The following is a 69,637-nucleotide window of genomic DNA, read 5'->3' as shown; positions in this document are numbered from 1 at the left end:
TCCCACCCTGCTCCTGGTAACAAGACTATCGTTAAAAATGTCTTATTACAGAAGTTCCTACTTATTTAAAAATACCTTATTACAAAACATCTTATTACAAAAGTTACTACTTTTTTAAAAAATATCTTGTTACAAACTATCTTATTACCGAAGTTACTACTGGTTAAGAAAGATCTTATTACAGAAGCTGTAAGGAAAGGTTTCGCCTCAGTTCATCTTACTGCCTGGTGCTCCCTTAGCACATCCTGGCCACAGCTGGGAGCTACACAAGCCGAGGTGGTCCTGACAGCTTCTCTGCTCCCTTCTCGTGCGTTTTGCTCAGGGCTGGCTGGTATGAACACGCATGAAGCCATTACATTGATGGTTTAGGTGCTCTTCCACGTGGATCTCCTTAACACCACAAATAGAGGATGTGCCCCCTTTATCCTCCTAAACAGTATTTTAACATAAACACAAATGTATAGCTATTAAAAACTTAAGATCTGCTATCACATCAATCTTCCTCTAAACGTTTAAAAAATATTTTCAAGACATAATAAAACAGAGTGCTAGAACAATAAATAACAAAGATATTAATAAATAACTTATGATTACAGATACCATTAGCATCAAAAGAAAATTATTAAACCAGAAGAATTCCCCAGGAACGTAAAAGATCAGCAGCTGTGACATACTTACACTTGCTGGTGGAACAGAGAGGTGGTTCAGGAAGGAAGAAGTTTTCCTGGTTAATCGCTTAGAAAATTAGCTCATCTTTCCTTTAGCTGTTCTCCTGAAATCTCTGACCCATTCAGACCCAGAATCTTGTGACTTTCCAATGCTCTTGTTTCATACACGATCCCCAGGAAAGGGCCACGGTATGACTTCAAGCAAAAGCAAAGACAGTGAGAGCACCAAACACCATCTATGCTGAGCATACTGTAGCTCGCAACAATGATAAATAAATAAATAAATAGTTCAATAGATTCCTAATAGAGCACTAATACCCATTTGCTTCCCAGTAAGGATATCTCAAGAAATTTTTTAAGGTTTCCTGTTTACAAAAAGTTCAGACTTTCCATATCTAAAGAATACAAACAGTTAAGTAATTACTTCATATTAATTACTCTGACCACTAGGTGCTTTATAACTTGACAGGTAGAAAATGTAATGAAAGAGGCCTACTAAACAATACCCTACCAAGTTAAAAAGAAAGCAAAAGATAGAGTTGTGTGGGGCTGGGTTTTTGTTTATTTTATTTGTTGTTTTTTTGTTGTTTTGTTTTGGGCTTTTTTGTGTGTGGTCTTTGGTGTTTTGTTGGTTTGTTTTGTTTTGTTTTTTTTTCTTTTAAACACAGCTGAAATGATCCAAAGTGGCTGTTGTGGGCAAAGCTCCACTGCTGCTGGAGTCTGACAGGGGAATCCAGCTGGCAGCTGCTGCACATTTGTCACCCACTTCTCACTCTCTTGTTTCGTCCTCCAGAAAGCACGCCCGCTTCCGAGGTACATCCACCAGCAGACGGAGATCTAGGAAGAAAAGGGAATACTGAGTACACAGCAGTGCTCGGGTATGTTTCCCTTGGCAGCATACAGAGCAACCGCATTTCTATCAGGCACTATAAAATACACTTTCAAAGGCACACTATAACCTGATCACCTGAGGCCTACTGTTTAAAGAAATAGGAATTCTTCCAATTTTTCAAAAATTTAAATATAATATTAAATATTAAATATTAAATATTAAACTAGCTAGAAGAAATATGCTAGAAGAAATACAGGTGCGCTCATTGTTACCAGCACATGTAATAATGACGACAGATCTAGCTCAAACAACTTGGCACAGCTGTGTGATGCAGAAACATACGTGAACCACACATTTCTGGTTGGGAATCTCACCCCACCCCATCCAGTCATTAAGACATTAAGTTATAATCTGTTGCTTGCTTTTCAGAGCCGTCTGCTGCTGCTCTGCATGTATTTTGCAGGCAACCATTGGGCAAACTGGTACATTTCCATGATCATGTGGCAAAAATCTGTAGCTTAAAAAAAAAAACAACCCAAAAAAACCCCAAAAACAAACGCCAACAAACAAACAAGTTCTGTTTCTATTTCACTGAGGCAGTACAGGCCCAAAGGTTAGTACCTGGAATTTACCTTTAGACAGAAAAATTTTCTCAATATCACCTGTTCTAGAATATTCATCTCCTCTGCAAATATCTTATCCATCAATAACCTAAAGATGAATTACTGCTCAGAGTCTGCAATGTTTCCTTCTGTTAAGGGGAAAAAAGCTTTTGAAAACCATTATGTGTGAGTTTACAGAAGACAAGAGGTCACACTTGGTAATAAGATAGTCTTTCCAAAAATCACGCTCGCCACCTTGAGTCTGTCATTACTCAATGTTGAGTATATAACCTGCTATGTGTATACATATCAATAGAAACACACATACATTCCTTGACAAAGTTGTATAATATCATTCAAAAAGGCCTGTGCAAATACAGTAATGGAGTACTCCAGGGAGAACTAGTTCCCTCCAACACACCTCCTGCACTTGCTGGATACCCACTTGACTCTTTTTTTTTCCTCTTTGAAATGTGCTGTCTGGATGTATTGCTTCAGTACTATTAACAAGGCCATGTGAAAAACGTGTGGCTAGCAGTGCCTTTTGTCTGATGTCTGAACCACAACTCCTTCCCAGGCACAAAAACAAAGGCGGCAGGCTGGCTGTAGGTCACTGCCTTCACTAGCTAGAATCCAAGTCTCACGAGTGATGATGGCCTGTCTATTCCTGGTGACATTTACATAATAATAAATTTCCAGGAAAATTAGTGAGCAGCCTTAATCAAGCAGTGAGAGAAGGGAAGATTTCTCAAGTGAGCATTCTAAACTGGATATTCCACCGAACAACTGCTCTAGAAACAATTTTAAATAATGAAATTTGCAGAAAGAAGAGAATAATGAAGAGCAATACCAGGCGGGGGATGTAGAAACCAAATTGCAGTGTTTGATAAAGAAAAAACAAATAACATGCATATTGGGATAACCATTATTAAGAAACTGTTACTAGCCTACGTGGTGAAAGAAGTCTAGACACTCTAACTAGCAGTTCTGCAAAGGACCTGGGGATGCTGCAGTGCCCAGTAAGGCTAACGACACCTTGGGCTACACCGGGATGAGCGTGGCCAGCAAACTGAGGAAATTTCATTCCCCCTCACTGGTGAACCTGTACTTCCAATGCTGTGTCCAATTTTAACCCTTACAGCTGCGTGTGTGGAAACTGAAGAGCAGTCATACTGCACAGTACCCCTTTCAGATTCCTTTTTTATCACTGTGTTCATAGAATCTTACACACCAACTCTTCAGTAATGTAATATAATAGGTAATAATATTTTCATCCAAACAGCATCAGCCTAGCCCACACAAGTCTGGTTCCCAAGCTATCCATTTTTTTTATTGTTTGGTCTTTTAAGCGAACATGTTTCTGACCATGGATTCACCGCACCTGTGGACAGACCCTCCACTCAGGTCTAATACTTCTGCAGCTTCAGAGTCCGAAACATTGTTTGGAAGAGAATCAAAGCTACCAAAGCTGACAGACATGAAAGTTTTGCCTTTTCACTTCAGTTACTGAAAAACGCCAAAACTGCTGCATCTCGCTACTTACACGACTTACGAGACACTGACTGGACTATACCTATACCCAGCTGGAACCATGATGGGAAGCTGAGGTACTAAAACTAGCAACTCGCATGAATGGGGTTTGCTGGATTAACCTTCCCCAAAGAAAGCAAGCGTTTCAGCCTTCACATAGGTATGCTGCCAAGGAGACTGAACAAAATAGGGGAAAATTCCTCTTGATCAATCATTACAGACATGTTCTATTTCCACTTTAAGAAGCAAATAAAACATTTCTTAGGTGTAGGAGTGGAATAAAATATGCCCATTAAAGGCCAAAGCCTGTAAAAGTCTAGGACAGAAATTCACTGAGGCTGAGAGGGCAACACTGGATCTGAACTGTTGAATGTACTAACTCTTTTCATGTAAAGAACTGCTCTTTAATTTGATGTCTTTTAGGAAATCGGGAAAGCAGAATAAAGCAGGTTTCTACTAAACTGTTAGTTCTATGAGGAAGACTGTTCAAGGCTCAGTGCTGGTCACAAGAGTAATTAAATTCTGGGAAATACCTGAACAAAACAGAAAACAAAACAGCAAACATCTTTGTGTCACTGTAAAAATGTTCTCTTCATTTCAGAAGAGGATGTACTAGAACAAGTTGAGAACAATTCCAATGCTAACCAGAGGTGCAGAGCAGCTGCCACGCAGAGGAAGCTACAGCAGGGCTGTACAGTCAGGAAAGGCGACTACTGAGGCGGCTGTGATAAGCGATGCGGAAAGTCACAAGTGACATGCAGTAAGCAGCCAGGGATGACAGCAGAATGTCCATTCTGAGACGGAAATGGGGAAGCATCACATGAAACTACTAACAGCCACGCACAAAAGGAAGCTCTTCGTGCAGGAATAGCCCGTGAGCAAAGTACCAGCTTGGTCAAAAGGTCCTGTGTGCTAAATCCGACAGTTTCAAGGGCTCCTTCAGTCCACAGAGCAGAAACCTAAGATGAAGTACACAGTATCATCGCAAGTCCTCGGGCTGAAAGTAGCTGGAAAGTATAAGCAGGAATGCCCTGTTCTGTTTGCAGGCCTTGTTCTTGCTCTTCCCTACACATCAGATTACAGCTGTTGTTTTGAGACTTGACACTGGGCAAGACAAACCTTTGATCTGACCCAGCAGAGCTGTTCTGATGCTCATGTAGTTTGCTCCCCCTCTGCTCGTATAGAGAGGAACAGAGCGGTCTTCTGTGCACGCCCACTATTCTGTCATAAGCTTGCTCTGAAGCACATGGTACCAACAGCCGCTGAAAGCCTGAGTGCTTCCGGACTCAGGGATGAGGAAGAAAACTGTGCTGGAGCCTGATGTGAGGAGTACAGGCACAGAAGCCTCCTCTGGAGAGTTCTGCACCTGCCATGACCCCAGGCTCTGGACAAGCAGGGTGTTAAGTTAACCTTCCCTCTCCCGAGTTTGGAAGGAGGAGACTAGTTAAAGAGTAGTTCTAACAGAAAGAGGGAATCTGTCAAACAAAATGCTGAACAGTCCCTGAATTGATTTTCAATTGCTCAAAAAATGAGGCCAGTTATTTAACCAGTTAAGGTCCAGGACCAACATCAGGATTCTCAAAAATATACAGAACCTCCCTCCCAAACAACTACGTGGTTCATGCGCTTAATTCCCCCAGTTCTTGACAAGGAATTTCGGGTCACGGACTCCAAAGGCCTTCAACAAGGGACAACCTATCATTCTAAAAATGCAGTTCAAAAATTCTCGAAACTGACAACATTTAAAGTGCGGTCAACGCTTAATATAATGAGTGGGCACCAATTAAGGAGTACTGCCAACTTTATGCACTAGCACAGGGATGTGCTCTTCCGTACACAGTACTGAGCAGAACAGTCTAGTCTAGGCTTGAGCTATGCAGAGGCTTGATCAGGATACACATCCCTTTCTAGAAAGATACCCAAGAGGAAGATGACTAATCTTTATAACGCTGAAAGCAACAATGGGAAGTTTGCACCAGCTGATGATTTCCGATCTAGAAACTTCAGTGAAGGTGTCAAGCTACCCATAGAACAATAAAACAGTAGCTTCAATGCATACACAAAAATGAGATTTTGAGTGCCTACATGCAAGGTAGGTCTCATGCAGCAGAAAGAGATGCAGTCACTCTCCTGAGCTTACTTGGTTTTCAAAACAAACAAACAAAAAAGCAGACCATGCATTTGCTGCCTTAACAGAGTAACATCTAGAATGCCCCTCACCCCTCATGAGACTTACAATTTTACATACAGGGAAGACCAGGTACAGGTAGACCGAAGTACAATTACAACTTATTGTACACCACAAAGTATAAACCAATGAAGATGCTTTATACCATTCAAATGTCAACAAACTATACTTTCCACTGAAAACAGAACTTAATAACTATTTATCAGAAACAATCTAACCGTTTATCTAAATTTAAGCAAAAATCTGCCTCCAGTGGCAATTCTCAAAACACTCTTCTTTGTTGGAGATTAAAGATGGTATGTTACAACCTAAAAAAGCATCCACTTCATCACCACGAATACACCTGCACTATGCATGTTTCCCATGCAAATGAGCACCCTAACTTGGCCAACAGGCTGACACATGTCATGCTCATTAACATTGGATACTTTTTCATTCCGTCTTCTTTTTTATATCTTGCTTTACCAAGCAAACACTTCACTGTCCATTAACAGCTTAATTAAAGAAGCCTTCAGTTCTTAAGCAGGCAAGAATATTTAAAAGCTATCGGTCCAGACCCTAGTATTACTATCAAATATAGTTAGCTCAAGAAAGATGTTGGTTTACCTCCCTTTACCCCTTACCTGCTTTGGACTGAACAATTCTTCCTGAAAAAACATGAGGGAGAACTCAGCTGGGCAGTGATATGGTTCTTTGCTCCGTTTTTCATCTGCTTCCTGTGTGCTCAGAAGTTCTTTTAGTATTTTAGCAGCAGCAGCAGTTTCTATAGACAGAGTGGTATCGGCAGCACAAAGAATGTCAGAAGGCTGTAATGGAGACAAATTCAGGGTTCGATCTGCTTCCACCAGAAATGACGTGTCTGAAGTTACAGGAGTGAGACGTTCCAGCTGGCTTTCCTCAGTTGAAGAAGGTGTGTAACTATTAACAGGCAGTGCCTGATTTCCATTAAGCTCCAGGATTGAATACTGGCTCTCTACAGGTGCCACTTCCACCTTTTCAGCTTTGCATGATGAATGCACCTCATCGGCGACCTGAAACGTGGCTTCAAGACTGACTTCTGCCTTCTTGTTTTCTTCAGACCGCAGTCAGACGGCATCAGTTCAGCTTCATAAGATGACTGTGTTGGAGGATTCTGGAAAAAACAAAATACAGTGAACTTTTGTATAAAAAATTACCATGACAGGATGTGTATTGATTCTGTTTGTCCATTTATCCAAAAGCTTGAAAGATTGTCTGTTATTCTCAGTTAAAATTGCAAGTTTAACCAGAAGAAAGAAAAAAAAAAAAAAGCTACTACTTTGTCTTGCTTTTCATTAATCACCTTACTCTTGGCACGCTTCCTTTCTTCTATTCATGGTCTATCCTGGAGAGGAGCTGGTGTATGCCTGCAGATGCATTGTCTGCACACCCTTTGCACCGCAGGTGTTAAATATACCCAAGCATTCAAATCAGAGACTTCTGGTCTTAGTAGGACCTGTGGGGGTACATCAGAACCACCCTCTTCACGTGCCACATATGTAATAGAAAATGAGAGAGAAAATCCACCCACCTTCAGTTCCTTCTAAAACTCAAGCATTCCTGTTGTGTATGTTTATAAACCAGTATAAACCACAACATTTTTAAGCAAAAGAAAAAGGTCCATATGCTGTAAATGTGCATATGGACAACACAACTTGAGGAACTCACCGCTTCTTAACCAATAATACCATTTTCCTCCTCAAGTGATTGTCCATAGGCACATCTACACAAGGGGTGCCCCCCAGGGATGCCCCAGTCCCAGGAGGAGTGGGAGTTCAAATACCGATGACAGCAAATACTGTAAAACTGCCCTGCCTGTCACAGCCTCACATCTGGACTCTCCTGTCATGACAGTGTCCCACAAAGGCACAACTCAAAGTCTGCATCAATCTGCATAAAAACCCAACAGAATTTCAGGTCAGAAACACTTCTTGTAGAACCTACAGAGACTACCTTTGCCATCACAGATCAGGTCTGAACACTACTAAAATTTTCCCTGTAATGACATCACAGGATGACAGGACACAATCAGCAATCCAGTGATGATTTTTTTAGTAGAATTCATATATATCGAATAACCTTTAAAACAGAACGAAGACAATGACAGAGTTTTTCAAAAGCATCAAGTCCTACCCAAGTGAAATGATAGATGACATTTTAACAGCCAGTGTCTGTACTGCTACTTCTTCTGGAGGTGACTCAGTCAAAGGACACTAGAAGGGTCATTTCTTCCTACAAATCAAGTCATACAATGATGTTGAACAGAAACTCAGGTCTATTTAAAATACAGCCTTCTTTTGGAAGAGATCCAGCATGAAGGATTAGTCCTTAGTGCCTGACTATCCTTAGACCTTCTAGCTGAGGTCATGGTTAATGAAAAGCTACTTCCAGAGACAAGTAAGTTAGAAACAGGAAGCTACAGGATCACCTACTAGGAAAGCCGTATCAGATCAAATGCCAGTGAAGGACTTGGTCTCTCCCTGATGGAGATACCACAAAGAGATAAGATCCCGTCTTCTGGGTGTGTGAAGTCAAGTTCTAGTGTGGATTTGTGTAGATGTGCCAGTTTGCAGATAGCCACAAACTGTGAAGGGTGGGGGGAAACGGAGGGGAAAATAAAACCTGGAATTTGAGAAATTTAGGTTAAGTTAAGCAACATCTTTTCATTAAAGGCTAAGCCACCTTTATGTTTTTATGAGATAGGTTCAAACATTATTCCTCTCATTTGATATTTTTTTCAGTTCTATTTTTTAAAAATGTTAACAAGGTGTTTCATTTCTGTTGCATTGCTTGTTTACTGTCGTAAGTAGTCAGGATTTTAAGTAAGATCTGGGTTACCAAACCGTCCAGGAATAAGATCATCCCTGCCAAAAACCGACCAACCAACCCACCCATACTGAATCTTTTTCTGCCTCTTCTTAGGGGACCTCAGCTTTAAGCTGTTATAGCACATATTGTCTTCCTGGATGCACTACAGGATTTCGTATGTATTTCCAACAGGAGAAAGTGGCCACGCAAAGGTACAACTTAAATCCTTTTAGTTCACCTGGAGAAGATATGACAGACAAGGATGGGGGGGAGGCAGCAATGAAACAAGGAAAACCAATAAAAGATTGAGAAGTCAGGGCTTGAAAGACTAATAGCTTGCTGGTCATGCAAGCTCAAGAGGAAAAATGGTCTAACTTAGCAAAAGTGGTGAAAGAGAAGATGGGCATTTCACTTATAAGATTAGCATAGCGTGAGCAGGAATTAAAGCACAACCACACCTTTTCAGGGACTTCTAGCACTACACAAATCTGGCTTGAGTGCTTGGGCAACCGGAATTAGTTCAGACTTGATTTCTTTTTGAAATAACATGGCTGATTATCATTCCTTATTACAAATAAAAGCAAACTACTTAGGACTGCTTTTAAGGTCATAAAGTTTTTCTTCTTTTTTCTTGGAAGTTTATTTCCTCCATTTCCTGTTACCTCTTGCTTCAGTTCCACAAGGAAATACTGACAGCTTAATAACCATGGTAATACCAATAATCAAACAGCAGGGCTGCTATTAAAAAAAAACCAAATGAGGTGAGGGCAGGAAAAAAAAAAATCGCTGAAATCCAACATGTAGCCTCAGTTCACATCTATGATAAAGCAGTGGGGAAGTATTGAGCTAATGGTTGTGAGCTGCCAGCACTGCTGTTGCAGAAGATAGCAGGAGGTCTCTCAAAAGACTCATTCCTACCCAAGGATACTGATTCATCACACTAATCCAAACCCCACTTAAGAGAACCCAAATGAAAAATGGGTAAGAAGTTGTACCTGAGCTCCCTGTTTTGTAACCAACTGTGATAAGAGTGTAATACAAATCTCTGAAACCCCGATTTCAGAAACCTGGTGAGATACACCATCATCAGCCACCATGTCTGGGTATAACCACCTCTGCCCCCTTGCCATTCCACACAGTAATTCTCTGTAGCTTTTCCTGGAGAGCAAACTGCAGCCAACCAACCAGTTAGTTACTGGCCTGGTCTGCCCATGTTCCAGGCAGGGTCACCTAACACTTTCAGCAGCTCAGGTGCGTACTGTACAAGCCCAGCAGCTGGCCTCCAAGACCCAGAAACTCCACCTGTCTTAATCTCTCCTAAACTTAAAAGTGATGCTCTCTGCAAGACCCAGTAAGAACAGCACAAGGTTTAAGCTTCCTTGTCCAAGAGTGCCCGCTTTTCCTTCTGAGACCACAAAGCACCGTCTGGATCCAACAGAAACGGGGCTGGTAACCAGCTTGCTGACTACTAGTGTGCCGATACGGTTCGCTGTCTTCGGGACTGGTCCAGCCGTTTTGTATAGGCTTTGCCACTCCTATCTAGCAGCACACAGCATGACCAAACAGCCTAAAATGCCCCGCAAACCACGCTTCAACAGCATTGCACTGAATTCCTGCAACTGGTGGAAGGTATTGAGTGGAACGATAGGAAATATACCATGCAATAGTTCTATTTTTTGTGAAGAACAATAAAAATGCTTAGTCAGCCAGGGCTGATGAATTTTACCGCTTTTGAGGATTTGTGCAAGTGGTTACTGATGGATGATCAATACACCAGCCGGGCAGGATGCTCAATACTGCAGCTTGCCACATCCCCCAGCAGAAGTTTGGGGAAGTATATGCCCCAGAACACACAAAAGGCAAACTGATTATTCCCCACAGCTCAGCAAGAACCGCAGGCAAACTGCTGTCTTCTGTACCATCTGCACAGCCTGTCACCACGTTCCAGGAGAAATGACCTAGGCTATGCTAAGACTCGGAAATCTCTAGAAGTCCCGTTGATCCACGCGGTACGATAGCTGTGTTACCCTGCTCAGAGACAGCCGGTTACTGACCTGGTGGAACTGATACAGGGCACTGCTCGCCTTTGGCCTTCTCACGCAGAGGATCGCCTTCCCACACTCTCTGCCCAGATGCTCGGCAGCTTTTTGCTGAGGGTTTCCAGGAAACAAAGCAACCACTAGCAAGTGGCCTAAAGCTCTTCTGACTCCACACAGTGCCCATGGACTTGCTTCTCCAAACAACTGAGTTTTACTAGACCCTTTGGACACTGTATATTATCCTTCAATCTAGCCACAACACCACCTTTGACAACTCCTTTGGAATGATTTACTATCCCATTGATCTCGGCCTTCCGAGATAAGCTATTTAATTGTGACTTCCCATCGCTCAGACGGATCCTCACGTCCTGGATGAAAAAAGCAGCTCACAATGAAAGTGAGAGGACAAAGATGCACTGTGCGAAAAATAAATACTACAATATCGACAGCATGACTGGCTATTGGCTATTTATAGCCTTACACTAACGTGTTATCCAGGCCATAACCTGCCCATCTTGGATAAGCTTATTTTTTAAAAAAACTCATGAATAAAAGACAAAGGTTGATATTTGCAAGACAGGAAACTGGATGATCAAGCTTGGGTAGGTCAACCCTTTTTCAACACACATAAGCATAACTTGCTTTGCTTGTCCTCTGTGAGGGGGGAAAAAAGTATATGCGTTATGCTGTAATAGAAAAGAAGCCCTTGCATTCTTACTTCAGATCTTCTGATATCTGATAAGCCAGGCCCTCCAAATAAGGTGCAGTTTCCACTAGAATTACATAATGCATTTACAGGAAGTACTGGAGTTATCTTTAATAAGAGATCTCTGAGGTGGGGCCCATTCCAAAAAGTCACCTTAGTTTTTCTCGTTCAACAAATGAAACTCAGGACTGCAGGAAGCTGTCCGGGACAAAGAAGTGGAGCTGCTTCTCAGTATTTTCATAATATTAAAGAATCTCTTTTTGTCCAGGCAAGAACATTCTTCCAATACAAATGCAGGCTCATTAACTAAAAGTGATTCTGGTGAAGTCAAGCAAAAAAACACTCCACTGATGAGGACACCCACTATGCTGCTACCCTGAAACCTAACCTGAATTACAAAACTACCCGTTTAACATTCAGTGGTTCTTTGAAATAGGTATTTGTAAACCACATCACTTTCACTTTATCAAGCAGATCAATTTTCAAATTTATATCCTTAATTTCACAAGTGTATAAACCTGCAGTTCATTCATACAGTCTCCTTCGCTTTCACCTCCTTTCAGTAGTCTACGCTCACCTGGACAAAGCTGTCGTGGGTGCACACTGAAGCAGTAGGACCAGCACAGCCAGCCAGAGGATCTGTGTGGGCTGCTGCTGAACAGCTCTGTGGTGTGGCTGCAAGAATTCAATCATCACAGCTATCAGACTGCCAGAACTTGTGTCTGGTGTGCAGAGTTCTATTGCTTACTTTGATTAAACATTTAAATAATCACAGAGTAAGCGAAATTCCAGAAATTTATTGTTACCTTCCAAGTGATTTTAAGACCAATTTCTTAATCTTACAAATATTTATTTTAAGATATGTGTAGATATATTAAAAATATATATTGTAAAATTGATAAAACACACACATACATGCAGAAACTTCATAATCAGTCTCTTGTGTCTTAATATCACCTGTTTGATTTGGCTGCTTGAGTTTCTTGTCACAATACACCACAAAAAGCGTATTCACATAGCTGAGCCTAGGTGTTCATACACACATACACACTTGTGTCCATGTGAATTTTAAGACTTACAAAGAAAATGAATTATCTTAACCGAGAGTGTATCATTCCGAAGAATATCATGACTACTCTTGAACCACCACTCACCAGAAAGGTTTTCATATGTAAATGAACCCTACAGGCACAGATGTATTCAAAAGGCGCGATTGGACTTGCACTGTCAGGTGGCACCAATAACTAATAGGTCTCACATGTTCTCCATGACTGTTTTTTCATTATTAGACACTCTCAGATAATGAAGCTTCAACGCATTTCTTTGACCCGATTCTACTACTGTCAAAGGTTTTGCAGATAGCTGAAAGTAAACAGAACTAAATCCTTAAAATAATTATGGTCTAAGGCTAGTGGGGAAAAAAAGACTTAGATGAGCATATTTTATTTTACTGACTTTTCAATAAGAATCATAATGAAAAACCAGGGAAATCTTTTTGTCATGGAAGTTAACAAACAAGTTTGAATACACATAAAAAAGAAATCTTTTCAGAAAGTTCTACTTTGATTTCATTTAATGGGACTTCAAAAGTGAAACGAAAAGAGTCAAGAATAAGATTGAACATACATTCTTTAGTTCTCTCACTTATTAAATACGTATCTTAACGTTAACTATCACTTTCCAAACAAACTAATCTTGCTGCTGTGCTCTCATGATGAAGGAAACCAGACTTTTTCATGTGGACATATGAAGAAACACGCTTTCAGCATGCTGTATTTTATAATATACAGAAGAAAGGATAGCAGAGAGATTGAGAGATACACAGGAACAGAAGTAAAACCACTGAGACAGTTGTAAGTGACAGTGAAAATTAAAAGATTTATCATACTCCAGTGAAATGTCACTTACACTCTCAGAAACGCTAATTAATTCACTGGAGTTTTCAAACACCTCAGATTCCCTAAGTTTCTGTATTTTAGTTTTGATTACACCTTGCAAAACTTGGTATGTTTTCACTGCGTTCTCACACCCACCTCCCACCCCAGAAGATTCTACCTGAGCAACATAGCCAAGTTATCCTTTAAACTTAAAGCAACGAGCGTCATCCAGTGAGAGAGATCTCCATATTCATGTCTAAATCTACGCTGGTCTCCCTCAGCTCCCCTACAGGCAGTACTTCAAAACAGGCACTTCCAGGACACCAGTAATCTTACCCCAAGATAAACTCTAAACTGAGCAACGTGAATCACACCCGAGACGCCCCTTTCCTTCCCTTGACTACGGAAGAGGGCTGGGGCCTTAGCTGAGATAGAGACAACTACAATTCATCATGATGAGTTTCAGCCTATGCTCTGTAACCAATAGAAACGCAAAGCGGGGACCACCTCCCACCTCCCACCTTAATGAAGCAAGTATTCTGGATGAGGCTTGGAGCAACCTGGTCTAATAGAAGGTGTCCCTGCCCACGGCAGGGGGGTGGGAACTTGCTGATCTTTAAGGTCCCTTCCAACCCAAACCATTCTGTGATTCTCAGGACACCTGCTCCTGGGAGAAGACTTAATAGTTAGCAGCTGGTAAAGGCAGGGTCCACACTTTGGCCACCACAGTAATCTCTGCATAAGGGGCACAAGGCAAGGAGCACGTGGCAGAAATTGCCTGTCTCTTAAACATTTAAGTGTGTCTACAAGAAATGCTCAGCTCCTCAGAACCCTTCCTTGACAAAAATGACGTTATGGAAACTAGTGATTATTGTCTGAAATGTTCTCAGCAGAGGTCTCAGAAGAGATGCACAAAAGATGTAATGATTTCACTGTGTAGGATTTCTAAACAGGGATAGATAGCTGTCTTTGTGAAGGTGCGGCTGCCAAAGGAGGAGCAGGCAGAAGGGAAGAATAATAACTGAGCTTTAGTTTGTTCAAGGAAAGAGTCACTATTCTGAATTTCAGAAGTTTTAGGGAAATTAAACAAAACCACCACAAAACAACAACAAATAGACTACCACTCCCCAGAAAATAACCTATCACGTGATTTTTCCAATTCAAGGTAAGGGCAAGGAAAAGAACAGTAATTTGCTTCAACTCCTCTTCTGAAGAATAAAAACACTTCAGTGAGACTGATTTATTTTGTAATCGAGTGATTAAGTGAGACTGACAATTGTGGCAGAAATAATTTAGAAAAAAGAAAGGAGCCAAGACTTTTGTACTTTCCAGTCTTCAGTGCATAAAAAAATACAACATAAAGAAGCTAAGCAAGAAAAAAATTCAGATACAAAAATAGTACGAGGAGAATGAAATATTCTACACCAGGAGTCCTCAAACTACGACCCGTGGGCCAGATACGGCCCCCCAGGGTCCTCAATCCGCCCCCCCCCCCCCGTATTTACAGAACCCCCACATCACCACTACCCTGCCAGGGGTTGGAGGGGGAAACCAAGCAGCCGCAGATGAATTCCTGCCACCTAATCCGTGCACTGGCCCCCTGTTTAGAAGGTTTGAGGACCCCTGTTCTACACAATACTTTTGACTGATCTTTAAAGTTTAAAAACTTAACCTGGAAAAACATGAGACCAAGGCCTAGGATACTGCGGCAAATGAAGAGACGAGATGCAGCTTGATGCAAGCAAATGTCAATTTATTGTACAGAAGCAAGCGTTTTTATACACTTTCAGAAGCTGCGCATTTTAAACAGATTGGTTCTTGAAGCTAAGCCTTGCATACTAGGCAATCCCTGACTGGTGGTTAACTACCAGCAATTAACAGCAAGGTGTTACCTTTCCTTGGCGCCATCCTTGGCGCCATCCGTCTCCCACTCCCCTGTGCTCTGTAAACATGTCTCATCATGTTAATTGTTGTCTAGACAAGCTCGAGCACATTCCCCTCAGCTAACTGATTGCCATGCATGGTCCTAGTTTCCAGCCCGCTCCTGCATCTCCCCCTTCCTGTTGCACAAAAGAACCTTTGAAACCGAGCAAAAACAAGGCACAAGTAATAGAACAAATAAAAAAACAACTAAGACATATTATCAATGTCAAAATAACCCACTGTCTCTGTTCCGTACAATTATACAATTTCCCCTTTTTGTTTTTGAACAGCTAGTACCAGGTTTGCCATGTTCTGCAGGGCCCTTGAAAACATGACAGCAACCAAGGCAACAGCAAACAAACAATACTGCCAATTGAGTGAATGGATGCCAAAAAGGCTGACATTTTCTCAGATTTTGATAACATGTTGCTGCAATGGGGCGCCTAAAATCCACGCAGCACATACCATCCAAATCCTCAGAGCCATGTCCTTGAACCAACAACAAAAAGCAGTGGCAATTTTGACTCACATTCTTAACTGCCTACCAAACAAGGTGATTTAACTCTTCAATGCTTTCCCTGCTGTTACTCTGGATAAGAGAAGAACCGCTGCGACACGTTCCCATCATAGTCTCCTACTACATTAGCATCTACAGAAAGACAATTATCGACAAAGTGTAAACAATATCAGCTTCTTTTGGATTAACATTATACATAGATGGAAGGGCACACCAAACAAGAACTGGTTCAGTCAAAAAGTTCGAAACATCGCATGCCTTCTCTGAACATACCTCTGGGGTCATTCCCTTCATTCCCTCTCTTTTTTATGCAAAGAGAAACACTTTTACCATAACAGAGAAGCCCCTATTTACATCTCTTAGCCCGGACACAAACCACAGCTGTATGCTCCACCAGGCTCAGGGCAGAAATCATTCATGCAGTTACATAGCTATATATCACTACAAGCATGCAGACACCTATTAAACACTAGATAACCATGTTTATCTTTCCTAGTCTCCTTCACAATACCCAGCTGTTCTCTCATCTTTTGTTAGGTCAAATATTCTCCAGCTTCCTCTCCTATCTCTCTCTTCAGAAATTCTCTATCCTCCTCTTTTTTGCTTGTTAATTGCGACGAGGCAAAGGGTGTGTGTAGCTGGGTGACCATGACCTGATTTATGTTACAATCAACTAAACACTGAATACAGGAAAAAAAAAAAGGTATGGGAGACATAAGGCAAACATCAATAAGGTGGTTAAAGATAATTATAATAAATCCTGTAATACTTTTGAGTCATGGCCCAAAGTTTCCGAGCCGTGAGAGACCAAAGGCATCCCGCCCCTGGCTCTGTTGCAGATCTTTGTTTTAAGGCTTTTGAGTTTTGTATACTTTTGTAAATTAATTCACAGTGGTCACTCAGATTCACGTAACACATCCTGTCAAAGTCTTCACACTTGTGTCCCTGTGCTAATAATAAAAATCAATAGCAACTCGGTTCTGTAGCAACATATGATGGACAGAATCAACATTTGTTAATAAGCCAGAAAAAAAAAATAGTATTTGTAGTATTACTTTGTTTAGCAAGCTAGCAGCCTAATTTACTAAGCAAGTTAAAAGCGTGTACTATTCTTACAGAAGAGATTAGAGACGCAAAAATCTGTTATGCTGCATTCCAGAACTCAGCCTGAGAATTACAGTCTGCTGTGAGTTCTGCGTTACAACCATTTGACACACGTTGGGGTTGCGATTGTGAAAGTTGCCCATTTACAATTTTCATTGACATTGTTACCGAAATCTCGGAATGAAAAACTTATCGACACCAATGTGATGTAGATAAGCAAACACTTCTTTATTGACGGCCGGGTGCGTGAGCGAGTCCTCTCACGATCAACGCACACCAGGTCCCAAAATCAGATTCCATATATAGAACTTCTTCATACATATTCATTAATTATTCATACATAATCATAACATTTCCCGTAAATCATTTACATACTCTCCTCCTATATCCGATTATGCGCAGTAAAGCTTAGAAAGGTCTAGAAATGGGTCTAGGGTACAATTTGGGTAGGTGGTATATGAGTCGGTGGTCGCGATCTCCCCCTGCAGGAATTACCTTTTACTAAAGTTCACAGTTTCTTGGCAGGTACCTACAAGCTGTTCCAGTCAACTCTCCCCAGTTCCCATTAATCTCATATTCTGACATTTCAATACACCTCTGCGTACAGAAGACTGGTTAAATACAATGGAACCTTCCAACCCTAGAGTTATTACAATAGTTCCAGGCCCTTCTTCTAGCCTTGGTACAAGACGTACAAAAGATTCCATAACGACTCTTATTGTGTAGATGCAAGTTTCCTATAATTTTTATTTTTCCTTAGCCTTCTATATTTTAATTCTATTAAATGATTTTATAAAATCAATTAATTAATCAAATAGAATCAATCAATTTTAACTTATTAACTAATCGGTAACATTTCCCCCCTTTGAAAGTGTTGAAAATCACTATTTCAATACTTTCACATTATTCATATATCTTTTGTTTCAACATATTTGGGTAATGGATCATGTCTTGGTGAAATAGTTGGTACTTCTCTCATAATCATACGACTCACTGCAATTCTATTGGTAAACTGTTTCTTCAGACATGCATATATCAGCATGCTCATCAAAAAGACAACTAGTAACAGAAACAAAGTCTTAATTATAGATTGTATCCAAGAGCTCAAATTCCATCCCAGTTTGTTCAAAATTTTCCCAAGCCAGTCTTCTGACATATCCTTCTGAATTGTTTCAGTTTCTTTTTCAATTTTTCCCAATAGATCTAGATCATGTTCCACATCCTGAGTGACCTTTGGAATGTGGATACAACAGTGGTCCAGTTTATCCTTAAGATATCCACACACTCCATGTTCTTTAAGTAGGAGCATATCTAGTGCCATTCTATTTTGTAAAGTCATTCTGGAAGTTGCCTGTAATTGTATATTCAATTCCTTAAACCCCTTCTTGGTAACGTTTGCTAGTTTTTCCACTTGACCAGTTAAATGATAGAGCCATGCTCTGTTTCTATATGAAGCTATAGGATTTAAAAGTGATTCCAGTGCCCAGACAATTTTCACTCCTGTAGATGGTTCATTCCAAATATCATCATTTATCCCTGATCTCTTTATTCGTTTTAATTCTAGATTCTCTAGAGATCCTTTAAATGGTGATTTTTTCCAAATTGGACACAATGTGGCATGCCCAATGTGATTTGTTTTACCTTACCATCTAATGGTAGGTGTGTTGTCCAGGTTCCATCACTTAATGCCCAAACTAAATGTCCTGGACTTCGAATAGAAAATTTTCTACAACTAAACAAAGTTCCTCTTCTGACTGTAAAGGCGCTGGTTAAATTGAGAGTATTCTTAAGACCTCGACAAAAACAACCATATTTCAAAGCAGCAGCCAACGGAGGAATTCTTTGGATTACTAAGTCTGCATTATTACAATCATACACTTTTTCACATTTCCACCATGGCACTATTTTATTTTCCTTCTCTCCCGATGTAGTTGAACTATCATCTACCTAGGGTAATACTAAAAAAACCTTTCCATCCCAGGTAAAACACCAAGAAATTCTTGCTATATACTGAAAATGGGAAAATATGGACATAGACCATATAGAGTCCCACTGGTCTACTAACTGGGTGCTCTGGCCAGTTTCGTTACATTCCATTTCATAACACTTTTGCTCACGTTGATTTTAAATTGTTCATCATAAGAACACCATCCCACAGTCTTAAATCTCCCTATTTTGGTAAAAACATAATTTAACAATTTTTCACAATCCGCCAGACTACCTGGAGTTTTCCACTGTTTTCTAGTGACTTTTACTTGCTCATACCATTGAGTCACTGGCCTCTGTTCACAATAATCGGTTTCATTTTTATGTTCCAGGTTAGTCAAATTCATAGTTAAAATTCCCCATGGAATAGATTCACCTACTGCCTTCGGTATTGGCAAACAAGCAGTAATCTGCGTGATGTTTTGTAAATTGGCAAATTCTTCAATCAATCCTACCATCAAATTTTCCTCAGCCATTTGTTTGGGAATGTCAATCACTTGATCTGTTTCTGTTTGTCTTTTGTTCCTGTCCACCAAGTCAGCCCATGATCCCACCAACACTACCAACCAAAAGAAAATCCAAAAAACAATCATAACATGATATGAAAAATTAGACATGTTTCAAAGTCAATTTTTTTAAGTCTCTGGGTCACAATTCAAAATCTTCCACGGAGTAGATGCTTTCTTCACTCGAGTATAATGTATCCAAGCATCCGATTCTGCAATTTTGATAGCTGTAAAAGTGGTTAGCAGTATCTGGAAGGGTCCTCTCCAGTGCTCCTGCAAAGGTTCGGAGGTCCAGGTCTTCACATAGACATAGTCTCCTGGTTGGAAATCATGCACCGAATTTTCCAGGGGTATAGGTCTATTTCAAATTACTACACTCCAAATCACAGCCAAAGTTTTCCTTAGAAAAAGAAAACAGTTATACACATCTTGTTTTCCTTTTACATATATGTTTAGAATTGGTTCTAGAGACTCATATGGTTTTCCATATAATAATTCATAAGGACTGACTGAGGTTCCACTCTTTGGTTGTACTCTGTTTCATAATAATGCCAATGGAAGTGCCTGAGGCCACTTTAAACTGGTTTCTTGACAAATTTTACTTATTTGTCGTTTTGACGTTTGATTCATCCTTTCCACTTTCCCACTAAATTGTGGCCTCCAAGATGAATGTAAATCCCAATTAATACCCAATGTTTTGCTAACACTTTGGACTACTTCAGCAACAAAGTGTGGACCTCTGTCAGAGGAAATTCCAATAGGAACTCCAAATCTCGGAATTATTTCTTGTAATAACCATTTTACAACCTCTTTTGCTTGCGTAGTGTGACAGGGAAGGGCTTCTGGCCATCCTGTAAAAGTATCAACCCCTACCAAGATGTACCGGTACCCATCGTATCTAGGCAACTCTGAAAAATCTACTTGCCAATAATCTCCAGGTTCTGTACCAGATTTCAGCCTACCCATTTGAACCTTTTTCTTAATCACTGGATTATTTTTCAAACATACTTCACACTTTGCAGTTACCATTTTGGCTATTCCTAACATCTTACCTGATACTACTTGCTTTCGTAAAAATGTTACTAAGGCTTCTGCCCCCAATGACATTCTTGATGTCTCATTTGAATTATTTCTCTCATCAAAGGAGGTGGAATTACTACTTGTCCGTTAGGAGTTACCCACCACCCCGCTAAGTTTTTCTTAGCATTTAATAACTGACCCAATTTGTCATCTTCTTCTGAATATCTCGGTTCTTCCCTGGGAAGGGTTACTGTTTTAGAAGGAATTATTGCCATTTGCAATGCTTGTTTCTTTGCTACCCTTTTTGCAGTCCTATCAGCTAAATTATTCCCAGCTATTATTTTTGTATTCCCACTCTGATGTGCCTTACAGTGCATGATTGCTACTTGATCTGGCTTTTGAACTGCTTGTAATAATCGTAAAATCTCTGTTTGATGCTTAATATTTGATCCTTGAGAGGACAATAACCCCCTCTCTTTCCACAAAGCTCCATGGACATGCACTACCCCAAAGGCATATTTTGAATCAGTCCAGATATTTACTCTCTTGTCGTTGCTTAATTCTAAGGCTCGAATTAAAGCGATGAGTTCCGCCTTTTGGGCTGATGTGGTACTCGCCAATGCTCCTGCTTCTATAACTGTAGTCTCTGTTGTTACCGCATATCCAGCGTATCGAACTCCTTGTTCCATAAAGCTGCTTCCACCAGTATACAGTTCCCAGTCTGGTCACTCCAATGGCACATCCTTCAGATCTTCACGACTGGAATAAACATACTCGATGGTAGCCAAGCAATCATGTTCCAGTCGTCCTTCTTCCTGTATGGAACTTAAAAACACTGCAGGATTTACCAGGTTAGTTGTCTTTAGAATCACATCATCCTGTTCAGTCAATACCACCTGGTATTTCATCATTCAGCTGGGAGACAGCCAATGTCCCCCCTTCTGTTCTAGGACAGTTATCACCATGTGTGGCACATAGACTGTTATTGTTCTTCCCAAAGTCAATTTCCGAGCTTCTTGTATGAGCATTACTGTTGCTGTCACTGCTCGAAGGCAGTTTGGCCACCCTTTACTCACTGTGTCCAGTTGTTTAGAGTAATATCCGACTGGTCATTTCCAGCTTCCTATCCTCTGGGTTAACACGCCCAGTGCAAGGTGTTGCCTTTCATGAACAAACAACTGGAAATCTTTGGTTAGATCCGGCAGTCCCAAAGCAGGTGCAGACATTAAGGCACGTTTCAACTCTACAAAAGCCTTTTGTTGTTGTGGGCCCCATACAAAGGGAGGGTTCTTTTGGGCCTCGTACAGCGGTTTAGCTATTAGCCCATAGTTCATGATCCAAAGGCGACACCACCCAGTCATTCCCAAAAATGCTCTGAGTTCATGAATATTTCTCGGCTCAGGTATACTACAAATAGCTTCTTTGCGATTTTTTCCTAATTGTCGTTGTCCTTTTAAATCTCAAAGCCGAGATATATCACAGTCTGGCAGGCTATTTGGGCTTTCTTCCTGGATACCTTATACCCATTTAGTCCCAGGAAATTCAAAAGGTCAATAGTCATCTATATACAAATAAATATTTCTTCTATAGCAATCAATATATCATCCACATATTGTAAAAATAAATGTCCAGATCTTGGTTTGTCCTGTTTCCAGATTTCAAATTCCTTTGCTAATTGATTTCCAAAAATAGTTGGACTGTTTTTAAATCCTTGGGGTAATCTAGTCCATGTCAGCTGCATCTTTTGCCCTGTTTGAGGATTTTCCCATTCAAAAGCAAACAGTTTTCTGGTTTCCTTTTCCAAAGGTATATAAAAGAAAGCATCTTTTAAATCAAGCACTGTAAACCACTGATAATTCTCCCTCAATGCTGTTAACAATGTATAAGGGTTTGCTACTACAGGATAAATATCCTTAACTATTTGATTTACTGCTCTCAAGTCTTGTACCAGTCTATATTCACCCGAAGGTTTTCTGACTGGTAAAATTGGAGTATTATACTCAGATTCACATTCTTCCAAAATTTTATACTCCAAAAATTTATCAATCAATTTCTTCAATTCCTGTCTCACTTCTGGTTTGATTGAATATTGTTTAATTCTCACTGTTCCTGTGCCTTCCTTCAAATCTATTTTAACAGGTTCTGCTAGTTTCGATTTACCAGGAATATTTGTTTCCCATACAGTAGGGATCACTGCCAAATCAACCTCCGGTCTTGTTCCTTTACCTTTTCTTGTATCATCAAAACTTCTCCCGTTTTTGACTTGGGTATCTTCAAAAAGAATTCTCCTTCATCAAAAACAATTTGTGCATATAATTTAGATAATAAATCTCTTCCTAACAAGGGTACCGGACATACTGGTACATACAAAAAATCATGTGTAATTATCTTATTTCCAAATTTCAAATCCAGGGGTTGCAGGAATGGCCTGTTTTTGTTCCAGTTTTTCCTTTACAGGTATTTAATAAAAAAAATGTCGCTCCTGTATCCACTCCCAACCTCACAATTTAAACAACATTTTTTTCCACTTTCTTATTATCAGAAGTTATAGCCATTACTAAATTATCTCCAATAATTAACTTACATTCCGCCTGCCAATCTTTTCTTTGTCTCAAGTAAAAGAACAAATCCACATAAGGCATTTCACTCCATTTCCCTTCTCTTTTACAATACAACATTAACTGCAAAATAGTGTTATAATTCAGTGTCCCGTTCATGGGCCACTTTTCCTGATCTTCTAATATATATAGTGGCCACCAATTATTACAATATTCAATCATCTGGCTCTTTGGCAAATCCTCATATAAATCCCCCCAATGCGCCAGTAAACATCCCAATGGAGAATTTTTTGGGATTTTATCATTTAACACAAGATTACCCAAGCTTTTACTTTTAAACAACCGAGTTAACTTAGTTGCCATGGTGTAATTACCCACAGTACAATACACAATTATTCAACTCTATCACTCCGATCCGCGGATCCACACTCCACACTCGCTTTCGTTCTCAGTTATACGTCTCACCCTTACAGTCACACTCACACTTTCCCACAGTTACTTTAAACAAACATATAACACAATATTATACCTCTTAATTTTCTTCTTAATACACAAACTCACAAAACAACAAAGAAAACAAACATATAGCACAATATTATACCTCTTAATTTTCTTCTTAATACACAAACTCACAAAACAACAAAGAACACCAAAAACTTCTTCTAACTTCTTGTTAGAGGCACTACCTTAGAGAACACTATAGCATATAGTTTCTCTTGTCTCCACTTTTGTCCAACCCTGCAATAGCTTTCGCTATAGCTGTCTTACGGGCAGACGCCTAGGCTTCCACTTCCACAAGGATCCTTTTAGTCCAACCCTGCAATAGCTTTCGCTTATGTCTTACGGGCAGACTCCTAGTCCTACCCTGCGCAGCTCTTTCACCGCGTCTGACAGGCAGACTTACTCAGTGGGACTCCAACCCACTGGTGGGACTCCATCCCAGTCTTTCCCATACAATTATTATAGTGGGACTCCCCCCCACTTTCTCCAGTGCACGCACTTACTTACTTTAGTGGGACTCCCACCCACTTACTACAATTAAAAAGAGAAGTGTCTTACCAAATATCCAGGGAACGTCGCAAAAAGCCTTACGGATCGGGGATCGATGGGTGTCCCCGAGAAATCCTCGGTGCCGGCCGGAACCAATCAGGTCCCCGACTCCTCCGGTCTCCTTCAGCGAGGTCCCATCTGGGTTGCCAAAACAGTTACCGAAATCTCGGAATGAAAAACTTATCGACACCAATGTGATGCAGATAAGCAAACACTTCTTTATTGACGGCTGGGTGCGTGAGCGAGTCCTCTCATGATCAACGCACACCAGGTCCCAAAATCAGATTCCATATATAGAACTTCTTCATACATATTCATTAATTATTCATACATAATCATAACATTTCCCGTAAATCATTTACATACTCTCCTCCTATATCCGATTATGCGCAGTAAAGCTTAGAAAGGTCTAGAAATGGGTCTGGGGTACGATTTGGGTAGGTGGTATATGAGTCGGTGGTCGCGATCTCCCCCTGCAGGAATTACCTTTTACTAAAGTTCACAGTTTCTTGGCAGGCACCTACAAGCTGTTCCAGTCGACTCTCCCCAGTTCCCATTAATCTCATATTCTGACATTTCAATACACCTCTGCGTACAGAAGACTGGTTAAATACAATGGAACCTTCCAACCCTAGAGTTATTACAATAGTTCCAGGCCCTTCTTCTAGCCTTGGTACAAGACGTACAAAAGATTCCATAACGACTCTTATTGCGTAGATGCAAGTTTCCTATAATTTTTTTTCCTTAGCCTTCTATATTTTAATTCTATTAAATGATTTTATAAAATCAATTAATTAATCAAATAGAATCAATCAATTTTAACTTATTAACTAATCGGTAACAACATTATCACAGCTAGTTGTTTTAAAAGCAACCCTTGAGCTTCCTGATGTTCGACTTGTTGCAAAATATTCTGAAGCCAATCAATCAAGTTAGTATTAAAGTTAGTGACTCTCTAGGACCCTGCAAGACTGTGGCAAGACTCCCGCATCCTGACTGCCTTAATAGCCATCTCATTCATTTGCAAACAGTTGTCCCTGGGATACCTTGCCTGAGTCACAGAATCGGCACAGTTAATTGCTCCAGCTAACTGCTCATAGTTAACAGCAATTCCCCGATTAAGGTTTTCAGTCAAGGCCACTACACATAGCTCACAAAAATCAAATAACCACATCATATACTGTATCAGTTAGTACCATACAAAGCAGTAACTTCCAATCACGCAGTGTGAGTGTATAAGGCTCTGCCATCACTTCAAGAAGGGACATAGCAAATGCATTATGAATCCTCCCTTCCCGCACTGCTTTGCTTAACCCTTTAACAGCCTCGTATTGCACAGGCTGCCACTCTGCAGGTTGATTTGTCTGATAAAATACTGAACATGCCCTAGCGACTCCCATAACCCATCACCTTAATGTTTCCCACTTGCATTCCTGCCAGCAATCCCTCAGACCCCCTTTCACCCTCCCCAAAAATACAATCAATGCATCAGGAGAGACAAGGGGGTGGTGGAAAGGTCTAGCTCCTTTTCCAGATCTATAGGACCTGGATCAAAAGGTTTATCAGTGTCAATAAAATCATTGTCTGAGTTGTCCTGTTCCCGTGCTTGGTCCTGTGTTGTGAGGGTCGCTGCAATCAGTGACGGAAGCTTTGGGGGCAGAGGAGGTGTGGACGGAATCGCCATCGCTGATGGTGTCTTGAGAAGAGTCGCGCTGTTGGTGGAAATTACAACTTCCTCTGGTTTAGCACCGTTAGTAGAATTAGTCCACACTTGGCAAAGAGTAGTCAGAATTTGCCACCAAGATGTTAAATGCATTCCCGACACGGAGTTCCCCTCCACGGCAGCATCATACAATTGGCTGCTGTATGTATGCTGTATGCAGCCCTCTTCCACGAGCTGTCTTTTTTATCGACCAGTTCCGTCCTTATTCTTCCAAGGCTTTGGAACACCACCATAGGGGTCACCATTTGAGGAGACTGAGGCACGGACTCCCTTTATGAGTCCATATACGTCTCTTCTGGGGACGAAGCCTGATTCCCCATTACAGATTTCCCACAGCTCACCTCTCAACTCCGGAGGGATTTCTGGCCGGCTCCTGCTTCCTTTCAGCAGATCATTCACAGTTCTGTGGGATTCGCTGCGTGTCGCTCAGATAGGCGATTCGAGAGCCCTTCACGTTAGATCCTTAAACGCATCACGTCGGGGTCACCAATTTGCGGCGAATGAAAAGACGGGATGCAGCTTGATGCAAGCAAATGTCCATTTATTGTACAGAAGCACGCGTTTTTACACACTTTCAGAAGCTGCGCGTTTTAAACAGATTGGTTCTTGAAGCTAAGCATTGCATAGTAGGCAATCCCTGACTGGTGGTTAACTACCAGCAATTAACCACAAGGTGTTACCTTTCCTTGGCGCCATCCGTCTCCCACTCCCCTGTGCTCTGTAAACATGTCTCATCATGTTAATTGTTGTCTAGACAAGCTCGAGCAAATTCCCCTCAGCTAACTGATTGCCACGCATGGTCCTAATTTCCAGACCGCTCCTGCAGGATACTACTTCTTAACAAGGTCTCAGTGCTTTAATATCATTGTCCAAGTTCTGCTTAATTAAAAAACCAAAACTGAATGTTAGCCTCACACCGACTAGTTTTGGACAAATATTTTTCTCCTCGCCCTTTCACCTCAACAGAAAGGCTATCCAGAAAATCACCAGGGGGGACACAAAATTTGGAGGAAGGACACAAATACCAAACAGAAACTCCTTTTGCTTTAAAGGTCCATCTTCCTTTTAGACTTGACACTTTCTAATTCTCACTTGAGATATACACATGGCAGAGTATTTTAGAAAAATATTTAAAAGTCTCACTTTAAAATCTGTTTTTGAAAAGCAAATGCATCATACCTGTTGGATAGCAGGCTTGTGAGTATGGCACTGAAGATGCAGATCTGCTACAATTTGCAATGGATGCGGCAACGCTTTGAGTCCCTTGCTGAAGTGGTGGAAGAGAAGCCACAGGCTGGAGTGTGTACGTGGCTCCTGTTGGAAGTGTCTGGAGTACCGGAAAGGCAGCCCCTTTATCTGGAAAAGCTGGGGAAGCCCCTTGCCCTGGCAGCAACCCAAGTGGTCCCTGCTGGATCCAAGTGGAAGGGACTGGAGTCGGATCTAATCTTTGTGCTGCTGAAGTGCTGGGGGCTCGGCACGAGGTTGCCATGTAGGAGTAAGGAGAGAAAACACCTTGACCATAAAGTTGATGAAACTGTCCTACAGTCAGCAGTCCTGCAGTGGGTACAAAATAAAGCGAAACAAGTGTTAAGGAAAGGAGTTTTCACAGGCAAAGAAAGGCAATATGAGGAGCCAAGGCTCTACAACATGATTTGGGAAGACTACCTTTGCTCCAGCGTACTTAACCCAGAAAGGAGACTGTACTCTTAGACCCGAGCGTGCAGTAACTGCTGTGTGGCACACGAGTGAAGCACCAACACAGGTGTCTGCGTAGCATTCAATCTCCTTAAACTGGCAGTAATGAGTTACCCATATTTAGAAATGTGCTATAAATCGAAAAGTGTAGTAACTTACTAAACCAAACAAAAGCAATTTTGAAAGTACTGTGTGTTAAATCAGACAATACATTTTAAAAAAGGGACATCATAAAGCAAGATTTTACCAAACTCCACTACTGACAGCTCACAAACAGCTAAGAGAAGGGCAATGTCAAAATCTTCCAAAGGACTTTGCAAGTACTTTATGACAAGTCATTTATTTGGTCAAGAAAAAAAATTCAAAGCCAATTTTTTCTCAGTCAGCTCAACTAGTTCAGTGCAGACTAAAATATCCCAGACTTTGCCATTTTGTTATTTCCTAGATAGTCCTTTTATTCTTCTCTATTATTTTACAGTTTCCTCTCTCAGACAGTTACTGTTTCATGAAATGGTATTTGCTTTTATACCATGACAGCTCAATTTCTGTTTTGGTGACTTTGTTGAAACACTGACAGTAACACCCCGAACGCCTGTGCTCATTGATTTCTCTAAGAACTACTGCATTTGTGACTCCCCTGCAGGATTGCATTTAGCCATGAGAATTACAAGTTTCAGGATGGTTCACATCAATAGGGTTGATCTAGAAGCCAGGCTTTCTCAGACCTGTAGTTTCCAATTCTCACTCAAAAGGATTTTTTTTTAAAAATAGCCTCACACTTACCTCTTGCACTCCTCTGATGAAAGCTAATTCAAGAAATCAGTAACATACAGTCATTATTCTGCAAGTTCACATTTAACCATTAAGAATCACCAAATAAATACCAGCTGACCCTGAAAATTTGCTAAGACTTAATGTATAGGACTGTTTATTTCCTGTTCAGTACTTTCACCATTTATAAACAGAGAAGGGACAGGGGTATGAAAATCCTTTTTTTTATATTTCACCTTTGGATAGGGACATGAAGATTATCTAGTTCTAAAACATAAACAAGACACCATAGGATGCCAAGTTACCAACCTCCCGTTGCTTTACAGGAATTGTTTCTGAATGTTTAACACAGCGTTACATGCTGCAAGACATTGGGAACAGACTGAGGCTTTGCAAACAAAAGTATCTCTTATCTATCAAAGTACCTCACATTTACAGCAAAGACGTGTCCCTAAATAGTCAGTACAGAGCGCAACAGTGCATTGTCAGCCGGTCAGAACTTGACTGCATAGAAACCCCACTGTTTTCCTTGTTCTGTCTTTCTAGAAAATGAGACTCCTAGAGCAAAAACTCTGAAACTGCAGCCATCAAAACAGAGGATGAAAAATGAACAAGTCATCTCTTTCTAATAATTTCCTTTACCAGTGGTCTGCGTTACATCACACAAACCACAGGTCATTGAAGTTTGCAATGACTCATCTTAGCGTTAACAACGTTCTCATCAAATCATTAATTTAAATGCTTCCTAGCCTCCCTACTGAAGTAAGTTCCATCCCTTCTCCGATGCTTCATTTTGTTTTCTTGGTATTGCACGTGCAGTTCCACACACATCACGGAAAACACCACTTGAATTAGATGACAGTTCCTACCCTGACACAGTAACCACGAGCATGGTGATACCCTACTCTGCTCTAAATGCCAGCTGGTGCTGCAGAGAGCAGTACCGTCAACTGCTTCTCCCCTTCTCCTGGTCGCACAGTCCTGCCGCTCCTCCTACACCGTGCCTTACAGCTCTGCACCCATGGGGTGCATCACCCGGGTCCAAGAGCCAGACACAAAAAGGCTATTAAAGTCTTCTCTGATCATTGCGCTGAACCAACATGTTGCTGTATCAGCTGCAAGGAAGATGACAGTTAACACGCCACCAAAGGAATGGGAAGCAGGAGTGCTCTTCTGGCAGCAGCCCACAGCTAGAGCAGCCCAAGAGCACTGCAAAGCAAGATATTCACATCTTACTTACACAGCGCCAACTGCAAAGCTTTCGGGCCGATACAAAATGTGTGGAATAATCCTGAGGGCCCAGACTTGTCTTGGGAAAACTCAGATCCTCTCAAAGAGGGTTAGAAAGAAAGAAAACACGTTCTAGGGCTTTTCAGCAGTATTATTTTCTAATTAGCTCTCACCTACTCATGCAATCCATTTTAAAAACTGCGTAGGTTGTGAATTCTTTTTCAGGAGACAACTGACCTAAAATCTTACTACCAGGTCTTGTCTCCTTTGCACAAAACTAACAGGATGCTCTAGTTATCACTTCACATGACTCACTGTTTTGCACGCATTTAATGACAGCTTATTAAGCACCCCTACTGATGGGCATCCTTCTGATGGGCAAGAAGCAGTAACGTTCATCTGGTAGAGCTGTGCCAGCTCCACAGAGATCGGGCAAGGGTGTTCTTAGTGTAGTACGCAATGGAGACTGTACTATAGTCTACAGGCAGCCTGAAATACATGTGAACCATGCTATTCATGCTTACTGGCAGCAGATCTACCTGCATAAACAACAACAGCTTCCCTACACCAGGTGAACTGAGATGCCACCGGCAAGGGCAGGTAACCCTTTTCCCTCAGGGGAGTGCTGATTTTCGAAAGCCATGCCACCCAGTGCTTCTCAAAAACCCACCAAGGCCCCACATGGCCCACACTGACTCACCAGGCCTGTTGGCATTGCTGAGCGTCGAGGGCAGAAGCAGCGGTTGCCCGTCCAGTGGCATGCCAAGCAAGCGCTGGAAGCGGCTGGGTGGGCGGCTGGTCACATCCAGGCCCACTGCCATCTTCGCCTTGTTGCCTTTCGTCAGGCACTTCAGGTGGACGAGGAGGTTGGGGCGGTCGCGGTGAAAGTGGGGGCTGCAGAAGCGATGCAGGGGCCCGGTGCAGTTGCCACCGTTGCCTTGTCCACCCTCTGGGCCCGGCCCAGGCCCGGGCCCTACCACACTACTCCCCGGCAACATCCCTGTCAGATGAAGCTGCTGAAGTTCTTGGTCTTGAAGAAACCGGTGGCTGCCGCTGCCCCATGGCCACCCGGCTGCACCCAGCAGCTCGCACTCAAAGAGCGGCTGGTTGATGACCAGCCCCCGGCCGGAGGCGCCCCAGCGAACGGAGCGGCAGCGCGGGCTGTTGACCAGCCGCCACAGTCTGGCGGGGAAGGTGTCGGCACTGACGGGGACGGGCTGCTGCGACGCGTCCGTGTCGGTAGGTGGCACCAACGCCGCGCTCAACCGCCGCCTGTGCGCCCTCCACTTCCCCCGCCACGCGCCGAACGGCACGTGCCCCGCCTGCGAGGCGCTGCCCGCTGCGCGCAGACCCGGCCCTCAGCCCCGCCGCGGCGCTGGTCCGCGCAGCGCCCCGGTCCCTCGGCATGGACGGCTGCAGCCCGGCCACCCCCTCAGCCCCGCCATCCCCCTCAGCTCCCGGTCCCCTCAGCCGCCCCTCAGCCCTGCCATCCCCCCCTCAGCCCCCCCTCAGCCCCGCCTTCCCCCCCTCAGCTCCTAGGTGCCCTCAGCCCCCCCTCAGCTGCGCCATCCTTCTCAGCTCCCTGGTGCCCTCAGCCCCGCCTCAACCCCGCCATCCCCCTCTACTCCCCCCGTCCATTCAGCTCCCCAAGTCCCCTCAGCGGGGCCATGTCCCTCAGCCCCCACAATGTCCCTCAGCCATCCCCTCCACCCCGCCGGTCCCCTCACCCTTCAACTCTGCTGCCACCAGCATCTCCCGTAGCTTCCGTGAGCGCCCGGGTGGCTGAGGCCCGGGGCTGAAAGTTGCTGCTCCGGGCGGCCCTGCCGCCAGCCTGGAGCCATCCCGGGGGCAGCCTGGAGGCCCTTGAACCACGGCGTGGGTGAGCGCCGGACCGTGGAAAGCGGCTGCAGACAGGGCAGAGCAGGGAACACACGTGCCTCAGCCCCGCGCCCCGCCATGGCTGCCTGGCACCCCGGGAAAACCCGGGAAAAGGAGCGGGGCTGCAGGGCCACGTGACACAACATCGAATCCCAGGGAGGGGCGATCTCGGGAAGGGCGGGGCGGGGGCGGGTTCTGCTGAGCAGCCGAACCTGCCTGGGCCGCCGCAGCTGCCGCGGGGTGCGGGCGGCCGGGATGGAGGGAACGGAGGGGACGGAGGGGGGTGCGGGCGGCGGGGACGGAGGGGACAGAGGGGGGTGGGGATGGAGTGGACAGAGGGGATGGAGGGGGGTGTGGGCGGCGGGGACGGAGGGGGACGCGGGCAGCGGGGAGCTGGGGAGCTGCTCCATGTGCCGGGGGTGCACGGGGCTGGTGCTTACCCCGCTGGGAGGAATGCTGCTGGCAGAGCAGGTGTTGCAAAGTGTCGGCTTAAAAACCACTGGCAGTTCACAAAAGGAAAAGCAAATTTATAAGGAGCGCAGAGGAACGCGGAACAAATCGGGAATTGTGTCACATTTGCCCTAAAACCCCCCAGACCTTTGCAGTTCTGATCCCCACACCAGAACAGATCAGGTGGAGTTAAAATGGGGCAGAGAAAATCAGCAGCGAGGATAAGAACTAGCTTCAGCGGAAGGAAATACTGAAGAAAGAATCTTCAGAGGGGCGGTTATTGTATGAAAAGATAGGTAGTAAAGTTGTAGTTAGTGTAAAGGAGGCAAGCACGACTACTGGAGGTTTTCAAATAGGAGAAATCAAATCAGGTACCTAATCACAGGGAAACCGGGGAACTAATTGTCACAGGATGTTTTGGGTACCATAATGTTACTTGGCTAAGGGAGGGTGTGGGGGTGTGCGTGTGTGTGTGTGAAGAAAAAGGAGAGGAAAAAATAAAAAGAACAAGATTAGCTATATTCACAAAGACCAGAACTCTTAAGCGGCACCTTTGTCACTGCGAGTGCTTGCACTGTGCGCTGGCACAGCTCTGAGGCGGTGCCTGAGCTGCACTGGTGCAGATCTGCCCTCTCCTCAGCCTTGTGCTGTCAGCTGTGACTGCAGGCAGACTGCAGGAACCAGCAGAACCATCCTTACCGCTGCAGAACAGGAATCTGCTATGAACCAACAGGCAAAGAAGAGCAGGGAGCCGGGGAAGGAAGAGTGCGGTGATCTCTCTCTCTGCTTGCATCTTGCCCACAGGTCACCAGCAGTGGCGGAATAAAATGACATTCCTCCGTCTTGGCTGCCCTCAAAGCAAGACAGTAGTGAGAAGACTGAGCACCTGTGTGTTTCGTGAGCTCAAATACATTATTTTGGAGTTGTCGTAAGATTTCTTAGCAAGAAGGTATAAAACCAAACCTCTTCTTTAACTAAAGTCGTCCTTATTGCTTTGGTTTACAGCAAGCCCCTAACCACCAAGGCAAGTAAAAGCACAGTAAGTTTCAGAAAGGGGCAAAATTGAATAAACTGATGGGAAACTGTTCCTATTTTTAAACTGAAAGTAATATCCCTCTGCTCTTCCGCATAGCTGAAGTGAGGAAAATGATGTTTGGGTGGGGTTGCTAACAGAGTTTCACACTTCAAATTAAACCAGAAGCAGAAATTTTGTCAATGTTGTCATCAAAGCTAAATCCAGCACCACAGAAGGATGTTGCTTTACCCAAGGAATTAATGGCCTACGATTCTAGTAAGCTCATGCTGTCGTCTTCCCAAGAGGCTTTGCATTTTTTTTTCCCCTCGGTAATAATTTATTAAGAATTATGTTGCTCAGTGTAAACAGCTAAAACTTAAGTAAAGCATACTGAATGCAAATCTGAAAAAATCCAGAAAAATGTCCACTTCACAAAAAATTCTTCTCGGCATTCCTGAGGTTGTCTTTTGCATTACTTCAGTCAAATGAATTTGGGTTTCTCTCTCCCTGTGCAGCGAGAGTGCCAGAAGACCATGACTACCTGATGGTGGGACAGGTGAGGTTTTTAGTGTATCATCCGTAAATCAGGGCAGAGCCAGCAATATGTAGTCCATAACTGAAATGCAGAGCATGATTCCCTAGAACCAACACACAGAAACATCGGTCCCTTTGGTACCACTGGCCATTCTTGACTTCAGCCACAAAAGCAGATTCATTTGCCACTTCATGGTCAGTGGGTTAAATTTGGTCCTGAGGACTTTAATCGTTACTTTGCTGTCAAAGATTGTTATTAGCCAAAGGTGATGGGAGCTGCAAGAATAAATAGCTTATTACTAATTTGTGTTATGGACTCAGTGCTTTCCTTCTTTTTCACCCATGTGAACTCAAATAGCTGTTAGCCCGCACGCCCCTATTTGCCATGTACCATGGCAGTTACTCTCTGGTGTCTGCCTCTCTCACAGCTGTGCCTTTCTCTGCAGCTAGCTTTCTTCCTCCTTCCCTGCTGCGGGACAACAGAGATGTGCCTATTTTACAGACGAGAAGGTGGGCCTTTGCCAGAGATTCATAATCCTCTTCTCCTGCCAGTGCTTAATCTCCATTCCAACCTTTTGTAATAACCTCCTAGTTTTCTATGCTTCCCTTGCTTATACATATACATATAGTAAAAACCCCTACCAACTGAATGATGTAAATTACACATTTTGCAAACTGATTCTGCAGAGCTGAACAAAAATGTTATTGTTAGCTTGTCTACTGTATGTCAGGGCAAGGACAGCTGCATTTCCATGCAGTGTGCTGACCCTGACTACCATCCAAGGACATACTACTGTTGGTAAAAGCAGTACTTAATCCCTGGAAGGTTTTACCAAGTTAAGTGGAGGATTTTTAATCACCTGGAAAATTTAAATCAATGTGTGCTTTTGTTCAGCTACCAGTTAGTTGAGGAAGCGACCAGTTTAAATTATCAAGCCTGTAACTTGCAGAAGGCCAGACACGCTACGTACAGTCACCCTTCCTGGGCTGAAAAAGTCCACCTCTAAATGCATAAGAGGAATGTACATATATACTATAAAGCTGGAAAATAACTGTTCTTACCATGATTATATGCATGTTAGATCTGTGAGTGGTAAGAAGTGTTGCTGTAATTAGTTTCAGTTTTGTTAGGAAGGTAACAAAGAACAGTTGAAAAACATTCCCTAGAGAATTAACATTTTGGAAGAAAAGTGATTTTTCTTATAATTTTTTTTTCTAGTTAAAGAAATAATCAGCTAGTACAGAAGGATGGATATTATTTTCTTATTGATGTATAGCAGTACAAATCTTTGAGCTCCAGACCTCTTGTAACACAGCTAAGGCAGAGTCTCATACTACTACATTTTAATTTGTTCTGAATCAACATAAGTAAACATTGAATATTTCTATCCATGTCATCTTAATTAGGAAGGAAAGAAGGACCTACATGCTTTGCTAATATATAGTCAGATAAGACAAAACTCAAAACTGTTTTCAGATTTGACAAATTTTGGCAAATAATCTCTATTTTTAATTATGGATGGGATTAGGTCCGGAAGCACGAGCATAGTACAAGACAACCAACTTTCCTACTCAGCTGACTCATCTGAAACTATGGAACATGACAGTTTTAGAACAGAAGCCTAAGAACATATCATCAGCCCATTTTTCTCAGTTCTGTTTTAAGTGATCTTTGAAAAGCATAGTTAACTTCTGTTTCATGTGTTAATACCATATTAAATTGTCTTATTGCTTTGTGATGTAGAGAAACTTTGGTGTTGACTTCTCTGATTTATTTCAATTTTTTTTTTTCTTGTAAGCTTGAAAAAAGGATATTCCACTGAAGTAAGTTGATTGCAAGCAGTTTCAGTAATTGAATCCCTAGATAGTTGTCTTTATGCTGGGAGGTTTTGTTCCACTATTAATAGATTTTAAATTCTGAAACAGTTTAATTTAAAACTGTTGCCATAAAACATGTTAGAATTTTCTATTTTTGTTGCAGGATTTTTTTTTCTTTTAATTTTTTTTCTTTCAAATAAAAAAAAAACTTTTTAAAAGCTGAGGTTTAAGATGATATAATAATATAATATATATATAATATATAAATATATATATAATATAATATATATATAATATATATATTATATATATATAATATATATAAATATATAATATAATATAATAACACTAAGAAATACTGTAAAATATATTCTGAGAAATTAGAAAGATTTCTACAGGATAGACCTGTTAAGTCTATCATGCTGTCAGTCTGTTGCAGTGTTCGCCAGTCCTAAAATGACTGCATTTAAATAATATTACAAGTAACTGAGGTGTTTTTTCAGTGGGAAGAAAAATCCTTTGTGACCAAAATGTAAACCAAAGACCTGTCTTCCACAAAGTTCAGATGTCTATGGCTATCCAACTGCACAGCAGTCCTGTCATCAGAGCAGCTTACCTAAACTCAGCACCTGTTAAAGGGGGATGATGAACTTCTGCCCCTTGCTTCCTTAATTGCACTCTCTATAAAACCGGTTTCATTTCACTCCCTGCTGTTCCCTGGTGTGGAGTCAGCAGGATGCAGACAGCACCCTTCTGTGCTGTGAGTTGGGGTCTGGTGGGTGAGCAGTCTGCGGGGGGGCGAGCAGGAAGGGTACCGAGGTGACACCCCCCAAGCCCAGGGCACACTCGCTCCAAGGACAGGCAGCCCCCCTAAGTCAACATTTGAGAACCAGAACAGAAGATGCTGGTGAGGGCTCCCAGCATAGGGCTCTACTCCATTGTCTACGGAGGAAAGAGATTTATGACTTTGATGTTTATCAAGAAGAGTGCTCTATAAATTCATGCTCCCAAAAATTCATACACTACTATCATGATTTTTGGGTGCAGAGCACAGGAATTTAGTTGGTGGTCCTAATCCACCCAGCTAATGCATCTTAATAAAGTACTATCTGTCAGCTGAGCTACAGCAGCAACAGGTGTGTTCTGGTCAGCCTGAGTTGCAAAGCAATTTGGCTAGATAAGCATCTTCTGATACAAAAAGTTTTAAGGGTAGGACAAGCCTTACATGGCTGTCTCTTGTAATTATTCATTCACCCAGATCATCTTTTTTGACATACTTTGGCAAAATTTTGAAGTGTTCCCAAGATGTAGGACAAGTGGCTGGATCATAAGAGCATAGATATTTCAGATCCAGGTAGGTAAATATCTGAACTACCTCAGGCAAGATAAATCCAAAGTTTTTTTCCTCACAAACCAATCACAGAAATGAAAAATTACTGTTATTTTAATAAGACAATATGTAAAATGACAAACAAAATATGACAATAGGGAAGTCAGTGGCTTTGTTACATACTCATATAATCTGGTCCTTAAAAGCTGTCTCCTGGCTACATCATTGTTGCAGTGAAATTCATTGTTCTCTTTACACATCTTTGGAACTCTCATGTATCAATGACTATAAGATCAGAGTATGATCATCTTCAAGGAAGAGTTGGTAGCCCACTCTTCGCCAAGGTTGTAGAATGACCGAATCAAGACTTCTATACCCATATTGTCAGGAATTTTGTCTGATTTTGTATTTGGGGGGGTGGGGGGTCGTGGTTGGTTTGGTGGTTGTTTTTTTCAAAGAGGTCATCCCTAGAGGATTCTTAGCTCTTCCTAAAGTTAATTTCCTCTGAAATCAATCCAAGTTAAGGCATTCACCATCACACAGAATGTGTTCTTAAGTTCCTATATTCAGTTAATCCTGTGATCATGCTCAAGAAGGTCCTCCACTGAAGTCAGGGCAGGTACAACAAAATGAGAATTCTGGATTTGGCTTCATTGTCCAAATTCACAGTGTCTGGGAGATGAATAAGACAGACTGATACTTACAATGATGTATAGCCATTCTCAAACAGTTTAGCATAATACGTTATTCCAAAATCTTTTAAACATGCCAGCATTTGGACATTTATATGGTTTTTAACAAAGAACTCTCTAAATGCATTTAAAACCATTTTAAGCCTTGTATCACTAAAAAGAAGACCGGAAAAATTAAGTTGCTGTGACTTTGCATTAGTGGCCATGACAGCATACATTCAGTTCTGACATTTACTGTTATTCCCATGACACCCATAAATATTGCAGACAGCTAGCTGGCTGATCACACATTGCTTGGCTTAGCTGCTTCTATAATTTAGGGGGGATTAAGTTAGCATTTGAAAAATAGAAACTTTTTTACATTTCATATTTATTACTTTGCAATCTTCAAAAGGAAAATCACCCCCCCACCCATGTCCTGATCCATCCAGTGAAAAGTTCTTCAAAGACCAATAATTCCTATTGTTGTTAGTCAGTTCTCTAATATTACAGATTAATGTGGAATATCTTTTTCTGACTCCTGTTTGTGGCCTTGCCCATATGATTTCCTTCACAATATTTTGGGATGTATCATTTAATCATTCAAGGTCATCACAGACATTTTGCCTCCTGCAGCAGTGAATCCCACAGTTTACTTACATGTTAAATATATTTCCCAATAATTGTAAAACACACCGCTTCTTTCCTTTTCTTTCTCTCCATTCACATTGCTACATATTCCAGTAAAAGCTTATTTTTCCTGCTACCATTTCAGCTAGTCCCTTTGTCTTAAAATCTTTGTTTTAGCAAATAATTTCAAATACAACAGTAGCATTGAAGAATATAAAGATGTCATATGTTTGATTTTCCTCTGCTCATTTAAAAAATACATTATCTGTATTGTTAACTTCTGGTGGGGGGGGGGCAGAAATTGATATTGCTATTTATGTTTGCTCCTATGGAGAGGTTCTGCCTACTCAGAGCACAGTAATTGTGCTCAGTAATTGAAGTATGGGATTATTTTAGGCTAATGTGTGTTTACTTACTTCAAGTTAAATTTCATCACTGCTACTTCTATTTCCCTCTGAAATATTTCTTAATCCTCCATAATTTTTCACCATCTCTGCTGAAGCACTCTTCTCCAATAGTATTACTGACTGCCCTGTTTCTGTCTTCTTCCTTCCGCACATCAAATGTCTGGGACTTTTTGGTTTTACATTAAAAGTTTAATTTCTATCTAATGCAGATTTGGACCATTATATCAGATACTGAGCCAGAGTCATGTGGCTTTTGTGATGAGCAGTCCTGTCTCACCAACCTGCAGGTTCAGGAGTTGACAAGCATATTAATAGGGGCTTGACTGCTGGTTTTCCAGAAGGCTTTTGGCAAGGTCCTTCACCAAATGCTCTTACGGAAATTCAGACATTATAAGGAGGAAGGCAGTTGCATGGTTAAATAACTGGGTAAAAGACACGGAACAGAAGATAAGGGTAAATGTTCAATAAATGGTCAGAAGGCTGTTTTTCTCCTTCACGAGCAACTTAGGAGTAGGTATCAATGACAGATGAGGTATCAATCTTTACAAATAATATGAAGTTATTCAGGATGCAGCAACTGTCAAGGACTGCAGAAGCTGCTAACAAAACCAAGTAACTGTTTAGATGTATTTTGCACCCAGTTATTAAATGTGTTGCTTTATTTGCCTCATCTCATAAAGACAGAGTGGGAAAAAGCTCATAGAAGAACAGCAAAGATCACGGGTATGGAATATCTTCCATGTGAAGGAAGACTGTGCAGACCAGGACTCTTCAGCTTTGATGTTGACTTCTCTGATTTATTTCAATGATTTTTTTTTCTTGTAAGCTTGAAAAAAGGATATTCCACTGAAATAAGTTGATTGCAAGCAGTTTCAGTAATTGAATCCCTAGATAGTTGTCTTTATGCTGGGAGGTTTTATTTCTAATGGAATTTTAATGCTGAAACAGTTTAATTTAAAACTGTTGCCATAAAACATGTTAGAATTTTCTATTTTTGTTGCAGGATTTTTTTTCCCCAAAACCTTTCTAAAAGCTGAGGTTGAAGATTATATTATTACACTAAGAAATACTGCCAAATATATTCTGTGAAATTAGAAAGTTTTCTACAAGATAAGACTGTTAAGACTATCATGCTGTCAGTCTGTTGCAGTGTTCACCAGTACTAAAATGACTGCATTTAAATAATATTATGAGTTACTGGGGTGTTTTTTCAGTGGGAAGATGAAGAGGGTCCCCCATGGAGAGTCGGCCAAGTCACGACAATCACACCAATATGGCTTCATGCCTTGCTCACTTTATTAAACAAACAGCTCATATATATAACTTAAACCGACCGCCCACCCGACTTTACACACAGGTGATTTGATAAAAGGCTCTGTCCACTTGGGGTCCATGTCGCTGATTGGTGGGCATGCTGCAGGCGCCTGATCAGAGCGTGCCGATGCAAGTGTGCTGATTCCACGGTTCCCAGGACTAACTCTGCACCTGGCCTCCTGTTCATGCATAGCTTGTTTTCTTTCTCACACTGCTTGTTTAAAGTTGCTCTGCAGCTTCAACTGACAGGCCTGGGTTGTTGAACCCGGACAAGGCAACATATGTCCTCGGTCCTTTAAAAATCCCTCTACAGGTACCAAGTACCCAAGGTCACACACAAGCAGACGTTTTCCTGCAGATCATGTTGGGGTGGTTGGCAGTTGGCATTGTAAAGGTGAAATGAGATGTCCTTATGAGAGCAATCCATGCTGTTCTTGGGACCAGAGAGATGCAGGGCTGGACTGTGCAGTGCTGCCAGTGAATTCTCTGCAGCCACAGAAGACCTGTGGTGCAGGTGAAACTTATATCCAGGAAGGACAAATTGCTTTGGAAAGTGTCCTTGGCTATACCTTGGATACCTCGTGATACAGGAATACTGTGAAAATCATTGCTTTTTTCCTCAACTGATTCACCACAGCGATGACTATCCAAAGTCCTGTCTAACTGAAGAGGTCCCAGAAGACTGAAGGTTTGTCAGAGTGGTGCCCACCTACAAGAAGGGTAGGAAGGAGGATCTGGATAACTAAAGGCCTGTCAACCTGATCTTAGTGCCAGGGGAGGTTGTGGAGCAGATTGTCCTGAGTGCCATCACACAGGAGGCACAGGAAAACCAGGATGTCAGGACCAGCCATCATGGGTTTATGAAAGGAAGGTCCTGTTTGATGAATCTGATCTCCTGCTGAGACAAGGTGACCTGTCTAGCGGGTGAGGGAAAGGCTGTGGATGCTGTCTACCTGGATATTAAGAAATACCACCTTCGACACCATCTCCCACAGCAATTCCATTTGGCACTGCATCCCCACCTTCCATGGTCCCCAGGAAGAGCCCTGTGCACTGTGTGAGGGACAGCATCGACCTTCCTACAGGCTGCAGGTCATGGCTTGGCCTTTCTGCTTCATCAAGCAAGCCAAGGCTTTGCTCAGCAGCAGAGCTGCCTGCACAGCCCCTTTGCCTACCTGCACTCACAGCCTCCAAGGATGGGCTCTAACAAGGCCATGGGGAGGCTTTCTCGGTCATGGCCCTCAGCGGGGCTTGTTAATGCTTCCAGGGACTTTGGGCTTTGCTCCTGACTTGGTGTTCTTGAGAGGTTTCTTCAGTCTCCTCTGAAGACCTGCAGTTCACAGCACCAAAGACACGCTGGGCTCATTACGAATTAGAAAGCTCTGACAAGCCATGTCTCTTCCATCAGGGACATCTGGTCTTCAGGTTTGGCTGGTACACTTAATGAGCTAAGTTTCAGCAGTACAGTGAAAGAGAAAGGCAGGTAATGAGCACTTTGGGGAAATGATAGAAGGCTTTTCCAATTGCTATTGATGCAGAGTGACTCCTCAGGAGGTGTGAACAGGTAGGAAAATCAGTCCCTGGAGCTAAACACTGTGTGGACAGCCTTGCTCCTCACCTCTCCAGACTCACTATTTCAGCTGAATATAGCATGTTCTTAGCAGTAATTATTGGCTGCTTTCTTTAGAGTACAGGGTGTAAACAGGAATAAAAGAGGGATTGCTAATGGTGAATGGTGGATGGTGGTGGTGGTGGTGAGGGGACTGAGACAGAAATTAATAAACAAAAAATAAATTTCTCAGCTGTATTATTGCTAGTTCGTGCAGATCCCCATGAGGTCTATTGCCACAACTGAAGAGTTGCCCATAGGGAATATTAGAGACACTACTGAAAGACAGTCCAACTTTTCCTCTCTGAACCTTAAAACAGAAGCTACATAGGTAGAATGGGTTGGAGTGATCATAGAGGAAGAGGAGAAAGGCATCTGGAGATGAACTTCTTAACCCATAGCTGTAAATCAGGAAACCAGGACGTCAGCCTATTCCAAATGTCTTCAATTCCAGAGAAGGTGTGAACTTCCTGGGACTCATGACAAATATTAGGATGTTTCCAAATCTTTTTTGTATCTCTAGAAATTCTCCCACTTTGTTCTACGTATATGTAACAACTGGTATTAAGAACAGCACAGACTCTGCCTTCAGACGCCAGCTTCATATCTAATGCATTTTGCACAGCTATAGGGGCTATTTCTCACACTTCTTCCTGCAAAGCCTTCATGGCACCTGCAGGGTCCTTGCCCATCTCTTCCATTGCTGTGGATCTCGTTATCACTGCCTTCTCCAATTCAGGAACCGCTAACCATGGAGTAACCAAGGCCACAAGAAGGCTGATGATCTGGCCTATCATTATGACATCCATTACATCTGAGAAGCTCATAGGCCACTAGGAGGCACATGGCCATGAAGGCGAGTTTGAGGTCCCTGGAGTGTCCAGTTTCCTTGGGGGATTGGCCACCAGCAGCCCAGCTGGTTATGGCTGCAGTAAGAAAGGCACTTGGACTCTGAGACAAAGTGTCATTTCAAATGGCCTTGGTTAGAGCAAACTCTCTACACACAGAGACAATCGTATTCCGTCCTTTCCGAGGCTGGGAACACGGAGTTTACAGCGTTGGGAGAGTGGTGCAGCAAGTTGTGCAGATCCTGCCTGCAGAAGGCTTATCCCACATTGTCTCCTGTGAGCTCTTGAAGTGTTTTCTGCCAGGGAAACCCATTCTAGTCATCACTTCTTGTGTTCTTTGAGGAGATGTTCATTTGGGAATTGGTAACTGCAGTCTCACGTAAAGGTACAGGCGTGTGGTTGGCCATTCACCAGCAGCTTCCTGCAGATTTCTTCTTCCAATATGGCTTATTCTGCAACCCAGGGGCACACTCAGCACAGCACAGCCTGAAGCCCAAGAGGTACGTGGAGCACAGCACAGACCTGCTCAGCTTTTCTGTTATACTCATCACTAACTCCTCCATGTACAAAGGTCTACTGCTCAGATTCTCTCAACCTCCTGATGAAGGTTAGAAGGAGAATGATATCTCCTTTAGAGCACTAGAGAAAGGGACCTTTACTTGAAGGCCTCAGTTGAAGGGAAGGTGGAAGATGATCCCTGACCAACATAGTGGAAAATCTCTCCTGGACTTGTTTTGAACAAAAAGACAAGGCAGGAGTGGTGAAAATTCTGGACGGCATGTTTGAGTCAGGTATGGGTGACATTGGTAAAGCAGAAATGAAGGGCAAGTCAAGAAGACAAATTGTAGCAGGGCTGAGTAGAGAGGAAAGATCACCTCCACCAACCCTTGGGCAGTGCTCTTCCTAATGCAGCCCAGGATGCCATGGGCTGTATTTGAAAGGTGCAAAGCCAGGAGAAGAGGAGGCTTTGGGGACACCTAATAACAGCCTTCCCATATCATCTTGGGTCATATCAGCAAGAAAAGGCAGCCAGGTTCTTGCCTGTTGTGCATGATGGGAGGATGAGGGCCAATGGGCATTAAGCTGAAGCAAGGGAAGACAATCTTTCTCCCGATGAAGACAGTCAAACAGTGGAGCAAATGTCCCACAGAGCTTGTGCCATGTCCATCCTTGGAGCTTTGCAAGCCCCACTTGAAGGAAAGCCTGAGCTACTTGCTCTCACCCTGTTGCTGATTCTGCTTTGAGCAACACATTGGCCTGGACACCTCCTGAGGTCCCTTCCAGCATGAATGATTATTGATCTCCATCCATCATGGATCTTTCCTCCATGATGGGAGGGAAATCACTCAGGTTTCCAGTGGCTGTTGAAGCCTAACAAAAAGTTGGTCAGTTGACCTGTGAGGTTCTTTTCCCACTCCAAGCTTTCTAGCTCAGGTGCAGGGCTGCTTGGCTGGTACCCCCAGACAGCCCTGACTGATTCCCATTCTTCACCCTTTCTTTCTTTTGTAGCTCTTTTCCCATGCACAGTTGATTCTCCTTGACCACCCTTGTCTCCTCCCATGCAAGCAGCCCGCCTCTTCTCCCTGGACATTGTCTGCAGCAAATGAAGAGACGGGACGCAGCTTGATGCAAGCAAGTGTCCATTTATTAGTGATTTTCTTACATATGTTTCTACCTTCTACATATTACACACTGATTGGTTAAATCTTAAGTGTAAAAAACACTGATTGGTTAATATTTAAGGCACACCGTTAGAACAATAGGTACTTACTAGTTTATCTTGACCTAGCAATAATTTTTATTCCAAGGTTAGGGAGTTTCTTTCTACGCGGCTTTCTTAATTACATATTGGCGCCATCCGTTCCCTTATCTGGCTACTTGTTTCTCTGCCCGTCTGGTTGCCTCCTCAACTGTGATGGCTCAGGGGTCTGCTGTTAGCTTGTTCCTTTGCTCCCAGGGCTTGTGCCCTACAAGTTCTAACAAGTCTCTATTCATCAGGCTATCAGTACTTGGACTCTTGTCCTTGAGGCCTTGTCCTACAATTGTCTGTCTTCCTTTGGGGATTCTGAGCTGTTCACCTTGGGAATGCCTACCAAGGTCAGCAATACCATTGAAGCACTGCCTTCCTTCGTTATCTGTAGTGTCCTGCAGTTCCTTATGCTGTTACCTTGTCAGAGGCACAACACGGCAGGGTGCGCCATGTCCATGCACATATCAAAAGCTGGTCCAAGTAGCACCTTCCAAAACACTGGGATTTGGGAATTTTGACCTCAGAGGTTTTCCAAGTAGACGTGGTCAGCCCTTTCGTGGGGGCAGAATAACCCCACCCATGAGGGCACCTGAGCGGCTGTGGTACAAACCTGAGGAGGAGAAGGGCCTGAGTATTATGGGGGGTGCATATGAGCTACTGGTGCATGCTCAGCACATCTAAGGCCACCTGCATATGGGGCTGAATTAGGGGGTGCGTGGCCACTCAAAACAAGGGATTGATCATCCCCCTTGACTCAGCATCATACCCCTTGACACAGCACTGGTGTGGCCACATCTGGATTATCTGTGCCTGGGCTTTGAGATTTCTCATTCTGGAGGAATGGGGAAAAAGTGGAGAGGCTGTGGAGGATACCTGCCTGAATGGAGTTTGGAGTCTGTGGAGAGAGACTGAAGGTGCTGGGCTTCTTGAGATTGACAATACGGATCCTCAGTCACTACAGTAGTAGCATGCACCTGCTTGAAGGGGGCTGTCAGAGATGTCAGTGATAAGGGAGTGATTCCTGATAGCGGCAGGAAGAGAAAACCTCCACAAAGTTCAACTTGGAAGGATAAGATTGGATGTGAGGAAAAAGAAGTGTCCCTCTGAGGGTTGCCCTCTGATGCCAGAGTTCACCCACAGGCAGCCTGGATTGTCCCATGGCTTTGAGTTTCAAGGAAGAAGCAAGGATGAGTGCAGAGCCATCAGTAAAGGCAGACAAACAAGGGTGTGAGGGCTGGGTGGGAAAGAAAGAAATGCGCCAACCGCCAGAGTGTAAAGTGGTACCAGCAGGGACAGTGTAGGGCAACTTGCAGTGGAGATGGCCCAGGGCTGCAGCAGGGCTGAATGGCCCCACAGGGGACTGAGGCCTTTGTCCTCCTGGAAACGGCAGTTACCCATGTCATCAAGGCCTGTGACAGGAAACTTGATTTGGAGGGTCTTATGTTCTGCCCTCCAAGGGCTTGGGGGTCAGGGCTTGGCCTTTCTGCTTCATAAAAAAATCCAAACGGGTTTTGCAGCATTACAGCCACCGACACAGTACCTTTGCCTACCTGCAGTTCTGGCCTCTAATTAGCTACCCCAACGAGTCCATGGGGACACTTTGTTAGCAATGGCCCTCAGCGGGACCCATTAATATTTGAAGGTATTTTCAGTGTTGCTTCTGACTTGCATTCCTTGAGTGGTTGGTTCAGTCTTCTCTCAGTAGCTCAGGTTCATGGCAGGAGCCCCCAATGCCCTAATGAGGTATTAATCTCTTTGTCATTTACTTCCAGTCCGGAAGACCTGTGTAGCTAATTGGAGCTGTTTCATTCATGTAGATAAGGAAGAAGATTTCAAAGTGCACCTGAAAATTAATTTATATTTCATAGGTAATATTTTGCTACTTTTTGGGTTAGAGGAGAGGCTCTAGCAGCAATCTCCAAGTGATAATGATGCAGAGGGTCTGCTCAGGAGGTCTGGACTGGTAGGAAATACAGTCCCTTGAGGTCTGACACAGGATGGACAACCTTGCTCTGACTGTCCCCAAGACCACCCGTTTTCTCATTGTCCCCTGGGACTCACATCCCTTCTCCTTACATCAGACTTCTCCCCTCAGTTCTGCAGGTGGGTGCTGCAGCTCCTTTGCACCATCCCCACCTGTTTGCCTTAGAGGACTGGCTGCAGACAGGTGCAAAAGAATTATTCAAATCTCCAAGCAATGTGAAGCATGATCAAGTGCCATAAATAAAAAAACCTCACTTCACAATTCTGGCACTTGAGCTGGTAACTGTCCAGGTGGATTTCCCAAGGGTAAATCACACCTCACAGACCTGACAGCCTGCAGATATGCGTGAGTAGCTCCAAAGTGGATGTCATTTCCCTCAGCTTTACAAAACTCTTTTCATGGTCATCAGTGTTCTTCTGCCCAAGTGAGGCCATGACACTCTGGGTGCATACAGAAAGAGATGGGTAAAACACCAGCTGGATGGCCAGGCTGAGAGAAGAGTGGAGAAGGGCTCACGCCCCACCTGGAGGACACTGGGACATACTGGGGCAGTGTGGGCAGCACAGGGGTGTCTTCTGTACCCTACACTGTGACTTTTAGGAGCTGTACACATGACACAGTGGAGGCAACTCTCACAATGTCTGTCGGTGGCACTAGATTTGTAGGACCATCCCTGTGCCCTAGGGATGCCATTGAGGGGAACCCTGACAGGTGGGGTGGCCGCCCTGTCAGGAGCTGCACAGATGCAGGAAGGACCAAGGGCAGAGCCTGCACCTCCCTCGGATGGACTAACACCCTGCAGCTGCAGGGCCTGGGACCTGCCTGGCTGGGGAGTGTCTGTGCAGAAAAGGCCCTGGTGCTGCTGGGGCACAGAAGGCAAAACACAATCCCACCCCGTGACCTGTTAGCAGAGGCAGCCAGCAGTGTCCTGGAGCGTATGAAGAGGTGCCTTGCCAAGAGAGTGAGGGAAGAGATGGTGTCCCCATGCTCATCCCTCGTTAGACCAGCTGCCCATGACTGTGTTCATTTTTAGGCCCTGACTGGGGAGGGAAGGAGGGAGGGAGCGGCTGGGTGGCTGTTGTGTGTTTGGCCAGAGACAAGCCACTACAGCAAGGAAGATGTGTATAATTGGGAGGGAGTTGAGGAAGGAAGGGAGGCAACAGAAAGTCTCTAGGACTTGGAGGGCCATGGTTTCATATCATTGGCAAACCCCATTCAGAATGAAGCTGGGAAGTGATGCTGACATTCCGAACCAACAAGGTCCATAGGCAGGCAAAGCTGTGCCTGTTGTTGTGACCCTAAGGAGACCCACACACCTCTCTAAGTTGACCTGCACACCTACAGCATAGATCATGCTGGGGCTGAATCTCTTGCCTGGCTTCAATGGCCTCCCGAAGCCATGGACAAAGCTTTGGGTGGAGGCCCCTGGTGAGGCTGGTCAGGGACATGAAGTCCTAGGGATGGTCTCAGGGCCCTGCCCCCATGGGATCCCACCTGCCAGTGCCCTCAGCAGGCCAGGTTCCCCTTCCCTCCTCTCCCAGCACTGTGTTCTGCTGCTCTCCCTCCCCATATGCCTGGGCACCAGATTTTGCCTCAGGGAGTATTCCTCATTTCTGGAGATGGTACCTGGCCAGCTGTACCTGCAAGGTCACAGGGAGGACTATGTTACTTTGGAAAACTAACAGAATCTCAAGGTTGTGCCTTAGAACATTTTCTCTCCAGCCGAGTCCAAAAGTCAGCGGTTCCCCATCTCAGCCCAGAAAGCAGGTAGAACAACTTTTGTGGTGCCTTTCATCTGGCTACAGGGGCAGTGTAACAACAATCATCAGAATTCCTTCCTGGCACCTTCCCCGGTGGAGTTGTACATGGGGTATGCCTTGGAACATTTTCTCTCCAGCCGAGTCCAAAAGTCAGCGGTTCCCCATCTCAGCCCAGAAAGCAGGTAGAACAACTTTTGCAGTGCCTTTCAGCTGCCTACCGGGGCAGTGTAAGAACTATCAAACAAATTCCTTTCTGGCACCTTCCACAGTGGAGTTGTGCATGGGGTGTGTTTAGAACATTTTGTCACCAGCCGAGTCCAAAAGCCAGCGGTTCCCCATCTCAGCCCAGAAAGCAGGTAGAACAAGTTTTGTGGCGCCTTTCAGCTGCCTACCTGGGCAATATGAGAACTACCAACAGAACTCCTTTCTGGCACCTTCCCCAATGGAGTTGTCCATGGGGTGTGCCTTGGAACACTTTGTCACCAGCCGAGTCCAAAATTCAGCGGTTCCCCATCTCAGCCCAGAAAGCAGGTAGCACTACTTTTATGGTGTCTTTACGCTGGCTACCGGGGCAGTGTAAGAATTATTAACAGAACTCCTTTCTGGCACCTTCCCCGGTGGAGTTGTGCATGGGGTGTGTTTGGAACATTTTGTCACCAGCCGAGTCCAAAATTCAGCGCTTCCCCATCTCAGCCCAGAAAGCAACTAGCCCTAGTTTTCTGGTGCCTTTCAGCTGCCTACCGGGGCAGCGCAAAAACTACCAACAGAACTCCTTTCTGGCACCTTCCCCGGTGGAGTTGTGCATGGGGTGTGTTTGGAACATTTTGTCACCAGCCGAGTCCAAAATTGTCTCTGAACTTTTTCAGGAGCTACAATCAACCCAAACTCAGCTAAACTATGTCTGGACTCTTTCTCAACTGTCTCCAGCAGCTCTTTTGATGGTGCTGCTAGCAAAATGTCATCCATGTCATGATAACAGTAAACATCTTGGTATTTGTCTGTCACTGATCTCAGGGCTTGGGCTATAAACCACTGACAAATGGTTGGTGAGGTTCTCGTGCCTTGAGGCAGTACGGTCCAGTGGTACCTTTTTGTGGGCTCAGAGTTATTTCTGTTTGGTACTGTAAAGGCAAACTTGGCTTTGTCTTCTGGATCTAAAGGAATGGTAAAAAAATAGTCTTTCAGATCAATAACTACAATGTCCCACTCCATTGGTATCACGGTGGCAGACAGCAATTTCAGCTGCAAGGCCTCCACAGGGGCCATCACTGCATTGACTTTACACAGGTCATGCAACAATTGCCATTTACCTGAAATAATTTTCATCACAAATACAGGGGTGTTCCACAGGCTATGTGACTCTTCAGTGTGGCCCGTGTTTAATTTTTCCTTAAGTAATTCATGCCGGGTACACAGCTTTTCCTGTGGCAGGGGCCACTGACCTACCCATACTTGTCTGTTGGTCAACCAAGTAGACCAAGGGGAGGCTGTTTCACTGCCTGCAGTACAGTGGCCCCAGTTAAAAATCCGTGGTGATCTGAACTCCTCACTGTCCTAGACAATCTCGGCCCCACAAAGTGAGTGCTGGTAACTTATGGCCAGACGGAGGCAGTCTGTCCTTCTTGTGTTTTGATCTGTATAGGTTTTACAGAAAAGTAGCTTGTAGTCACACCCCCCCAACCTACAACTCCCACTGCGTTATTTACCAAAGGCCATTGAGGTGGCCAGTCCTTGCTCGATATGACAGTTACGTCTGCTCTGGTATCCAGAAGACCGCTCAACTTCATTTGCTCAGGAGTGCCTCCCGACAACGCCAGAGTGCAGGTCAGGTTGCGTCGTGGTGGAAATGGTTCTTGTGTCCAAGACACTTGAGGTATTCCTGTGGAGGCGAATCCTTCATTGACCCGCCATCTGGGCTCTGTTCGGGGAACACAACTCTAAAAAGGCACAAGCTGAGCAAGGCATGTATTTTTTGAAATGTTACCAGGAGGGACAGGTAGAAAAAAACGCATGGGAGATATAAGGCAAACATCAATAAGGTGGTTAAAGATAATTATAATAAATCCTGTAATACTTTTGATCCATGGCCTAAAGTTTCCCAGCCATGAGAAGAGACCAAAGGCATCCCACCCCTGGCTCTGCTTCAGATATTTGTTTAAGGCTTTTAAGTTTTGTAAGCTTTTGTGGATTGATTCAGAGTGGTTGCTCAGATTCACGTAACATGACATAGCCTATCAAAGTCTTCACACTCGTGTCCCCACGCTAATAATAAAAATCAATAGCAACTTGGTTCTGTAGCAACATATGACGGACAGAATTTACATCTGTCAATAAGCCAGAAAAATATATATATATTTGTAGTATCACTTTCTTTAGCAAGCTGGCAGCCTAATTTACTAAGCAAATTAAGAGCGTGTACTATTCTTACAGAAGAGATTAGAGAAGCAAAAATGTGCTTTGCTGCATTCCAGAACTCAGCCTGAGAGTTACAGTCTGCTGTGAGTTCTGGGTTACAATCATTTGACACATGTTGGGGTTGCAATTGTGAAAGTTGCCCGTTTCACTTTTTATGGGTGTTATCATAGCTAGTTCTTTTAAAAGCAACTCCTGAGCTTCCTCGTGTTCGACTTGTTGTTGCAAAATATTCTGAAGCTGATCAATAAAGTTAGTATATGACTCTCTAGGACCCTGCAAGACTGTGGCGAATGACTCACTAGAGGCTAGCCCAGACTCCCGCATCCTGACTGCCTTAATAGACATCTCCTTCATTTGCAAATAGTTGTCCCTGGGATACCTTGCCTGGGTCACAGAATCGGCACAACTGTTTTCTCCAGCCAACTGCTCATAGTTAACAGCAATTCCCCAATTAAGGTTTCCAATCAAGGCCACTACACGTAGCTCACAAAAATCAGATAACCACATCATATACTGTATCAGAGTTAGTACCATAGAAAGCAATGACTTCCAATCACGCAGTGTGAGTGTATAAGGCTCTGCCATCACTTTAAGAAGGGACACAGCAAATGTATTATGAATCCTCCCTTCCCGCACTGCTTTGCTTAACTCTTTAACAGCCTCGTATTGCACAGGCTGCTACTTTGGAAGTTGATTTATCTGACAAAGTACTGAACATGCCACAGTGACTCCCAAATCTCCTCGCTTAAGCGCTTCCCACTTGCATTCCTGCCAGCAATCCCTCAGACCCCCTTTCACCCTCCCCAAAAATACAATCAATGCATCAGGAGAGACGAGGGGGTGGGGGGGGGGGGGGGAAGGGGGGGGGGATAGGTCTAGCTCCTTTTCCGGATCTATAGGACCTGGATCATAAGGTTTATCAGTGTCAATGGAATCATTGTCTGAGTTGTCCTGTTCCTGCATTTGGTCCTGTGTTGTGAGGGTCGCTGCAATCAGTGACAGGAGCTTTCGGGGCAGAGGAGGTGTGGACAGAATCGCCACCGTTAGTGGTGTGTTGAGAAGAGTCTCGCTGCTGGTGGAATTTACAGCTTCCTCTCGTTTAGCTCTCGTGCTGTTGGTGGAATTTACAGTTTCCTCTGGTTTGGCACAGTTAGTAGAATTAGTCCACACTTGGTGAAGAGTAGTCAGAATTTGCCACCAAGGTGGTAAACGGATTCCCATCTCGGAGTCACCCTCCGTGGCAGCATCATACAATCGTCTGCTGACCACTTTAATCTCTTTTAAATCTCTAAAATCAACCTCCACATTGTGGAGAATTTTCCACTTTCTTCAGAGCCTGAACTAATGTCCTCCCACAGTGCCGCGCTGATCTTATCCCAAGTTGTTAACGCAAAAGCCGCGCTCACTGAGGGGATCAGCCCTCCCTGCCGAGCCCATGACAGCAACTTCCTCAGGCTTCACTCATCATAAGATAACCCTCTCTGAGAGAGGATATGTTGGAGGAGCTTCACCACTGCTGCTTCTTTGCTCAGCATGGACCCCATCTCCTCCCTGACCGCTCCCCTGATCAGGGTGAGATTCCAACGGCTGTGCACATGCATCTTCCCAGGCACCGAGGCAGTGCCTGCTATGGCTGGCTTCTTCCGCCCCCTCTGAGCCGCCTCTGCACTCCTGGAAGCAGGGACGAGAGGGTCCCTGTTTGGGCGCCACTTGTTGAAGCAGAAGGCTCAGACACAAGTAATATGACCAATGTGATCAAGTTAGTGCGACTTTATTAATAGACTCACACCAATTTATACTCTACAGCTAAAAATACACACACTACGCACGCTTTGTTATGTAAAAGGTGATCGGTTAAAACTACTCGTTCACACTCTTCCACCTTCCCTAGGATTGGTCCTGGTGTGGTGCCCACACGCTGCTCCCCCCTTGTGCAGGCATCCCGTTTTTTCTCATCTTTCTGTCCAAGTCCCTTACCTCTCTGCAAATACACAGTTTCTTTGTCTCCCTTGGCCTTGCACATATCCTTCACAACACCTGCAGCTTGTTAGAGCTGCGGCCTGTTATTACAGCCAAGTTATTTGGTCTGGATTGCTCATAATTTGCCAGTTTTCTTCCAGCCACTCCACAATTTTGAGTCTGTTTTGACTTGCATCACCACAATTGGTGACCCTGACGTGCTGATGTGACCCAGTAAGGGGTATCCTAAGGAGACCCTGAGACTGTGCCGACATGACCCCGGTAAGGGGTGTCAGGAGCAGATCCTGAGATTGTGACCAGTGGGTTGCTGGGGAGATGGAGCCTGGTTAAGCGGAATAGCGCAGCGGGGTGGCTGCAAGATCCTGGGAGACCGTGACACCAGAAAGGTGAGCCACCAGGGACAGCATGGGGACTAATTAAAGGAAAATACCATTGTGCTGTCAGTGTGGAAGTTAGTGTTACAGCTGCGTGGGACTACTTTAGATGGGCTGTGGTTAAGATGTATGTTATTGTGAGCCAAGAGACAAGGAGTAGAAGCATCCACTGTGACTCCTCTTAGTGAGTCGACTTGGGAGAATTTAGGATCAACACTGTTAGAAGCTGTGGTGAAAGGGGACAAAGAAGCGTCGGGGCTTTTGGCTACATGGGGACTGTTTAGAGATGCTGTGGGGGGCTTGAAAAGTCAGCAAGACGTCAGTGAGGGTGTATCACCCAGACCTCTCCTGGATCACCCTTCAGTCAACAGACAAGAGGGTGAGGTGGGAGGGGAGAGGGAGAGTCCGTGCCCCTTACCAGTCACCACTCCTCAATGTCCCAAAGCCCCCAAATCTGCCCAACGGCATTGACCTATGTTCAGTAGTGATTCCGAGGATGAGGATGGAGGGCAGAAACCTCGGTGGATTGATCCCTGCACCCCTGAGTCCCACCAACATTTATGGTAGCCCACACTCCCTCCTCCCCCAGCTGCTTCTCCCCTCCCACCTGCCCCCTCTGCTCCACCCCTGCCTACGCAGGGTGGAAATGCTAAAAAATGGGGAATCATGTCCAGCTACGACAAGGTTATCCGTCAGAAACAGTGAAGAATGTGGTGGTGGTAGAAATACAGTATCCAGCGTAACGGTAATACTGCGCGGCCCTTGGCAATTTTGACAGGCTGTAAACGATGGGGTACAGAAAGAGGGAAACTGGAATTTAGTAGAACATACATGTAGACTGCTCCTTGATGTTACTACTCCTTCCACTGTTGCACTGCATGCATATCCTTATAACAGGAGACGTGGCTGCTGGTAACCCTAAGGTTCATACAGTGTTTCCTTGGAAAATAGTGCAGGACTTGCAAAAACCTGTTTCTCAGTATGGGGTGAATTCGCCAGCTACAAAGCAGTTGTTACATTTGGTTACCATGGACACTTGGACTCTTTTCAATATTTCTCAGATGGCGCAGATCATTTTCCAACTGTGCCACTAGTGGTCTTCCATGGCACATTGCGGGCAGCAGTGGAACAGCAGGGGCTGCAGAATATGAACCTTCCACAGGATGATCCCCGGGTTGGTAATTGTATTCAGTGTTTAGTTGATTGTAACATAAATCAGGTCATGGTCACCCAGCTACACACACCCTTTGCCTCGTCGCAATTAACAAGCAAAAAAGAGGAGGATAGAGAATCTCTGAAGAGAGATATAGGAGAGGAAGCTGGAGAATATTTGACCTAACAAGAGATGAGAGAACACCTGGGTATTGTGAAGGAGAGTAGTAAAGATGAACATGGTTATCTAGTGATAAATAGGTGTCTGCATGCGTGTAGAGATATATAGCTATGTAACTGCTGAATGATTTCTGCCCTGAGCCTGGTGCCTGGTGGTGCAGACAGCTGCGGTTTGTGTGCGGGCTCAGAGATGTAAATAAGGGCTTCTCTGTTATGGTAAAGTGTCTCTGGTTGCATATATAGAAGAAAAAGAAAAAAAAAAGGGGTGGGGTGGGGCGGGGGGGGGGGGGGTGGTTAATGAAGGGAATGACCCCAGAGGCACGTTCAGAGAAAGCATGTTGTGTTTTGAACTTTTTGAAAATCTCTGCCGACCATGCGGTGTCTCCCTTTTTGATGTTGTGTCAGTTGGTGATAAACAGCCAAAGCACCAAGGTGTCTTAGTGGGCAAGAAAGACCCTTGTACCAGGCAGTGGTCAGGACCACATGGATGTTAACTTGGGGGAGAGGTTATGCTTGTGTCTCTACAGATGAAGGTCCGCAATGGATACCTGCTCGCTGTGTGCGGCCTGAGCTTAGCGTGCCGGATCGTGGGAGCACTGCTGCCACCAGTCAACCTAACAACTGATGTGTGGGTCTCCTTACTGAACCAGCCCTTGTTTGGTATGCCCTTCCTTGAAACTGACTTGCAGACATTGTTGCAAAAAAGTGAATGTATGTGGGGAATGAAGAATCTTACTGAAAGCCTTGATTATCTGGGGTAATTGATTACCTCTGTATAAAGTGAATGCAAAAGAAGTTGATATTTTTTGCACTTTGAATGTTGATAGTTGTCTTTATGTAGATGCTAGTGTAGTAGGAGGCTATGATGGGACCATGACACCCACATAAATCAACACGTGAACATGTTGATAAGCATAATGCTGCAGGACAAGGCCTCAAGGACAAGAGCCCAAGTACTGATAGCCTGATGAATAGAGACATGTTAGAATTTGCAGGGCACAAGCCCTGTGGGAACAGAGGAGCAAGCTAACTGCAGACTCTTGAGCCGTTGCAGTTGAGATGGCAACCAGATGGACAAAGAGGAACAAGAAGCCAGATAAGGGAACGGATAGTGCCGATAAGGATCTTTATTAATTAAGAAAGTCATGTAGGAAGAAACCCCCTAATCTTAGAATAGAAATTGTTGCTATGACAAGGTAAACTAATCAGTTCCTATTGTTCTAACGGTGTGCCTTAAATGTCAACCAACCAGTGTTTTTTACGCTTAAGATTTAAGCAATCAGTGTGTAATATGTATAAGATAGAAATGTATATAATTGTAAGAAAATCACTAATAAACGGACAACTTGCTTGCATCGAGCTGTGTCCCGTCTCTTCATTCACCGCATAATGCACTCAAATGCAATATAACTTTGGATGAAGCGTCTAGTGATTTAGTTGATTTATGGAACTGATGGGAACGTATTGCAGCAGTTCTTCTCTTACTCGAAGTAACAGCAGAGAAAGCATTAAAGAGTTAAATGCCTGGTTTGTTATATGGTTAAGTATCTGAGTCAAATTTGCCACTATGACATACAAAACCAGAGCAAGAATTGGCTTTTTGTTGTTGGCTCAAGGACATGGCTGTGAGGATTTTGATGGTATGTGCTGAATGGATTTTAGGCGCCCTATTGCAGCAACATGTTATCAAAATCTGAGAAAATGTCAGCCTTTTTGGCATCCATTCACTCAATTGGCAGTATTGTTCGTTTGCTATTGCCTTGGTTGCTGTCATGTTTGCAAGGGCCCTGCAGAACATGGCAAACCTGGTACTAGCTGTTCAAAAACAAAAAGGGGAAATTGTAGAACTGTACGGAAAAGAGACAGTGGGTTGTTTTAACATTGATAATGTGCAGCTTTGGCTGTGCTTTGATGATGTGCAGCTGAGATCCTGCAGCAAAGAGTTAAATAACTTTAAGGGAGTATGAGAAGAAACTAGGATGAGACAGAAACAAAGGAGGAATGTGATGTCACCTCTAGAAGGTAAAGAAACAGCATGAACAGTAGACAATAGCCTATAGTGAACAGCACTAAGGGAAGTGTTGTATGAATTTGACTGATCGCTCGAACTCTATTCATAAGCAGCTTGCAGAGTTAAAAAAAAAAGTGCAAGCCATAAAGACTGAGAACGGGTTAACGGACTGGCTACAGAGTTTAGGAATTACTGGATGGTTAAAAGATTTGTTTCTGCACAGGATAACGGTATTAATTGTCATTGTAATCTTTTTAATGATATTGGGCTGTGTGTGGAATTGCTTTATGAGAAGGATGAACTGAATGATAAAAGGGGTCTGGATCACTTAAAAACAAAAAGGGGGATTTGTGGAGTGGCTGGAAGACAACGGACATATGAGCAATCCAGACCAAGTAACTTTGTTGTAATAGCAGGCCAAAGCTGTAACAAGCTGCAGGTGTTGTGAAGGACATACGCAAGGCCAAGAGAGACAAAGAAACTGCATTCGCAGAGAGATAAGAGTGTTGGACAGAAAGAAGAGAGAAAGCAGGATGCCTGCACAAGGGGGGAGCAGCGTGTGGGTGCCACTCCGGGACCAATGAAAGGGAGTGTGATGCCGCATGGACAACAGCTAAGTGACTTAAAAGACGCCAGAAAAGGCTGATGTATCCAAGCGATTAAACAAGGTGTTGTTTACATTGAATTGTTTGTCCCTGACAGAAGAAAGAGAAGGGTCCCCATCGTTATACATCATCAGGCTATTCAGGGAAGTCAAACACAGGCCATTCCTGGGTAATAGGTTCATTATAAGAACATGACTACAGGAAACTGGAAAGGACCCAGTCCAGTGTTGTTCATCGGTAGAGGATATTTTTGTGTTTCCACAGATAAAGGACCTCTATGGGTCTCTAGCAGATTTGTCCGCCCTGCATGTCAACTCCAGAAGAACGGAGAAAATATAGATGACAGCTTTGTCTCCAACCAGTCTTTAACTAACTGTGTGCAGAACTTGGGCCAGTCCCATCCACCATAGAAGACGTGCTGTTGACAGCAGCGAGAAGACAATCATTTGGGTCACGAGCTTGTAATGCTGTGTTGAAAAAAATTTGTAATAGGAAGAATGCTGTTTGTGGAAACTATAGTGAATGAGCAGCAATAATAATAAGTTGTAGTAACTGTAGACTAAATTTTGTTATAGGTTGTAGCTGCTTGCGAAATGATTATGCTTTGTATTTAGATTGTCAAAAGAGCTTTGCTAATATTACTTTGAAAATACTTGTAGGGAATTTTTGAACCTTCAGCCAAATCAACATTTTCCAGAAATATGGATGCCAGAAAGTATTGACAGCAGAATAGAAGCTATCTCTTGGTGGGCCTTGACAGAAAACTTAACTGTTGTTTTAGCTACAAAGAAAACACAAGCTCTTGGCTTGTGGTGCTTGTTTTGACACCTGGGAACAAGATTGCGAGATAATGAAATTGTTTGATCTGATTGTAGGGCTGATAGGAATCATCAGCATGCCCTCGCAAGGAACAGCATGGATTCCTGTCCAACCACAAATGAACATGTGGGTTACCGAGGCAAACAAGACAGGGCAAGATTCATTTTGCTTATTGTTAGTTACCCCATCTGACTCATTTCATACCTGTTTGATTTGGGTCCCTTTAAACCATATGAAGGAGTCTGGGCACTGGACAACAGGTAAAATATACTCCGACTACCTAGACCAAGCAGCAAATTACTTTTGCACCACCATCAGTGGATCTGTGCAAGCCGATTGGTGCAAATCACTTGGTATTCCAAGAAACCCCTCGGGGGCTCAAGCGTTCCAAATTGCACAGGGCCTGAATGTTACCGGCATGGAACCTCAGGAGCTTGACATCTTAAGGATCTATGCCTGGAAACTACTCTTTATTTTCGGGGTTTTAAAAGAAAGACATTGACTCAGGTAATATTAGGATCCACAAACCAAGAAATAATAATACTTGGATTGCCCCTGGGTCCCCCTGGCATTATAACATCACCAGTTACTGTAACGATTGGACATGGCCTGTTTCCTGGTCTGGTGAGACAAATGAAAAAGCAAAGATTTTGCATCAGGGAGTATTCCTCATTTCTGGAGATGGTGCCTGACCAGCTGTACCTGCAAGGGCACAGGGAGGACTATGTTACTTTGGAAAACTAACAGAATCTCAAGGTTGTGCCTTGGAACAGTTTGTCTCCAGCCACGTCCAAAAGCCAGCGGTTCCCCATCTCAGCCCAGAAAGCAGATAGCACAACTTTTGTGGCGCCTTTCACCTGCCTACTGGGGCAGTGTAAGAACTACGAACAGAACTTCTTTCTGGCACCTTCCCCGGTGGAGTTGTGCATGGGGTGTGCCTTGGAACATTTTGCCTGAAGCCGAGTCCAAAAGTCAGCGGTTCCCCATCTCATTCCAGAAAGCAGGTAGCACAACTTTTGTGGTGCCTTTCAGCTGCCTACCGGGGCAGCGCAAAAACTACCAACAGAACTCCTTTCTGGCACCTTCCCCGGTGGAGTTGTGCATGGGGTGTGCCTTGGAACATTTTCTCACCAGCCGAGTCCAAAACTAAGCTGTTCCCCATCTCAGCCCAGAAAGCAGGTAGCACAACTTTTGTGGTGCCTTTCAGCTGCCTAGCGGGGTACTGTAAAAACTACCAATAAAACTCCTTTGGGGCACCTTCCCCGGTGGAGTTGTGCATGGGGTGTGTTTGGAACATTCTGTCTCCAGCCGAGTCCAAAATTCAGCGGTTCCCCATCTCAGCCCAGAAAGGAACTAGCCCTACTTTTCTGGTGTCTTTACGCTGCCTACTGGGGAAGTGTAAAAACTGCCAAGAGAACTCCTTTCTGGCACCTTCCCCGGTGGAGTTGTGCATGGGGTGTGTTTGGAACATTTTGTCTCCAGCCGAGTCCAAAAGTCAGCTGTTCCCCATCTCAGCCCAGAAAGCAGGTAGAACAACTTTTGTGGTGCCTTTCAGCTGCCTACCGGGGCAGTGTAAGAACTACACACAGAACTCCTTTCTGGCACCTTCCCCGGTGGAGTTGTGCATGGGGTGTGTTTGGAACATTTTGTCACCAGCCGAGTCCAAAATTCAGCGCTTCCCCATCTCAGCCCAGAAAGCAGGTAGAACAAGTTTTGTGGCGCCTTTCAGCTGCCTACCGGGGCACTGTAAAAACTACCAACAGAATTCTTTTCTGGCACCTTCCCCGGTGGAGTTGTGCATGGGGTGTCTTTGGAACATTTTGTCACCAGCCGAGTCCAAAATTCAGCGGTTCCCCATCTCAGCCCAGAAAGCAGGTAGAACGAGTTTTGTAGTGCCTTTCAGCTGCCTACCGGGGTACTGTAAAAACTACCAAGAGAACTCCTTTCTGGCACCTTCCCCGGTGGAGTTGTGCATGGGGTGTGTTTGGAACATTTTCTCACCAGCCGAGTCCAAAAGTCAGCGGTTCCCCATCTCAGCCCAGAAAGCAGGTAGATCAACTTTTGTGGTTCCTTTCATTAGGCTACAGGGGCAGTGTAAGAACTACCAAGAGAACTCCTTACTGGCACCTTCCACGGTGGAGTTGTGCATGGGGTGTGTTTGGAACATTTTGTCACCAGCCGAGTCCAAAATTCAGCGCTTCCCCATCTCAGCCCAGAAAGCAGGTAGAACAAGTTTTGTGGTGCCTTTCAGCTGCCTACCGGGGTACTGTAAAAACTACCAACAGAATTCCTTTCTGGCACCTTCCCCGGTGGAGTTGTGCATGGGGTGTTTTTGGACAATTTTGTCACGTGCCGAGTCCAAAATTCAGCGCTTCCCCATCACAACACAGAAAGCAGGTAGAACATCTTTTGTGGCGCCTTTCAGCTGCCTACCGGGGTACTGTAAAAACTACCAAGAGAACTCCTTACTGGCACCTTCCCCGGGTGGAGTTGTGCATGGGGTGTGTTTGGAACATTTTCTCACCAGCCGAGTCCAAAATTCAGCGCTTCCCCATCTCAGCCCAGAAAGCAGGTAGAACAACTTTTGTGGTGCCTTTCAGCTGCCTACCGGGGTACTGTAAAAACTACCAAGAGAACTCCTTTCTGGCACCTTCCCCGGTGGAGTTGTGCATGGGGTGTGTTTGGAACATTTTCTCACCAGCCGAGTCCAAAATTCTGCGCTTCCCCATCTCAGCCCAGAAAGCAGGTAGAACAACTTTTTTGGTGCCTTTCAGCTGCCTACCGGGGTACTGTAAAAACTACCAAGAGAACTCCTTTCTGGCACCTTCCCCGGTGGAGTTGTGCATGGGGTGTGTTTGGAACATTTTCTCACTGGCCGAGTCCAAAATTCAGCGCTTCCCCATCTCAGCCCAGAAAGCAGGTAGGACAAGTTTTGTGGCGCCTTTCAGCTGCCTACCGGGGTACTGTAAAAACTACCAAGAGAACTCCTTTCTGGCACCTTCCCCGGTGGAGTTGTGAATGGGGTGTGTTTGGAACATTTTGTCACCAGCCGAGTCCAAAATTCAGCGGTTCCCCATCTCAGCCCAGAAAGCAGGTAGGACAAGTTTTGTGGTGCCTTTCAGCTGCCTACCGGGGCACTGTAAAAACTGCCATAAGAACTCCATTCTGGCACCTTCCCCGGGTGGAGTTGTGCATGGGGTGTGTTTGGAACATTTTCTCACCAGCCGAGTCCAAAATTCAGCGGTTCCCCATCTCAGCCCAGAAAGCAGGTAGGACAAGTTTTGTGGCGCCTTTCAGCTGCCTACCGGGGTACTGTAAAAACTACCAAGAGAACTCCTTACTGGCACCTTCCCCGGTGGAGTTGTGCATGGGGTGTGTTTGGAACATTTTCTCACCAGCCGAGTCCAAAATTCAGCGCTTCCCCATCACAGCACAGAAAGCAGGTAGAACATCTTTTGTGGCGCCTTTCAGCTGCCTACCGGGGCAGTGCAAAAACTACCAAGAGAACTCCTTACTGGCACCTTCCCCGGTGGAGTTGTGCATGGGGTGTGTTTGGAACATTTTGTCACCAGCCGAGTCCAAAATTCAGCGGTTCCCCATCTCAGCCCAGAAAGCAGGTAGGACAAGTTTTGTGGCGCCTTTCAGCTGCCTACCGGGGTACTGTAAAAACTACCAAGAGAACTCCTTACTGGCACCTTCCCCGGTGGAGTTGTGCATGGGGTGTGTTTGGAACATTTTCTCACCAGCCGAGTCCAAAATTCAGCGCTTCCCCATCACAGCACAGAAAGCAGGTAGAACATCTTTTGTGGCGCCTTTCAGCTGCCTACCGGGGCAGTGCAAAAACTACCAAGAGAACTCCTTACTGGCACCTTCCCCGGTGGAGTTGTGCATGGGGTGTGTTTGGAACAGTTTGTCACCAGCCGAGTCCAAAATTCAGCGGTTCCCCATCTCAGCCCAGAAAGCAGGTAGAACAACTTTTGTGGCGCCTTTCAGCTGCCTACCGCGGTACTGTAAAAACTACCAACAGAACTCCTTTCGGGCTCCTTCCCTGGTGGAGTTGTGCATGGGGTGTGTTTGGAACATTTTGTCACCAGCCGAGTCCAAAATTCTGCAGTTCCCCATCTCAGCCCAGAAAGCAGGTAGGACAACTTTTGTGGCGCCTTTCAGCTGCCTACCGGGGTACTGTAAAAACTGTCATAAGAACTCCATTCTGGCACCTTCCCCGGGTGCAGTTGTGCATGGGGTGTGTTTGGAACATTTTGTCACCAGCCGAGTCCAAAATTCAGCGCTTCCCCATCTCAGCCCAGAAAGCAGGTAGAACAACTTTTGTGGTGCCTTTCAGCTGCCTACCGGGGCACTGTAAAAAGTGCCATAAGAACTCCTTTCTGGCACCTTCCCCGGTGGAGTTGTGCATGGGGTGTGTTTGGAACATTTTGTCACCAGCCGAGTCCAAAATTCAGCGCTTCCCCATCTCAGCCCAGAAAGCAGGTAGAACAAGTTTTGTGGCGCCTTTCAGCTGCCTACCGGGGCACTGTAAAAACTACCAAGAGAATTCCTTTCTGGCACCTTCCCCGGTGCAGTTGTGCATGGGGTGTGTTTGGAACATTTTGTCACCAGCCGAGTCCAAAATTCAGCGGTTCCCCATCTCAGCCCAGAAAGCAGGTAGAACGAGTTTTGTAGTGCCTTTCAGCTGCCTACCGGGGTACTGTAAAAACTACCAAGAGAACTCCTTTCTGGCACCTTCCCCGGTGGAGTTGTGCATGGGGTGTGTTTGGAACATTTTCTCACCGGCCGAGTCCAAAAGTCAGCGGTTCCCCATCTCAGCCCAGAAAGCAGGTAGATCAACTTTTGTGGTTCCTTTCATTAGGCTACAGGGGCAGTGTAAGAACTACCAAGAGAACTCCTTTCTGGCACCTTCCCCGGTGGAGTTGTGCATGGGGTGTGTTTGGAACATTTTGCCACCAGCCGAGTCCAAAAGCCAGCGGTTCCCCATCTCAGCCCAGAAAGCAGGTAGAACAAGTTTTGTGGCGCCTTTCAGCTGCCTACCGGGGCACTGTAAAAACTACCAACAGAATTCCTTTCTGGCACCTTCCCCGGTGGAGTTGTGCATGGGGTGTTTTTGGACAATTTTGTCACGTGCCGAGTCCAAAATTCAGCGCTTCCCCATCACAGCCCAGAAAGCAGGTAGAACATCTTTTGTGGCGCCTTTCAGCTGCCTACCGGGGTACTGTAAAAACTACCAAGAGAACTCCTTTCTGGCACCTTCCCCGGGTGGAGTTGTGCATGGGGTGTGTTTGGAACATTTTCTCACCAGCCGAGTCCAAAATTCAGCGCTTCCCCATCTCAGCCCAGAAAGCAGGTAGAACAAGTTTTGTGGTGCCTTTCAGCTGCCTACCGGGGCAGTGCAAAAACTACCAACAGATTCCTTTCTGGCACCTTCCCCGGTGGAGTTGTGCATGGGGTGTTTTTGGACAATTTTGTCACGTGCCGAGTCCAAAATTCAGCGCTTCCCCATCTCAGCCCAGAAAGCAGGTAGAACAAGTTTTGTGGCGCCTTTCAGCTGCCTACCGGGGTACTGTAAAAACTACCAAGAGAACTCCTTTCTGGCACCTTCCCCGGTGGAGTTGTGCATGGGGTGTGTTTGGAACATTTTGTCACCAGCCGAGTCCAAAATTCAGCGCTTCCCCATCTCAGCCCAGAAAGCAGGTAGAACAACTTTTTTGGTGCCTTTCAGCTGCCTACCGGGGTACTGTAAAAACTACCAAGAGAACTCCTTTCTGGCACCTTCCCCGGTGGAGTTGTGCATGGGGTGTGTTTGGAACATTTTCTCACCGGCCGAGTCCAAAATTCAGCGCTTCCCCATCTCAGCCCAGAAAGCAGGTAGAATGAGTTTTGTAGTGCCTTTCAGCTGCCTACCGGGGTACTGTAAAAACTACCAAGAGAACTCCTTTCTGGCACCTTCCCCGGTGGAGTTGTGCATGGGGTGTGTTTGGAACATTTTCTCACCAGCCGAGTCCAAAAGTCAGCGGTTCCCCATCTCAGCCCAGAAAGCAGGTAGATCAACTTTTGTGGTTCCTTTCATTAGGCTACAGGGGCAGTGTAAGAACTACCAAGAGAACTCCTTTCTGGCACCTTCCCCGGTGGAGTTGTGCATGGGGTGTGTTTGGAACATTTTGCCACCAGCCGAGTCCAAAAGCCAGCGGTTCCCCATCTCAGCCCAGAAAGCAGGTAGAACAAGTTTTGTGGCTCCTTTCAGCTGCCTACCGGGGCACTGTAAAAACTACCAACAGAATTCCTTTCTGGCACCTTCCCCGGTGGAGTTGTGCATGGGGTGTGTTTGGACAATTTTGTCACGTGCCGAGTCCAAAATTCAGCGCTTCCCCATCATAGCACAGAAAGCAGGTAGAACATCTTTTGTGGCGCCTTTCAGCTGCCTACCGGGGTACTGTAAAAACTACCAAGAGAACTCCTTTCTGGCACCTTCCCCGGGTGGAGTTGTGCATGGGGTGTGTTTGGAACATTTTCTCACCAGCCGAGTCCAAAATTCAGCGCTTCCCCATCTCAGCCCAGAAAGCAGGTAGAACAAGTTTTGTGGTGCCTTTCAGCTGCCTACCGGGGTACTGTAAAAACTACCAAGAGAACTCCTTTCTGGCACCTTCCCCGGTGGAGTTGTGCATGGGGTGTGTTTGGAACATTTTCTCACCAGCCGAGTCCAAAATTCTGCGCTTCCCCATCTCAGCCCAGAAAGCAGGTAGAACAACTTTTTTGGTGCCTTTCAGCTGCCTACCGGGGTACTGTAAAAACTACCAAGAGAACTCCTTTCTGGCACCTTCCCCGGTGGAGTTGTGCATGGGGTGTGTTTGGAACATTTTCTCACCGGCCGAGTCCAAAATTCAGCGCTTCCCCATCTCAGCCCAGAAAGCAGGTAGGACAAGTTTTGTGGCGCCTTTCAGCTGCCTACCGGGGTACTGTAAAAACTACCAAGAGAACTCCTTTCTGGCACCTTCCCCGGTGGAGTTGTGAATGGGGTGTGTTTGGAACATTTTGTCACCAGCCGAGTCCAAAATTCAGCGGTTCCCCATCTCAGCCCAGAAAGCAGGTAGGACAAGTTTTGTGGTGCCTTTCAGCTGCCTACCGGGGCACTGTAAAAACTGCCATAAGAACTCCATTCTGGCACCTTCCCCGGGTGGAGTTGTGCATGGGGTGTGTTTGGAACATTTTCTCACCAGCCGAGTCCAAAATTCAGCGGTTCCCCATCTCAGCCCAGAAAGCAGGTAGAACAAGTTTTGTGGTGCCTTTCAGCTGCCTACCGGGGCAGTGCAAAAACTACCAACAGATTCCTTTCTGGCACCTTCCCCGGTGGAGTTGTGCATGGGATGTGTTTGGAACATTTTGTCACCAGCCGAGTCCAAAATTCAGCGGTTCCCCATCTCAGCCCAGAAAGCAGGTAGAACAAGTTTTGTGGCGCCTTTCAGCTGCCTACCGGGGTACTGTAAAAACTACCAAGAGAACTCCTTTCTGGCACCTTCCCCGGTGGAGTTGTGCATGGGGTGTGTTTGGAACATTTTGTCACCAGCCGAGTCCAAAATTCAGCGCTTCCCCATCTCAGCCCAGAAAGCAGGTAGAACAACTTTTTTGTGCCTTTCAGCTGCCTACCGGGGTACTGTAAAAACTACCAAGAGAACTCCTTTCTGGCACCTTCCCCGGTGGAGTTGTGCATGGGGTGTGTTTGGAACATTTTCTCACCGGCCGAGTCCAAAATTCAGCGCTTCCCCATCTCAGCCCAGAAAGCAGGTAGGACAAGTTTTGTGGCGCCTTTCAGCTGCCTACCTGGGTACTGTAAAAACTACCAAGAGAACTCCTTTCTGGCACCTTCCCCGGTGGAGTTGTGAATGGGGTGTGTTTGGAACATTTTCTCACCAGCCGAGTCCAAAATTCAGCGGTTCCCCATCTCAGCCCAGAAAGCAGGTAGGACAAGTTTTGTGGCGCCTTTCAGCTGCCTACCGGGGTACTGTAAAAACTACCAAGAGAACTCCTTACTGGCACCTTCCCCGGTGGAGTTGTGCATGGGGTGTGTTTGGAACATTTTCTCACCAGCCGAGTCCAAAATTCAGCGCTTCCCCATCACAGCACAGAAAGCAGGTAGAACATCTTTTGTGGCGCCTTTCAGCTGCCTACCGGGGCAGTGCAAAAACTACCAAGAGAACTCCTTACTGGCACCTTCCCCGGTGGAGTTGTGCATGGGGTGTGTTTGGAACATTTTGTCACCAGCCGAGTCCAAAATTCAGCGGTTCCCCATCTCAGCCCAGAAAGCAGGTAGGACAAGTTTTGTGGCGCCTTTCAGCTGCCTACCGGGGTACTGTAAAAACTACCAAGAGAACTCCTTACTGGCACCTTCCCCGGTGGAGTTGTGCATGGGGTGTGTTTGGAACATTTTCTCACCAGCCGAGTCCAAAATTCAGCGCTTCCCCATCACAGCACAGAAAGCAGGTAGAACATCTTTTGTGGCGCCTTTCAGCTGCCTACCGGGGCAGTGCAAAAACTACCAAGAGAACTCCTTACTGGCACCTTCCCCGGTGGAGTTGTGCATGGGGTGTGTTTGGAACAGTTTGTCACCAGCCGAGTCCAAAATTCAGCGGTTCCCCATCTCAGCCCAGAAAGCAGGTAGAACAACTTTTGTGGCGCCTTTCAGCTGCCTACCGCGGTACTGTAAAAACTACCAACAGAACTCCTTTCGGGCTCCTTCCCTGGTGGAGTTGTGCATGGGGTGTGTTTGGAACATTTTGTCACCAGCCGAGTCCAAAATTCTGCAGTTCCCCATCTCAGCCCAGAAAGCAGGTAGAACAACTTTTGTGGCGCCTTTCAGCTGCCTACCGGGGTACTGTAAAAACTGTCATAAGAACTCCATTCTGGCACCTTCCCCGGGTGCAGTTGTGCATGGGGTGTGTTTGGAACATTTTGTCACCAGCCGAGTCCAAAATTCAGCGCTTCCCCATCTCAGCCCAGAAAGCAGGTAGAACAACTTTTGTGGTGCCTTTCAGCTGCCTACCGGGGCACTGTAAAAAGTGCCATAAGAACTCCTTTCTGGCACCTTCCCCGGTGGAGTTGTGCATGGGGTGTGTTTGGAACATTTTCTCACCAGCCGAGTCCAAAATTCAGCGCTTCCCCATCTCAGCCCAGAAAGCAGGTAGAACAAGTTTTGTGGCGCCTTTCAGCTGCCTACCGGGGCACTGTAAAAACTACCAAGAGAACTCCTTTCTGGCACCTTCCCCGGTGGAGTTGTGCATGGGGTGTGTTTGGAACATTTTGTCACCAGCCGAGTCCAAAATTCAGCGGTTCCCCATCTCAGCCCAGAAAGCAGGTAGAACGAGTTTTGTAGTGCCTTTCAGCTGCCTACCGGGGTACTGTAAAAACTACCAAGAGAACTCCTTTCTGGCACCTTCCCCGGTGGAGTTGTGCATGGGGTGTGTTTGGAACATTTTCTCACCAGCCGAGTCCAAAAGTCAGCGGTTCCCCATCTATGCCCAGAAAGCAGGTAGATCAACTTTTGTGGTTCCTTTCATTAGGCTACAGGGGCAGTGTAAGAACTACCAAGAGAACTCCTTTCTGGCACCTTCCCCGGTGGAGTTGTGCATGGGGTGTGTTTGGAACATTTTGCCACCAGCCGAGTCCAAAAGCCAGCGGTTCCCCATCTCAGCCCAGAAAGCAGGTAGAACAAGTTTTGTGGCGCCTTTCAGCTGCCTACCGGGGCACTGTAAAAACTACCAACAGAATTCCTTTCTGGCACCTTCCCCGGTGGAGTTGTGCATGGGGTGTTTTTGGACAATTTTGTCACGTGCCGAGTCCAAAATTCAGCGCTTCCCCATCACAGCACAGAAAGCAGGTAGAACATCTTTTGTGGCGCCTTTCAGCTGCCTACCGGGGTACTGTAAAAACTGCCATAAGAACTCCATTCTGGCACCTTCCCGGGTGGAGTTGTGCATGGGGTGTGTTTGGAACATTTTCTCACCAGCCGAGTCCAAAATTCAGCGCTTCCCCATCTCAGCCCAGAAAGCAGGTAGAACAAGTTTTGTGGTGCCTTTCAGCTGCCTACCGGGGCAGTGCAAAAACTACCAACAGATTCCTTTCTGGCACCTTCCCCGGTGGAGTTGTGCATGGGATGTGTTTGGAACATTTTGTCACCAGCCGAGTCCAAAATTCAGCGGTTCCCCATCTCAGCCCAGAAAGCAGGTAGAACAAGTTTTGTGGCGCCTTTCAGCTGCCTACCGGGGTACTGTAAAAACTACCAAGAGAACTCCTTTCTGGCACCTTCCCCGGTGGAGTTGTGCATGGGGTGTGTTTGGAACATTTTGTCACCAGCCGAGTCCAAAATTCAGCGCTTCCCCATCTCAGCCCAGAAAGCAGGTAGAACAACTTTTTTGGTGCCTTTCAGCTGCCTACCGGGGTACTGTAAAAACTACCAAGAGAACTCCTTTCTGGCACCTTCCCCGGTGGAGTTGTGCATGGGGTGTGTTTGGAACATTTTCTCACCGGCCGAGTCCAAAATTCAGCGCTTCCCCATCTCAGCCCAGAAAGCAGGTAGAACGAGTTTTGTAGTGCCTTTCAGCTGCCTACCGGGGTACTGTAAAAACTACCAAGAGAACTCCTTTCTGGCACCTTCCCGGTGGAGTTGTGCATGGGGTGTGTTTGGAACATTTTCTCACCAGCCGAGTCCAAAAGTCAGCGGTTCCCCATCTCAGCCCAGAAAGCAGGTAGATCAACTTTTGTGGTTCCTTTCATTAGGCTACAGGGGCAGTGTAAGAACTACCAAGAGAACTCCTTTCTGGCACCTTCCCCGGTGGAGTTGTGCATGGGGTGTGTTTGGACCATTTTCTCACCAGCCGAGTCCAAAATTCAGCGCTTCCCCATCTCAGCCCAGAAAGCAGGTAGGACAAGTTTTGTGGCGCCTTTCAGCTGCCTACCGGGGTACTGTAAAAACTACCAAGAGAACTCCTTTCTGGCACCTTCCCCGGGTGGAGTTGTGCATGGGGTGTGTTTGGAACATTTTCTCACCAGCCGAGTCCAAAATTCAGCGCTTCCCCATCTCAGCCCAGAAAGCAGGTAGGACAAGTTTTGTGGCGCCTTTCAGCTGCCTACCGGGGTACTGTAAAAACTACCAAGAGAACTCCTTACTGGCACCTTCCCCGGTGGAGTTGTGCATGGGGTGTGTTTGGAACATTTTCTCACCAGCCGAGTCCAAAATTCAGCGCTTCCCCATCTCAGCCCAGAAAGCAGGTAGAACAAGTTTTGTGGTGCCTTTCAGCTGCCTACCGGGGTACTGTAAAAACTACCAAGAGAACTCCTTTCTGGCACCTTCCCCGGTGGAGTTGTGCATGGGGTGTGTTTGGAACATTTTGTCACCAGCCGAGTCCAAAATTCTGCGCTTCCCCATCTCAGCCCAGAAAGCAGGTAGAACAACTTTTTTGGTGCCTTTCAGCTGCCTACCGGGGTAGTGCAAAATCTACCAAGAGAACTCCTTTCTGGCACCTTCCCCGGTGGAGTTGTGCATGGGGTGTGTTTGGAACATTTTCTCACCGGCCGAGTCCAAAATTCAGCGCTTCCCCATCTCAGCCCAGAAAGCAGGTAGAACAACATTTGTGGTACCTTTCAGCTGCCTACCGGGGTACTGTAAAAACTACCCAGAGAACTCCTTTCTGGCACCTTCCTCGGTGGAGTTGTGCATGGGGTGTGTTTGGAACATTTTGTCACCAGCCGAGTCCAAAATTCAGCGCTTCCCCATCACAGCACAGAAAGCAGGTAGAACATCTTTTGTGGCGCCTTTCAGCTGCCTACCGGGGCAGTGCAAAAACTACCAAGAGAATTCCTTTCTGGCACCTTCCCCGGTGGAGTTGTGCATGGGGTGTGTTTGGAACATTTTCTCACCAGCCGAATCCAAAAGTCAGCGGTTCCCCATCTCAGCCCAGAAAGCAGGTAGATCAACTTTTGTGGTTCCTTTCATTAGGCTACAGGGGCAGTGTAAGAACTACCAAGAGAACTCCTTTCTGGCACCTTCCCCGGTGGAGTTGTGCATGGGGTGTGTTTGGAACAGTTTGTCACCAGCCGAGTCCAAAATTCAGCGGTTCCCCATCTCAGCCCAGAAAGCAGGTAGAACAAGTTTTGTGGCGCCTTTCAGCTGCCTACCGGGGCACTGTAAAAACTACCAAGAGAACTCCTTTCTGGCTCCTTCCCCGGTGGAGTTGTGCATGGGGTGTGCCTTGGAACATTTTGTCACCAGCCGAGTCCAAAATTCAGCGCTTCCCCATCTCAGCCCAGAAAGCAGGTAGAACAACTTTTGTGGCGCCTTTCAGCTGCCTACCGGGGTACTGTAAAAACTGCCATAAGAACTCTTTTCTGGCACCTTCCCCGGTGGAGTTGTGCATGGGGTGTTTTTGGACAATTTTGTCACGTGCCGAGTCCAAAATTCAGCGCTTCCCCATCACAGCCCAGAAAGCAGGTAGAACATCTTTTGTGGCGCCTTTCAGCTGCCTACCGGGGCAGTGCAAAAACTACCAAGAGAACTCCTTTCTGGCACCTTCCCCGGTGGAGTTGTGCATGGGGTGTGTTTGGAACATTTTCTCACCAGCCGAGTCCAAAATTCAGCGGTTCCCCATCTCAGCCCAGAAAGCAGTTAGAACAACATTTGTGGTACCTTTCAGCTGCCTACCGGGGTACTGTAAAAACTACCAAGAGAACTCCTTTCGGGCTCCTTCCCT

General features: G+C 45.0%; 1 protein-coding gene across 1 annotated transcript; it reads right to left on the bottom strand.

Annotated features, from left to right (window-relative positions):
* Window positions 1-11,190: 11,190 nt before the first annotated feature.
* Window positions 11,191-41,804, bottom strand: LOC114010802 (heat shock factor protein 5-like). Its single transcript, XM_055793074.1, has 5 exons — window positions 41,681-41,804; window positions 31,079-31,255; window positions 30,052-30,690; window positions 26,835-27,209; window positions 11,191-12,066 (listed from the first exon to the last, which is right to left on the bottom strand). The coding sequence occupies exons 1-5, from the start codon at window positions 41,802-41,804 to the stop codon at window positions 11,951-11,953; spliced, it is 1,431 nt and encodes a 476-aa protein (XP_055649049.1). The 3' UTR covers window positions 11,191-11,950.
* Between the last annotated feature and the right edge of the window lie 27,833 nt (window positions 41,805-69,637).

This window comes from Falco peregrinus, chromosome W (assembly GCF_023634155.1).
Source record: "Falco peregrinus isolate bFalPer1 chromosome W, bFalPer1.pri, whole genome shotgun sequence".
Taxonomy (NCBI): domain Eukaryota; kingdom Metazoa; phylum Chordata; class Aves; order Falconiformes; family Falconidae; genus Falco; species Falco peregrinus.
The sequence above is the reverse complement of the archived record's forward strand: the minus strand, read 5'-3'. Positions and strand labels throughout refer to the sequence as shown.

Excerpts from the sequence above, each read along its gene's own strand:
- LOC114010802 (XM_055793074.1), bottom strand. The coding sequence starts at position 41,804 with ATGATAGGCCAGATCATCAGCCTTCTTGTGGCCTTGGTTACTCCATGG. Across the intron at positions 31,256-41,680 it reads GATGGGCAAGGACCCTGCAG|CCGCTTTCCACGGTCCGGCG; the intron begins GTGCCATGAAGG and ends CCCTGTCTGCAG. Across the intron at positions 30,691-31,078 it reads GGTGGCAGCAGAGTTGAAGG|CGGGCAGCGCCTCGCAGGCG; the intron begins GTGAGGGGACCG and ends GTCTGCGCGCAG.